We start from the raw sequence: 72,089 nt of genomic DNA, 5'->3' as shown, positions 1-72,089 counted from the left end.
CTTCTCTCTACTTCCACCTTCACAGTTTTTCATTATTTTTAAGTCCTTTTGTCCACACTTACAGTTTGTCCTGTCTGAGACGTAATCTCACAAACCCCACCTAGATATATTGCTTCCAGCAATCATTTTATTTCTAAATAATATGGAAACGGTCATTCTTCCTGGACCATAGAAGGGGATTATAACCAAGAGAAACTTGCTGTTCTTGGCTTTTTTCCCACTTCTGAATACATCATATATGACTGTGTTCTTCAAGCTTCTACCACACTCAATCATCCATAGCCTTGAACTGATGCAAACACATCTCTGTCAGAGTCAGCCCAGTGGTCTTGGAGTCGATGTTACCACAGAACTAATCCCTGTGGGTACTGTCTTTTGACGTCCCTTTTGGGTTGTACAAGTAATGAATCATCTTTGAAACTTCTGGGATCTGCTTTCTTCTCCTTCAAGGCTGCTTGCAGACTTATTTTTTCTTCCATTTGCCAAGAACTCCGATACATTAGGACAATTCAGCAATGTGCCCATTCACTCCAAGGAAAAGGTTTTCGCTATCTATTTCCCTATGAAGTAGTGGTTTCCTTCCTTCTCCCTTCTCTTGGCATGTATTTCTGCAATCCAGAAAACACCTATACAGAGGGATTATGTTGGACAGCCATGAAGTGCCTCGGGTGAGTTACAACACATGTTCAGTCCTCCATTTGTTCTGCAAAGTTACACAGAGTTGGACTAGATAAGTGGTATAGCACAATAGTTAAAAGCCCAACCAGAGTTAGCCTTGATTTAAATCCCTGTCTGATATCTGATCTTGACATAAAGATCCTGACCTTTCTAAATTTACTTCTCTTGACTTGTAAAATGGAAAAAATAACAGTTGCAAGGATTAAATAAGAAACTGCATGTCAAATGTTCAGCACAGTGCCTTGCCCATTGAACATCCTCTCTAAGTGTTAACTATTCTTATTCTGATTCATGGGTTCATCAAGTATTTATTAAGGACTCTCCCCTTGCCTCTATGCCAGCCACTAAATATAAAGGGGTGAGTAAGACTATCATCGTCCCTACTTGCTGGATAATTACAGTTCCTTTAGTTGGTTAATGACACGGACAAGACAAAATGCTCCTCTACGTCTGATCAGTTCTACCTCCCTCACATCTCTCGTGTCCCTCTCTCCCTCTCCGTGTCCCACTGTTGCTGTCCATTTGGGGAAGGCAAGAGGAAGGGGAGGTCATTGGTATATTTATTAGGCACTTATTATGGCCCAGGGCTCCTGGGAAATCTTTTCAGAAAAATAAATGCAGCGTGCTGTGACTGAGGGTAAGAATGCAACCAGAGGCATGCTTGCCCACTCGTGTCGGTGTATGAATGAACCTCTCCAGAGGGTGAGCAGCAGGCCAGTGTTTCCACAGTAAACTTATCCTGTGGCAGTGCTGCATTGCTCAACTGCATAAACTATGACATGTGTGACAGCAGCGTTCTAGTTCCCTGAGAACAGGAAAATAAGAAGGGAATATTTTTACAGTACTACAGAACTCCAGTCTTGATTCAGCAGGAGATCTATAGACATAGGAATACCAAGAGTAATACTACTTATATTTCTAAAATAATAGTGAAGTAGTCTTACCTTTATGAAACATAGTTGATGTTACCAACAATCCCATGTGATGGACAGATCATGTATTATTATCTCCATCTTACAGATGAAAGACTAGCCCTGAGAAGCAAAAGAAGTTTTGCAGAGACACACTTGTAGAATGTAAGAGTGAGAAACTTTCTCCACCAGATTATACCCTCACTGACAGCAGGGTCTATGATCTTTCAGAGCAATACTTTGAAGAGTTTAGCATTAAAATCTGGGGTTTAGCACATCCCAGTTGAAAGTTTCAAATCCTGACCCTGCCGCTCACTTGCTGGGTGACTGGAGAAATTGCATGAACTCCCAGAGACAGATTCCTCATCTACTGAATAGGGATTAAAATTACTACCTGGCAGCACTCTTGTGAGGATTAAATGGGATCATATACATAAAGAGCTTAGTCCAGCGTGTGTAGAAAGTGCTCATTAAACAGTTGTCATAATTGGTTTCTTTTCCTCATCTCCCTCCTCCTTTTCTTTCTTGTTCTCCTTCCCTCTTCTCTTCCTTCTCACTATTGTTACTGTTGTTTTGGTCATTATATTACTACTGTTCATGCCATATAGCAGCAGTTGAATAGGTACAGGGTTTGAAATTCTAGTTCCAGCTCTACCACTTCTTAGCCTTCTTGATTTTGCTGAACGAGGAGTCAGAGGATATATATTTCTGGGCTGAGTCTATTCACAATATCATCTTGCAATGGCAGGGATGTTATACTAGACTGAGACAAATAGCCCATTTTTTCTCATTCATTAATTACTTTTGAATGCAACCAGCCAGCCTCTAATTCATATATCTCTAAATCTGTATTAGATGAATAGGACTCCCTTTTAGTCATGATTAACGTGAGGAGCTTGCTGTCCGGTTGGTTGATTTAGTTGGGAATCTTGCCTGTAAGTCACATCCTCCCTCCTATTCAAACAAGAAATCACGGTCATTTGTTTATCCAAACCACTGTTTCATTTCCAGTATTATAGGCCAAAGCAAACAGACTCTCCAACATCAAATAGTCTCATGAACTCAAATGGTATTCCTCCCTTGGAGGCATATAGCAGCAACACCTCAGGACCATGTAATTGGATCATGGGGTAACTATGGCATCCAGGAAATGTCTGTGATGCCTGGGTGTTTTCCCAAGCAGCCCATTATCATTTTCTGCCAGCTGCCATATTATAGCAGAAAGGATGAGAACTTGGGATGTGGGTGGATCTGTATTAGAATCTTATCTGTTTGATGGACAGAGAGTTTTCCTTACGTTTTGGTTTCTTCACCTTTAAAATGGGTTGGCAATACCTGAGTTGTTAGTTCTGAGAGTTAGAAATGCTTTATACAGAGTGTCTGGCGTGATATTTGCCACATGGCACTTGCTCAAAGAAAATCATACTTTCTATTATCGTTAGCTAAATAATTTGTTTTTCACAGTGGTACAAAGGTGGCACTTTTCTTCCAACCAGGTGTGGATAGTTCCAGAATGTGAGTTGTGGACTACCACTCTCTGCCAGACTCTAAGGCTCAGCATCAACTTTACTTCTCAGATCCTTGATGCAGCATCTCTGCTTTCTCCTGCCCTGGAGAGCCCACTCTGTTGTTGATAGTATCAGAGGATCTGCAGGGGTTCCCATCCAAGCAGATTGTCTGGCTTTGGCCTCTTTACCTCTCATTACCCAATTAACCATCTTGCAAAGTGTGAAGGGACACATTGCCACTCTCTGTTCATAGTATATGTGTTACCCAAGTATTATTGCATTTAGCAGCATACCTTGTGTATTGGGGTTCTCCAGAGAAACAGAACCAAGAGATTAAATAAATACATAAATAAATTTATTTATTTGTTCATTTACTTATTTATGATGAAAAATTGGCTCACAAGATTATGGAGACTGAGAATTTCAAAAATGTGTCATCTGCAAGTGGGAGGCCCAGAAACACCAGTGGTGTAATTCAGCCCAGGTTCAAAGGGGTGAGAACAAAGGAAGCCAATGATGTAAATCCCAGTCTGAGGGCAGGAGAAAATGAGATGAGATGTTTCAGCTCAAGTGTGTTACAGAAAAGGTGGCAAATTTCTCCTTCTTCAGTCTTCTGTTTTATTCAGGCCTTCAATAGATTGGATGATGCCTGCTCTCAGCAGGGAGGGTCATTTACTGAGTCCACTGATTCCAGTGCTGATCTCACCTGGAAACACCCCCAGAAATAATATTTAATCCGGGTACATGACCCAGTCATATCGACACATAAAATGAACTATCACACCCTGCTATTTAACCAGTATTTACAAACACCACTAGAGTAGCTGAGGCAATCCATATTCAAGCACAAGCTCTTACACTCTTCCCTATATCACACCTCCCCTTTGCTCCTCCACAATCCTCAGGCCTTGTTGACTTATCAGTAAAGATCTATCAGTCTCCTTTTCTTTTCTGACCTGCCTTCCTCGCCCTTTTAGTCATGATGTTGAGGTAGGCAGACACACTGGTAATGGTTGGAACCCCCAAAGATGAAAGTAGGTCAAATCATTATTCCTCATTCCCTATCTCTCAAGTAGGTCAAATCATTATTCCTCATTCCCTATCTCTCAAGGCTCTTCAGATCACATGCAAATCAGTGGATGCTGGTGGACACATCAAAGGAGCAGAATGTGTCACCCAGACTCATTGGTCAGCTCAGAATTTGGGTTCTGACCCAGACAGGACCACTGCTATATGAACTTTTAAGGTCACAGAGTTTCTGAGTGCAGAAGAGGACTTCCAGGACTCCTGTCTTCTGACCTCTTGACCAATGACACGTCACAGTCTTAATTAGAGGCTGAATTGCAGCAGCAATAAGGACTGAGTTATAAAGCTTTTACTAGACGCTACATGCTGTGGCCAGTAATTCAGAAGCTTTAGCTCATGAAGTAAGCTCTATGAAGTATGTGTAATTAAAATCCCCTCTTAGATGATAAAATGTATAAGGAGGTTAAGAAACATGCCTCAAATCACCCACCTAAGATGATGAAAAATTATGGGTTGGTCTCTTGCCAAACTCAAAGAAATCTCTATACTGACTCTGAATATAAAGAAGTTAGTATAGTTTTTGACACACAATAAACTTTTGATAAATGATTACTAGCTCATGTAAGGCTAGTTATACCTAAGAACCCCTTGAGGAAAAGTGGCCTGTCTTTCTGCTTTTTCCCCTCATCATTGTCTCATATATGTCACAGGGTCCACTACAAATACCTGCCCAGCTGATTTGATTTTGATGCTCTCCAGCTCTGAGATGGACACAAAGTACAAATTTAGTGTTACCTTTGGGTATTAAGCAGTCAATTCTGGAGTGGAGAGCAGCCATGATGTATTTTTAATATGTTAATGAATAAAAAAGAAGAGAAAAGCTTTGCTCAGGTTTGCTAGATCCAACCCCATTAGGCTTCATGGCTTTCAGAGTTCAGGAGCAATAAATGAGGAAATAAAATTAAAAATTAAAATAAATAAAACAAGAATTAATGATTGAATATTTCCATAGCCTGAGACAGTTAATTTAGTGAACTTCACCAGCCATGACGTAAGCCTTGCTCATGAAGATTGAATAAATATGTTAGTACATTGTATTCCACATCGTTTTGCTGAGTTTGCACACAAGGTCATAAATGAAAATAAGATCAACAGTGACAACTAGGCAATCTAAGTAAAGTTCAATGGGTTTGTTTGCCCTGTCAGCAAACCTTCTTTCATAGGAGATATCGAGTCTTTCCCTAGCTCTGAATGCTACAAGCCTTATTCTTGGCTTTTGCTATATATGCCAAATTTAATTAACATGAGTAAGTGAATCAGCTTAGAGAGGGGGTCAACTTGGCAGATATTAGATTAGCTGGACCCTACATCTTCCATCTTCCATGAATTATTTATACTGTTTGATCCCAGTTTTGAAAGAGAAAAATCTGAACATCTTTTTTCTAAAAACTTTTATTAGGATAATCCAATAACTTAATTCTCAACAAAGCAACTATTTCTGGGTGTTTTCAAATGGCACTTCTCTTTTGTGTTGGAAAGAAACTTCTGTGTAGGATGATCAAATGAAGCAAATATGTACTCAGATTTATACCAGAGTAATCAGAACCATCCCTAGTGTAACACTGAGTCATCACCATTGGGGAACAGCAAAATGAGCATAAGCTTTGGAATCATCAGAGACCTAGGATTTAATCCTGGCCTGGCCCCTAACTCACTGTGTGATCTTGAGACTCTTGCATCAGAGTCTTAGTTTCTGTTTTGGTCAAATAGGATAAATGGTAATCACCTTGCAACTGCTGTGAGAATTAGATGAGATAATGCCCACATTGTAGGTGCTCAATAAATTGTTACTAGTCATTATGACTAGTTTTGCTATGACTGTTCACTGCCCTGCAGACCCTCATGTCTACATAGGGTGATGTTGTGTTCTGTACTGCATGTTGAGAAAAATTAATGGAGCCGCATCAGAGCCAGATCCACAAGAACATATGCATTAAATATAGTCATCTTGGCATACAGATCCCTGTCTGATCTGCTTCTCTTTCCACTCTCTTTTCTCTCCACATCACATACTTCCTTAGAAGTAGTCCATTCCAACAAACTTAGAGATCTCAGAATTCCCCAAGTTTTCTCTGCCTGTCATACACTTCACCGTGCCTAGAATGCACTCCACTCCTCAATTTCCTGAATAACTTTCCTTTGCCTTTCAAGACTCCTTTTAAGAATCATCTGTTCCCGAAAATTTCTGACATTTCATTTCTTTTTCTGGAATGAATTGGGAGCCACTCCTCCACATTTTTCCTCTGCCCTCCCATCCTGCAGCATATACCGCTACAGTATCTTCATCAATGGCTGCCATCATTATTGACTTACTTATCTACGGCAAGAGCAAACTGTCAGCTCCCAAGGACAGAAAGCATGTCTTTTATTTTGGTGTTCTTAGCATCCAATATCAGGCCTGACACCATTAGCAACAAAATAAATGTTGAACGACTGAAAGAATAGATGAATCTTCCTGAAATAACACTTTTTATTAGCCCTCATATACAAATGTGACCTCTAAGGATAGATACATAGAATAAAAATTATTTTAAAATGTACAGCTCTCTAAAAATTTCATGACTGGGTCTATTTATTTATCTACAATGATTTTACTCACCTCTTCATGGTATAAACAAAATGAATTAATTTCTTTTTAAAATTAAAACAAATGAAAGCAATGAATTTTCTGTGAGACAATTTTCTATTGCTTAAAAGAAAAAGTGTCTAAGCATACATATTAATTTATTCAATTTTTCATTCACTCAGTCCACAGAATTATGGGTAACTAGTACAGTACCTGGAATTGGGCTAGGTGATGAAGCATAGTACTATCCAAGAGAAGGAAATACAATCCATTTGTTCCCCAGTCCTATAATCTCAGGGGGTCAGAGAAGAAAAATTAATTACCAAATATAGCTATACCTAAATTGGTGCAGCCACTGTGGAAAACAGTATGGAGGTTCCTTAAAAAACTAAAAATAAATTTAACATATGGTCCAGCAATCCCACTCCTAGGCATATATCCACAAAAGATGAAAACTCTAATTTGAAAAGATACATGCACCCTGAAATTCATAGCAGCACTAATTACAATAGTCAAGACATGGAAGCAATCTAAGTGTCCATCAACAGATTATTGGTTTAGAAAGTTGTGAGATATATATATATACATATATATACATATGTATATGCATATATATACACATATATATGCATATATATATATATATATACGCATGCACACACAGTGGAATATTACTCAGCCATAAAAAAGAATGGAGTATTGCCATTTACAGCAACATGGATGAATCTAGGGGTTATCATACTAAGTGAAGTAAGTCAGACAAAGACAAATATTATATATCACTTATACAATGAATCTAAAATATAATACAAATGTACTATTTACAAAACAGAAACAGACTCACAGACATAGAAAATAAACTTACTGTTACTAAAGGGGAAATAGGGGGAAAGGATAAATTAAGAGTTTGCTATTAACAGAGACATACTACTATATATAAAATAGATAAACAGCAAGGACCTACTGTATAGCACAAGAAATTATATTTGGTATCTTGTAACAACCTATAATGGAAAAGAATCTGAAAAATGATATATATATATATGTGTGTGTATAACTGAATCACCTTGTACACCTGAAACTAACACAACATTGTAAAGTAACTGTACTTCAATTAGAAAAAAAACAAATACAACTATCGTGTAAAAATCAAACTGAGGTAAATACATTGAGGAAAAATAGGAGATTCTGAATTGAAGTTCTGTGCTGCTCAAAGAGGGTCATGAGACTTCCCTGGAGTCTTAACAGTTCATAGAAGTGTTGAATATTGAGAGAGATCCAGGCAGGTGAATGAGGGAGGGGTGGCAATGAGAGCTGGCAACAGTTACTGCTGTACAGTGGGAAACAGCCTTAGAGAGATCAAGGTGGCTTTCCAAACACTACCTCTACTGAAATCCAAATCCAAAGGAAACAAAACCAATTCATTTCTTTCAAAATAGCTTCCTGATTTCCATTAGTTTCCTTGCCTGCTTTTCATTAGATGAATTACCTATATTCTATCAGGTGTAATCAAATTTATTTGGAGACCTGGGCACCTATAGAAAACTCTGCATTTAGTAGGGTCTGATCAAATAGAGAAAGTGCCTTTCTGCTACACTCTACTATACTTTGTCCTGTTTATGCTAAACAGGACAAGAGGAATTCCTATAATGTAACCAAGAAATCTGGTGTGTTGTCTTTTCTTTGGTTAATCTGTGAAGCCAGTCACATGTGTATGTTGGGCAGTATTCAGAGAAAGCAGTAACCAGGGAGCTGGCTGTACATTCAGCAGAGAGGAGGTTGCTGAAAGAGCCAAGTAATGAAAAGAGCACTGGATTTCTAGTTACACCAAAATTCTAGTCTCTGTTTCAACAGTGGTCAGGAAACAACTTCTCCTCCTTGATCCTCTATGCCCTCCAAAAAGATGGAGTTTGATGACATATTTTCTCTGATTCCCTTCTCATTCTAAATAACTCAGGCTATCCCTCAACTCTGGTAGGAAGTAGGGCTAGCTCTATCACAGGGAGAACTGCATTCAGTCATCTTAGGCCCTTATACACCAACTGCAGCCTCTGAAAAAATACAGCAAATTAGAATTCCTCAGCATTGAATTCACAGTAGGTTCTTTGGGGCTGCTCTTCCTCATGGGGAACAAATCACATTCCAGGTACTTGTTTGGAAATTATGCTTTAAAGAGATGAATTGCTGTGACATTTGATAGGGTGGTATTGTTTAAAACATTCTAGGGCTAATCTGTAGCTAATGAACAGGACTCCTGCAAGTGTAATATGAACAGTCCGGAATAACTCAGTGTTCTCTCTGTGTTAATTGAGTGTCAAGTTTGCATTAGTTTTATGGTAGCAACACTACTCTATTGGGGCGTATGGAACTTGGACTCCTCCAAAACCCTCAATGGGGAGATCTCACTGTAGGACTTGACAGATGACCCTACTCCATGCTTCCTTGTTATATCTGGCCCATGTGTTTGAGGGTGTTGAAATCTTAGCGTTTCTAATTATTTCATCCAATGTCTAATGACTTCTTCTAGCATTCTGCCATATACACATAAAGCACGTCCAGTTTTTTTTTTTTTTTTTTTTTTTTTTTGCGGTATGCGGGCCTCTCACTGTTGTGGCGTCTCCTGTTGTAGAGCACAGGCTCTGGACGCGCAGGCTCAGCGGCCATGGCTCACGGGCCCAGCCGCTCTGTGGTATGTGGGATCTTCTCAGACCAGGGCATGAACCTGTGTTCCCTGCATTGGCAGGCGGACTCTCAACCACTGAGCCACCAGGGAAGCCCAGCATGTCCAGTTTTGTTCATGTTTCCAAACCAGCAGTGCATATCCTTAACCTATGGCATGCATATGAGTTAACCTCTGATAGGCAGCCCTCTGTAAATTTACCTAAGTTAGCTAAGGCCAGTTTCAGCTGGCTGCCACCCAAAGAAACCAGTCTTATAGTTCTACTGCATTGATTCTCCCTAGCTCTCCCCAGTTTGACATCTTAATTCCCTACCTCTGGAATTCACCATCATAGTGCTTGTCCCTTAATACAGAATTGAATTGAGTTGGGTTTTGACCAGGGTGGGCTGGCTTCCAGCTAATACACAGTAGCTGTGAAACGTTGCTAACTCAGATCATCAAAACATTTGGGGGCCTGGAGAAGATCTCTATTAGGATTTGTGAACAAAAGGATGATTGCAAGAGGAAAATTCTGCAATAGAAAAACTGTTGTTTTCAAATATCTTCTGTGTGCCCACTAGCAAGTTACTCATGCTCAATAAGCCTCAGTTTCTTCAGTTAAAAAGAAATTCATAATATTGATGCTAAGCATTGATGAAGGTTTAGAGTAAACGATTCTTTTTTCAACCATTTCTCCTTTCTTCTATTCTCTTCTCCCATCTCATTTCCATATTCCTTTTTGCTTACTCAGGCTTCTCTTTTTATGCTTGTCTTGTCCTTTTTTTGTGTGTGTTATTGTTTTCATTCTCTTTCTTCATTATTTTTACTAAGAACAATATATTCCACCCCTTTAATGGTTATGATGGGTTGTCTCTTCCTGCCCAGGATGATTCCCCCCAACCATTTTTTTTCTTGTTAAAAACTCTATGTATAGATTGGAGGATTACATTATGCCATATTATTATGGAGAGACTTTCAATTCAATTGCCCTGACTTCTTCCAGAAAAATGGTGAGGTAGGGGCCCAAGTAGGCCGGTTAAATACTTTCTTCTTTTTTTAATTTTTATTTTTAACATCTTTATTGGAGTATAATTGCTTTACAATGGCGTGTTAGTTTCTGCTGTATAACAAAGTGAATCAGCTATACATATACATATATCCCCATATCTCCTCCCTCTTGCCTCTCCCTCCCACCCTCCCTATCCCACTCCTCTAGGTGGTCACAAAGCACCCAGCTGATCTCCCTGTGTGATGCAGCTGCTTCTCACTAGCTTAAGTGGAATGGCATAAGCATGGATCACCCACTGTAGATTCATCTCATCAACGCATCCTGAAGAGACCATCCATTAGATCCTTCCCACTAGATTCCTAGACTGATCCTGGTGCTTTCCCCTTTTGATTCTGCAATTTGATTTTTTTTTTTTAATTTCAGCAAGCTACCCCATCTTCTTAACAAATCTCCCTTTTTGCTTAAGTTAACTAGAGTATGTTTATGTAGCTCACTTCTGAAAAGTCCTTAATGATTCACCCCTTTCTTTTTCCCTAGAAGAGTCTCTCCTACCTCAACTGCAGCTGCTCAACCCAAATGTGTAATAGAAAATACACATGCAGAGGCATGCTTCATGGAACAAAAGTGGATGTCAAACTGTGTTTGAAAACCCTCAGTTAGGGATCCAACATATCCTGCATGCTTCTCTTCCAGTCCACGAAAGTGGCCTCTAGTTGCTAGAGTAATAGAGACAGAATATTTCAGTATCATCCAAAGACCTAGGGAGAATCTGGCCAATGTTAAGTGCTCTTCTCAGATGTTAGACAACAGAGGTGGGGTGTGGAAGTCCCCTGGCTCACAAGATGTGGAAGTCTCTTCCTTGACTTTCTTATTATCCAAATTCATTTATCACAGAGGTACATTTGATCATGTTTAGGGTCCCTTGAGCTGCCTTCTCCCAGCGGTATTACTTACCACTTTCACCTTCTACTGAAGCTCGATTCTGTGAACACTGTTCTTTCACTTCGTATGTACACACACACACACACTCTCTCTCTCACACCCCTAAAATTAATTTTTCTTCTAACCCAAGAAAAATCCCAAGGATTCTGGGGTAATGGAAATCCTCACTGAAATTTGAACCCATGTAGATCCACCCACATCTCCCTTTGGGCATAAGCATGGACTCCATTGAACTTTGGCTTCTGCTTACAAGCATGGCTATCTCAGCACAAGGCAGTACATATTTCAGTTACCCTTATTTTTAATTTCATTGAGTTATATTATATACCTATATACTTGTAGTGATCTGTAAGGAGAATTTAAAAGGATTGTAAACCTAAAGAACAGTTTGGGTTGGGAAACATTCCTCTACAAAATCAAGAGCTCTTTTAGTCTCTGTTGGCTTCCCCCCCCCCCAATTTAAGAGGAATAACATTTTCCAGTGCAAAAGACTGAAACAGTGCATTTTTTTTGGTGACAAGCACGTAAAGAACTTATGCTAGCCTATTACACATAAGCAATAATATAACTGCTCTCTAGCCTCATTTCCCAAAATGGTCTAGAAAAATTGAAAGATACATATATTGTGGTGATGGCATTATCATCACATCAGGATCTTATTTATCTGAGTGGACTGTTAATTGCATCATGCTTAGGACTCAAGTCAAGGGAATTTGCCTAGAAAAGACCCAGGGCTTTAAATATTCCCTCTGAAATGTGGGCTGCTGAAGCAGATTGCAATAGTCATTTGTCTGCTTATTAGTTTAGAGCATTTTTTGCACTGTAATTGCAGAGAGAAAAAGCTTGCAATCCACGTGGCTCATTCCACCAGTCATTGGAGGGTATATTTCTCTCCAGGGAACAAATCACTGTTTTTTTTTCCTCCTGGAGGAGCTTACAGTGCAATGGGCTATAACCCCTAATAGATACAATACATCTTATCTGAAGAACTTACAAAAGAAATCAATGTTTTGTTTTATACCCATTGTCTCCCCAAATTCCCTCATACATTTGCTTCCCCTGGCTTGGGTAACTTAAGAGCAATCACACTTCATAATAAAATGTTGGCTCATAAACATGGACTTGGGCTAGAAACTTTGGTGGGGCTCATTTATTTATAGCATTAATTGTGATCCTAGCACAAAATAGGCTGAAAGAACATCCCAAAAAAAAGAAGTAAAAAGACACAATAAAATTGATAAAGCACACATCCACACAGCATTGCTCTGTAAAGGGTATAATGGAATCATTGAATCTGATCCCAAGGAGTGTAGTGTAGACAAATGAGATTTAGTCTCGGTATAATGAACTTTGTAACAATCAAAAGTACCTAGTGATGGAAAGGGATGCTTTACAGTATTCTGAGTAAGTTCTTCCTCAAAAGAAAAAGCATAGCAGAAGACAAATACTCCTGAACTTGAAGTCAGAAGGAACCAATCTATTACATTTAGTAGCCAGGTGGATTTGAACAAATTTCTTAGCCTCTTTGTCCCTGTTTTCTGTTCTACAAAATGAAGATAATACCTAACAACAGGATTTTAAAGATTGAATAAACTTGTGTGTGTTAAATGGCTAATATAATGCCTCAAACATGTTTGATATTCAGTAAAGGTTAATTTCATGTTTTTCATCAAGACCAAATGCTTAAGTATTGCTCAGGATGTGGCCAACTGATGCTTCATATCCATTTCCACCATCTTCTGGTGTATCACCTGTATTGCTGAGCACAGAAGGCTAGAAACCACCTTTTCCAGAAGCCCTTGGAGCTCAAGATCAGGATATAAGATACGTCCCACTTATTCAGTGTACGCATGCAACTTTTGGAAGGCAAAATCACAGCCAAGGGTATCTTCCTGCAGCTTTGGAAAATTTCCCTCTGACAAGCAAAGTTGTGAAGGAATCAGTGTCCATTTTCTAGCTTCACAGTGTTGGGAAGCATCTGTGGTGGGGAAGAATTCTGAGCTCCAGTGTCCACATGCTGGTAGCTGCTTCCTGGTCATTGAATGAGAGCGTGGCAATTTGTTCTTGAACTCAGTTGCAGTGGGCTCCTGTTGCCCCTTCTTCCTCACTTTAGAGGAATATCTATCCTAGCAGGCTGGTGCTTCACTGTTCAGCATGTTCCTCAGATCTCTCCAAAAAATTTACAAGCAATTATATTTTTTCAAATCTCTTTCTTCTTTCATTTTTTATTTTTCACACACACACACTGTATTTTATTTTTACAAGAGATAAATAAACTGACATCAAGCATTGTAAATGGATGACCACAACAAAAGCAACAATGATTGCAATTACCAAACACAAAACACACTCATACTATGTCATAATATTGACATTCAGTCCAGGAATCCTCCACTGTAACAGCTCCTTTACTCTGCAGTGAAAATTACAAATCTCTTTCTTCTTGAAAATACTTATGGTGGTTTATATTCGTTGCCCCAAACTCTGATAAAGGTATATAACAGGTGCCCTGATAGTGCACAGTTCCAAGAAGAATAACATCATCTACAATTAAAAATTAAGGAGAATTTTCCAATAAAATTAACAAAAATTTAAAACTAAAATTTGGATTAGAAGTTCAAAAAAAAGGAGAGTTTAAGAATAGGACATAGCCTTGTAAAGACTTGCAAATTTCATATCTTATCGTGAAGAGAATATTTTGAATTAATTGCAAGCTTGTAATTATTTGGCTTTATAGAGAAGCTTAGTCTTACCAAAGTAAACTTACAAAGTATGTTTTAAGATGGTTATTTACTTTACAAAAATAATTTCTTTTAAAAAATATTCACATGATAAATAAGATTTGAGGAGTAGTCAAAGAAAATAGAGAAGTTTATCTTGGAGCAAAGAATTAAAGACAGACATAATAGTGTCCATTGTATGGAGAAAAAAGTTGTGTAACTTCTGAATAGAGAACCACAACTACTGGGTGGGGATTACAAAGAGATTGATTTGTTTCAACGTGAGAAATTTTTTTCTAATATTCTACAATGAAAAGGCTGCCTTCAAAGAGGATAAATATATTTAGATAAGGATAAGGAACAAAGAGCTGTTTCCCAAGGATAAATTACAAAAGTTCCTTAAGAAAGGAGCTAACAGTGCTTTGTGACCACCTAGAGGGGTGAGATAGTGAGGGTGGAAGGGAGAGGCAAGAGGGAGGAGATATGGGGATATATGTATATGTATAGCTGATTCACTTTGTTATAAAGCAGAAACTAACACACCATTGTAAAGCAATTATGCTCCAATAAAGATGTTAAAAAATAAATTAAAAATTAAAAAAATTAAAAAGAAAGGAGCTAAATTAGGGGAAACTTGTGGTCTCTTCTAAATTTTGATATCCTGTGATTCTATGATCATTTATATGTGACTTCACAGTTTTACATTTAAAACTGATGTGTGAAAATGATTTAAGCTCAACTTTTCAGAAATATAACAATTACATAAATTGAGGCATAGATTAGATTGACATTAGTGCAATTAACACACATTGTTTTTGTAATATACCTTTAAGTGTATGTATATGTGTGTGTGTGTTTGTGTGTGTATATATATATATATATATATACACACACAAACACACACATACATATACATACATATAGATATAGACAGGTATACACCCACAATGAACACAAATGTGATAGGCCAGTTTATTAGTCATTTATCTCATCAGTAAGTTATCTATTTATTTCTCTTTTCATCATTTAAGATGAGTGTCTGGAAGACCTGATATACATATAATTTCTCTTGTTCATTATCTACTGAAATAAAGGAAAAGAGCAAATTGGGCAAATGGGTCACACCAGGGATATATTCCACCTATATGTAAGTTAGAAGGCCTATCAAAAGGTGATTCTAGAGCTTCCCTGGTGGTGCAGTGGTTGAGAGTTCGCCTGCCAATACAGGGGACACGGGTTCGTGCACCCGTCTGGGAAGATCCCACTTGCCGTGGAGCGGCTGGGCCTGTGAGCCATGGCCGCTGAGCCTGTGCGTCTGGAACCTGTGCTCCACAATGGGAGACGCCACAACAGTGAGAGGCCCGCATACCGCAAAAAGGAAAAAAAAAGCAAAAAACAGGTGATTCTAAATCAGTTTCTTCTTCTGAACTCCAAAGTTCTTTCTAAATCCTATTACCCTCTAACTTAATGCTTATATATTTCACTGGTGTGTTAGAAACAAAACAAGAAAATCACAATGTATTTTGACCATAGGAAGAAAGTGTATGGCCCCCAGCTTTTTTCAATTACTCTTTTTCTTAGCGAGGTAACCCTGGACTTAATACTATCTTAGCAGTTCACTTTATATATAAAGAAAGTATTTAAAAATATAATTTTCAATTGGATAAATTCTAACTTTCTGACTTGCAAGTGGATCATTCAGGAAACAGTTATTTTGTCTGGATGTGCTATCTCTATCCGGTACAGGGAGTGGTAAGTAGCAATCACTTTTTGGTGGCATAAATCATGTTTAGAAACTTCCTTGAGTTCTGAGAGTCTCTGAGAAACTTTGGATCTTTTATTCCCTGTAACTACATTTCATCCTATTTGCTTTGGGGTTTATCTGTTAATAGAGTCTCTTGATCTGCTTAACTGCCTCTTCAAGGAAAGCATATCGATAATACTGTGTAATGATATAGTTTTAAAATTTAGAATGATGTAGAAGGAAATTTTAATCTTCTACTAAGTTTGGCCTCAAAATGTTCTGGTCATAATAGTAATGTTTTCAAATTTATCATTTCGATGAAGGCTTCACATTTCACAATGCTTAACTTTGCAGCCAAGGAGTATTAATCAACCTTGTTAATAACTAGAAGATACATCCCAATCTTTACATTTTGTTCATAACTCTTGCCCATGACTGGATAGGTTAACATTTCCAAACTGAGAGTGCCAAATGATTATGTGACTCCTAAAATCATAAACCAAGCCTTTGTTTAAAACTATCTTATGTTTCACATGCATAATATAGTTTGAAGATCTCTTGGTCTATGAGAAGTTGATTGTATAAGTCAGTTTTGCTGCTTAACAACAAATCTCAGCTTAAAACAAAAGCAGTTTGTTTGTTTTTAAAATCAGATTACTTGTCAGTAACTGTTCCAACTCTGCTTGCCTATGCTGCATGTGTCTTCTCCCTTTGGGGCTGTGATTGAGGGAACAGCCCACATCTGGTACATGCCATGCTAGCAGCAGAAGGTATAAAGTTAAACAAAACTACACAGTCATATTTAAAACTTGAATGTGGCATATACAGAATCCACTAATATTCTAACTGCCAAAGCAAATCAGATAAGCTCAATATCAGTGGGGCAAGAAGTGCCTTCCTTCCACAAGGAAAGGGGAGCAAATATTTTATAAATGTTAATCCAGCATGTAGGCCAAATGATAATTCTGGTTACCTGCATGTGTAAGTGCCCCATAAATCTTATAAATCTTCTGAGATCTATTATCTAGCTCCACTAATTGTATCTGATCAAAAATCTCCTTTCTGGGCTTCCCTGGTGGCACAGTGGTTGAGAGTCCACCTGCCAATGCAGGGGACGCAGGTTCGTGCCCTGGTCCGGGAAGATCCCACATGCCACAGAGCAGCTGGGCCTGTGAGCCATGGCCTCTGATCCTGAGCGTCCGGAGCCTGTGCTCCGCAACAGGAGAGGCCACAACAGTGAGAGGGCCACATACTGCAAAAAAAAAAAAAAAAAAATCTCCTTTCTGCCAGGCATGTATCTTATCAGGTAGTTCTGGTCATGCTCACATGGCAGTATAGAATATGGAAAGAAGATAAGTTTTCAAAAGTCTGACCAGAGACATGAGTTGAAGCCCCAGCTTGACACGAATCTAACTGTGTTTAAGTTAATTCACTTCCTTAGACTTTGGCTTCCTAGTGTGTAAAATTGTGCTGATACTAATAAATGCCTATCACAAAAGTTGCAGTGCAGTTTCCTGAGGTGCAGCATAGGAGAATAAGCACGTGTGTAACCTGCAAAGCACTCTACAGGTGCAGCTACTGATAAGAGAGTTTTGATAAGGGGTAAGAATAAGGAAATAAGAGAGTCATGACTAGACCTCGGTTGTATGAATGGAGTTCGGAAAAGGATGTGGACGAGGAAGGAAAACACAATGCAGGATAGGAGAATGGAAGTTACAAATACATGCTGATATGAATCACATCCACTTCTTTGACTCTATGCACGGTAGAAATAGAAAATGAATGCTATCACACTTCAGTTATTAAAAGCTCACAAGAGATTCCTTGGCTTCCTCTTCCTTTTTACCTGGAAAATACAAATGACATGGAAGACAGGAGATAATCATGTGTATATTGTTGGTCCATCATATAATAGCTGCAAGCTTCACTTTTCTTATCTGCTAAATGGGGATAATCAAATGTGTCTAATGGATTTTTCTGAGATAATTTTCATGAAAGTGCTTTAAAGACCATGAATATTACGTACAGGAAATGATTCAGTCATCTGTAAAGCAAGAGACTTGGGGGGTCATTAGGAGCCTTTCCACTCAGAAGTTTTATGATTCTGGTATTATTATTGGCTTAGACCTGGAAAAGATGTTAGAGACCAAATAGTTCACATCCTTTATTTCACAGGAGAGCAAAACATTCTTAGTTCCATGATCTCAGTCCTTTTCTTTTATTGAGGTATAATTGACATAATATTATATTAGTGTTATATATATAACATAATGATTTGATATTTGTATATGTTGTGAAATGATTGCCACAATAAATCTAGTTTACCTCCTCCAACACCATACATAGTTACAAAAACAAGTGGGGTTTTTTGGTGGTTGCGAGAGATAAGGGTTAAGGGGTAGGCAAAATGGATGAAGGAGGTCAAAATGTACAATCTTCTGGTTATAAAATAAGTGAGTCGGGCTTCCCTGGTGGTGCAGTGGTTGAGAGTCCACCTGCCGATGCAGGGCACACGGGTTCATGTCCCGGTCAGGGAAGATCCCACATGCCGCGGAGCGGCTGGGCCCGTGAGCCATGGCCGCTGAGCCTGCGCGTCCGGAGCCTGTGCTCCGCAACGGGAGAGGCCACAACAGTGAAAGGCCCACGTACCACAAAAAAAACAAACAAAAACCAAACAAAGAAAAACAAACAAAATAAGTGAGTCATAGGAATTTAGTGTACAGCATGATGACTGTAGTTAATAATTCTGTACTGTGTACTTGGAAAGTGTTGCAAGAATGGATGATCTCCGTTCTTAAAATGTAGAGCAAGTATATTTATACTTCTTGCACCAAGTTTTTTAATTTTAGTTTTAGTTTTTGTGTCAGTATATATGAAAAATATTTTTGTTGTAATGTTGAGATTGCTTGCTTTATTCTGAGTTACTACTGTAACTTACTAGAGTGCCCTTTAATCTTCAATTCAAATCAGTGAATGTACATGAACTCCTGCTATGTACTGTGCTACAGACCAATACTTCTCAAGCCAACTGCATATTGGAATCGCCTAAGGAACTCCAAAATACTGATTCCTGGGCTTTTCCCTAGATATTCTGATTTATTGGGTCTCAGGCATAGTTTCTGTTTATCTGTATGTTGTTTTATGCTCTTCTGGTGATTCTATTGTAAAGCCAGGCATGTAAACAATTTCTCTAGAGCCATCCAATTGAATAAGGCAAGATTCCTATGTTTAAGAAACTCAAAAAAAAAAAAGTTTTGTCAGACAGATGTGGAAAAATGACTTGCTGATGCTCTATAATAGAATTATGTTCAAGACGGATCTGATCTGGGAGCTCAGAGAACCTCATAAAGAAAGTAGAGCTTGAACTCATCTCAAACAAGAGTAAGGATTTCCTACCTGCTCAATCAAAAGAAGAGCCTTTAGGAAAGGGAAAAAATGGTCAAAGACACAACAGTTGAAGTCATCAAATGTATTTGAAGAATATCAGTAATAAGATGTTCACATGTAGAGTCTGAGGTGGGGAGTATGGTGGAGAGGAAGTTGAAGGAAGAGTCAAGAATCAAATCAGGAAGGGGTTAACTCCAGTTTGGATTTTATCCACTGAAAATAAACTGAAAGACTTTCTAGGCAACTGAATCATTTCTTCTTAGATGCCTCCCCGAACAAAGCCCAGCCATCTCTCCTTGAAACTTCATTTTACTTGCTCTTGATCTGCTTTGGATTTCACTAATCTGTTTTTTTATATTCATGCTCATCATACAAAAATCCTGGAGGAACTCTGAAAGAATACCTCATTTGAAAAATGCACTACCCCCCAAATATTCTGTTTATGCAAATGTACTGGTCTTGAATCTCATGGACCTTACCCTATTTCCATGATTCTAAGATGTAGCTAATTATAAGAAACAACTTTGATTTAATAAAAACTATTTGTTGATTAAAAAAAAGAAGGAAATGACCACTGTTGCCACATTAAATATATTCCTCATTTGTAAGAGGCAGCCTAACTGTCAGATACATAAAAATTGGGGAAAATTGTGCATGTTTGAATCAGATAAAGAGAACAGATGTTGTTTCTTAAAGGCTCATAATGTGCTCTAATAATAAAAGCAAAGAAAATTCTGATCATTTACTGTAGCAACTCATGGGTTTTTTTCTTTTTCTTTTTTTTCTGAGTTTGTGTTTATGTTCCCTCCAAAAAAGACCTGAAAGTCACAAATGGTGTCCAGAGGAAAGAGATAAAAGTGACACATTCTTTTGGATAAAATGTTCTTATTTAAATGATCAGTGAGTCAACTAAAAAACCTAATGTTTATTGACTGCTTCTAACATGTAAGGCAATGTGCAAATTATTAAAAGATGAGGAAAAGTCATTCTTACATTGACTCATTCATTCATACCACTTACTTTGAGTACTTACTATGCACCTGGCACCATGCTAGCGTCTGGGAGTACAAAGATAAACAGAACATCATCCTTATCTTGAAGTGCCGATAGCAACATGGTTAAATAGAAATACACTGCAAGTCATATATGTTATTCTAAATTTTCTAAATCTTTTTAGAAAGTAAAAGAAATAGGCAGAATTAATTTTTATAATGTATTATATTTAACTTAATGTCCAAAAATATGATCATTTCCACGTGCCATCAATATAAAAATATTAATGAGGTAGTTTGCATTTTTTTCCTTACTCAGTCTGTGAAATCCAGTTATATTTTATATTTAGAGTAGAAATTCAGAAGTTAAATTATTGATAAAGCGAATGTTTTCTTACCAAAATAGTAAAGTTGTCTTTAATGGAAAAATTTTTATAGTGCTTTAATTTTTAAATGTAAGTCAATCAAGAAATTCTAATAAAATTGAAATTCAGTTCTTCAGACATATAAGCCATATTGCAACTAGTGGCTACTCTTGTTTAGAACCTGCTAGAGGCTAACTAAAAGAGGAAGAGTGATTGCAGTAATGTGATAAGACAGAAGGCATGTAAGGAACACAGATGAAGGTGAACTTACTGTTCTTTGGTGAGCTTGAAGAAGCTCTTCAAGCTGTAGGAAAAGCAAGCATACAAGAATGGAGAAAGGGATTCATGGAGAAGACACAAAAGTAAGAAAGAAAAATGGTAGATGGAGAGGTTCCACTCTCTAGATTTACCATCAAAGTGGCAAGACTAAGAGACAATGAGTTAAATGATGAACAGTTAAATGTTGAACCTTGTATACTTACATATACAGAGCAAGTATGAGCTTGAGACAGCATCTAAGGTATTGCAGAATACCTACATGCATACCGCAGTTCTGCAACTTACTCTCTGCCTAAAGCTGACAGCATCTAGGCATTTTCTCATCCATAAAAATGGGAATCATAGTATCTACCATAAAGGACTATTGTGAGCAAAAAATAACATGCATTAAAATGCCCAAGGCATGTTTGTGAAATCAGAACACAAATGGGAAAGACCATGAATGACTAAGTACCATATTCAATGTACAGGCTATCTTTTCCCTTGAGACTTAGAGGTGCGGTAAGACTTCAGGCTGCAGTGGTAAAGGGAACTCCTGGGCAGAGTCAGGGGCATCGGAGCATCGTATTACAGATGGGATCCACAAACTGGGGGAAGAGACTGCATTCCAGGTGTTGCTCTCATAGTAACTGAGTAGTAACCGTGGGGAGAACATAGAGAGCAAACGAGATTAGTACAAATCCCTGCCAAAGAAGGAGACATGGGGGAGAAAGGGAAAGAAAGTAAAGGATAAGTAAGAGCCAAGTACAGAAGTTTAACTTTGAGAAAGACCAAAAAATATGAGGAAAGAGAAAGAAAAAAAAATGAGATGGGGGCTTCCCTGGTGGCGCAGTGGTTGAGAGTCCACCTGCCGATGCAGGGGATGTGGGTTCGTGCCCCGGTCCAGGAAGATCCCACATGCCGCAGAGCGGCTGGGCCTGTGAGCCATGGCTGCTGAGCCTGCGTGTCCAGAGCTTGTGCTCTGCAACGGGAGAGGCCACAACACTGAGAGGCCCGCGTACCGCAAAAAAAAAAAAAAAAAAAAAATCAGAGGGAATGCCCTGCCCTAGTACAATTTTTACTGTGGCCTCTAGACCCCAAGTAAATTGCCCTGTTCTGCCTTTCTGGCTTCTATTGATGCCAAGCCCTCCTCACTCACATGCTGCTGGTTATCCTTGGATGATGCGTGTATTCACTTCTGCCTCAGAGACACACACTTGCCCTCCCCTTTGACTGCAGTGCTTTTACCCTTGCTTTTCCTGCCTGCAGTTCCTTCTCATCTTGGAGGTCTCAACTCAAATGTTTCCACGTCTGATCTGCCCATCTAGACCACTCGCAACCACACACCGAATTACTCCTACCACCTTAACTTCTGCTGCCTGCAGAGACCTGATCCCCACATGGATACATTCTCTTATAGTCGCTCACCTGTCACTGTACCCCTTCTAGAATGTAAGCTCCATGAAGGCAGTGATTTCATGTCTTTGCTTATGACCATATCCCTAGGACCTAGCAGGTGCTCAAGGAATATTTGCTGAATGAATGACTAAATAAATAATACACTATCCATAACATATAACTTTTCACCAACACTGACACATTCATAACTCAAGCAGCTAGAGGCCACTAAAATGAATGTCAAAAATGCTATGCCTGTTATAGTGATGACTGGGACCCTCTATTTACTCCTTTCGAAATTCCTTCTCTCCTCTCATGATCAGCTTTTTACTCCCCTCCTTTCCTTTGGGATTAAAGCCTAATGTTATGTTTTGGTGTCATACTCACCCTGTGGCTCCAGGCTATTTTGGATACAGAGCCCCAAATATTCTAGTTCTGGAATCTGGAGAACTAACTTGTGACTCATAGAGAGAGAGAGAGAGAGAGAGAGAGAGAGAGAGAGAGAGAGAGAGAGGCAAAATGAAAATGGGAGGGAGAAAATAGCAACCTAGAATATACAAGAAAATGTAATGAATAACTGTAACATCTGCAAGGAAATAAAGCTTTATGAAAACATAGGTTCAGGTGTTTAAGGGAATAAATCCTAAATAAAGCAAAGAATGCAGATGTTGCTTGAAAATCTTGGAAGAGGGGCTATGTAGGTCAGGGACAAAACTTGCAAGAAATTTGTAAACACTTCTTAAAAGTGAAGTAGATGTTTCAAGAGGACATGGAACTTCTTTAGCTCTGCTCTCATTCTGACAAAGTTTCTCCTTTTTGATCAATCATGGTTTTTCTTGGGTTTTCATTTCAATACACATAAACAGGCCATGTATTTGGGTCAGCAAAATGGGTAACCATCCCCGATGATTTCCTCAGTCCTCACACTTGGCAAAATCTCTGTAATGGTATCAGCTACATCAAGAATAGGGCTACTTCTCAACTTAAGGAGAGAGGGAAGAAATGATTGGATCCAGAGGATTCATTTTATGGATAAGATGTCTGAGGTTCAGAGAAATAGACACATAATCAGTCTTATAATTCCTAATTGCTTTAACCTCTGAGATGATGGTCTTTTCAAATTAATTCCAAGATGATTCCTTGCTCCCCAAAAAGTGCTTTTCATAATCAACTGCCACGTACCTGAAATTATATCAGTCGTTCAGTGTAATTGAATTTGATGTTACATGCCCACCTGTTAGTATGAGGAAATGTTTCTAGGCAGAGGAATACATCCATGTTCACTCTTCTGGTGCAGAGATTGGGGGATTCTGAGAGAACAGGGCAATGGACTAATAAATGCTGATAGGTCAAGGAAACATCTAGGTTAATCAGCACTCACCAGTGTTAATCATAGCTCACATTTACCGAGCACTTTGAATGTGTCAGGAACAGTCCTAAATGCTCATTTAACCCTTCCAAAAACCCGGTCTGGTAGGTATTGTTATTACAATGATTATTATTGTCTTCAATTACAGTTGAGAATATCGAGGTGCAGAAAGGTTAAATAACTGGCTTAAGGGACACATTTAGAAAGAAACAACAAGGATTCAAACTAAAGCAGTCCTCAAATGGAGAGAATCCATCCACTATACTCACCTTCTTCTCCAGAAGGACACACATATTGAACCATTATACCAGGAGGAAACATGGAGTTTTGGGAAAATGGAATCCTAGAATCTGATTCAAAGCCTCCCATAATCAAATGCTCCTAGGATCAGGGTCTCCTGATTAGAGGATACACTAACCTGAAAGTTGCCATTCGTTGCCAGCATTTGCAACAATGTTTGTACTAAATGGCTGTCCAATCTCACTACCTCTTAAAGATATCCAGTGTTAAGGAACTCACTATTTAATTTTTCATCTTTCTGCACTTTGACCAAATATAACAGATTTTTGTGTAATGAACTAAAATGTCCCTAAATCTTCTATCCATTGGTCCCAATTTTGTTTCTTAGGGACACAGAGACTAAGGTTAATGCAACTTGTGGTTGGACCCTTCATCTGAAAATAGCGACCTTCCTATCCAAGATTAACATTCTTATATCCTTAAGTATTTCTTTTATAAAATGAATCTCTCTCCAGTGCCAAGAGGTTTGGTAGGTGAAAACATTCTGAGAAAAAAATGTTGGGACTCAAAAATATACAAAAAAAAAAAAAGAAAAGAATATGCTCTCTAAGTCTGATTGCCCAGTTTGACTCAAAGATAGAAACTATGTCTTATTTGTATTTGCATTAGGCAGTGTACTAATTAGGGTAAAATTTTTCTTGTACACATAACAGTCCAAGTAGACTGTTCCTGGTTGGCATGAATTTTTCCTCCATGCAGTGATTTGGGGACCCAGGCTTCTTCTGTCTTATGATCTACTATCCCATAGCACCGATTTTGATTGGCATTCAGACTATGAAAAAAAGTCTTGGAGGAAGCATACCTCTTCTTTAAAGCCTGATGCTAGGTACACGACATTTCCATTTACAATCTACCAGAGAGAAGATACATATGGCTAGACTCAGTTGAAAGAAATGCTTACAAGTGTGTGGGAAAGGATTTTGGTGAACAGTTAGCAATCTGCCACAGCAGTGCATGCAACGTTAAGAAATCAGACCTAGATTCGCGTCTTAGTCTCCCACTTTTTTAGGCATATGCAAATGGGCCAGCGCTTAACAGGTCTAATCCTTTGTCTCCTTTGTTACTGATAGTATGTATCTTCAGGGCTGTTGTAAGGATTAAATGTGACAGCACTTTTAATGTTCTTAGCCTTGTCTAGCAAGTAGAAAGTGCTAAGTAAATATCGATCATTATTATCATCTATTCTCATACTACTACTGCCAGATCCCAGCTTGAGTCCCAACAGATAATGGATCTTAATAAATGTGTATGAGCTGAACTGAGCTGAGCTTCACAGTCATTCCCAAGGTCAGCCATACCCTTATGAGGAAGTACAAGGGGAGCAAGTCTGGTCTTTTTTCGCTCTGATGCTAACATGCTTACAGTCTGCTCTCTTTGTGTTCCCACGCCTCTATGCTGCATTCATCTGTGAGGCTGATTTTTACCTTCTCCAGGGACACACTTTCACTAATTGAAGACTGGAAACAAAAATCAGAAGTTGAATTGAAGAAGTCAGCCAGTTTAATAGGTACCACTGGTCTCATTTCTCCAGCTCCCAGTAACTGGTGGTAGCTGCAACCCTGACACAAGCATAAGTCTGGCTGTTCTCCTTCTGAGCAGGGTGGCTCACAGGGAAACCTATAGCGTTTTCAGTGGCACTTCTGTTTTATCCACAGAAGTCTTATGAGAATCCACCAGTCATCTGACCCAGAGGTCCCATAAGCTACCCTGCTTCAAAAGGCAGTGCTGAGTCCAATCATCCCAATTCAAAATGCTATGTGGACTATTTGCTTTCTCAAACAGGACCATCAAATAATCATTATTTCCAGCATAAGCAAGAGGTCAGCGTGCACGGTGCTCCCTGGGGTAGTGATGACAAAGGCTGGATTATTCATTACAATCTTCCTCCAACTAATACCTTCTCTATGGGCTCCATCTCAATCGCTATTCTTGCTAATTGTTCAAACAGTGAATTGGTGGTCACGTTTTCAGGTGAAATGTGGATGGGTTAGATAAAGTATGTGTTTCTTGATATTCAGAGACTCCGGGGCATTTGGACATGCTAGAGCCGGGTGGCAGAGTGGTCATATCATGTCTCTGAATGCCAGAATGGATAATGCCATTGAGGCTTCTCTAGTTTCAGTTCTTTAGATAACCCTCTTTTCAATGTCTGCTCAGGTTTTTCTCTGTGGCTCCATCCCTTCTTTCCTTTAGTGCCGAAAAATTAATCTCCCTTGGAAAACTCATTAGAACTAATTATTTAGTGCTGGAAGACACCGCTAAGTTATCTCACAGCTGAACTGTCTTTCTCCCCAAAGGTTACCAGGGCAAGGGCATCTGAATTGCCCTTGGTATTCTTCTAGCACATAACAGCCCTTTAAGCTGAGCACTTCCTCTTCCATATGGTTTCTTTTCCACCTCTACTTTCCTTTCCTTTTATCCTCCTCTTAGTGAGAATGGGAAAGATATGGATAGCAGCAGCCTGTTATTATCTTCCTTGTGTTACTTCCCGTCAGTCTGTTTATATGAGTTTTCTCATTTTTCCACTTGTAAGAAAGGAAGAGATAAGAGCTGAATGAAACCCAGGACAAACAATTTGGAGCAACTCTCAAAACCAAGAGACCAGCTGGAGATGTAACGGCTGCAACTGTCCATTAAAACATCTATCTTAGCTTCAGCTTTTCTGTGCCTTGAGACCTGTATTCCTATCAGAGAGAGATGGATGAAGGGCTCAGTGCTGGAAACTCACCTGGGGCCAGATCTTCCATTTAAATGAGTCTGTGATGTATGTTGTAGGTCACTTGCAAGGGAGCTATGTTCAGAGGGCCATTGTGTGTTCAAAAGAGCAATCCTCTCAAGTTCAAGTCCTGAATGTCCATTTGTGAGCTGTTGCTCTTGGGACAAATCATCACCCTCCTAAGGTTCCATGTTTAGCTATAAACTGTGGCTCATAATAATTACTTCACAGGCTGCTTGTGCAGTGGAATGTGTTAGTATGTGGAAAGGGCCTTGTATACTGTAATAGAGGGCTATAAGTAGCACATGTACGCTCAAGGAACACAGTAGGAAAAGCAGCCTCAGATCAGAAACACCAAGTATGAAGGAAGGACAGAGAAGGGCCGAGGGAGTGGACAACTTTGGTCCAAAGAAGCCACCCTCCCCTTCTCAAGCTACAGGCTCCAGGTCTTTGACTTTGGGTCCCCAGACCAAACCATCTCTCTGGCTGTTACAGAGGTGAGTCACTGGGTGGAGTGAGCTCACTAACAAGACTAAAGAGTAATGAGAGAATAAAGGAGGGGGTCAATATTTCACCATTTTAAAAAATATTTATTTTATACATAGTGCCTGGAGTCGAAAGCTGCCTTGATCAGAGCTCTGCTGCAGTGCATCAAAGGGAGGGAGCCATTACCACATTTGTAAGAAGCATAGTACTCCCCTAAAAACACATACAGTAGGATGGTCATAAAAGTTTCAATGAATAAAGACGACACATCAGTATATGCAAAAGTGAGATGCCAGGGGCAAGAAACACGTTTCCCGTCCATTGATGTGAGGAATACAGGCTGTGATTGATAACTGATTTTGTCTATTTGGGCCCTTCCATTTTGTTTGCCTATATTTTTATCTTTTAATTACTAATTTATTGGTTTTATCTTTCAGTCTTATGTGTTGCTCTTAGAACACAACCTCCTTGACATTCAGTTTCCTGAATTTCATAAAATGGGCATCACTCCTACTTCACAGTAGGAGAAAAAGAACAAATGTGAATCACCTGGCTCAGTCCAAAGGACAGTCCTGATAAATGGCCTATCTCCCAATTCTCCTGCAAATAGTCTTGGATGTAAAGGATTTTGTAAGCCAGAACCTGCACAGTCATACAGCTATGACATCTAAGGATGATCTAGACATTTCAACCTGTGGGACGGGGAAGCTAAGATAAATCTAATATCATGAGAACTTTACCTAACGCCGAGAAATCACAATTTAAAAAGTAACTTGGCAGACTCTAACTCAGGGATCAAACTGGAAAAAAAATATGAACAGCATACTGGCTGCGGGATCTAATGTGATCCCTTTGAAATAACTAGAAATATCTTGATGCTTGGGGGAGAAAGAAGAATCAGCACAGATTGAACGTTTGCTGGGTACCAAGGACTCTGCTACATGCTTTCTACATATATGTCATTTAACCCTCATGATAACCTCATGATATGAGGTTATCATGGACATGCCCATTTTGGATGTAAAGGATTTTGTAAGCCAGAACCTGCACAGTCATAGAGCTATGACATCTAAGGATGATCTAGACATTTCAACCTGTGGGATGGGGAAGCTAAGATAAATCTAATATCATGAGAACTTTACCTAAAGCCAAGAAATCGCAATTTTAAAAGTAACTTGGCAGACTCTAACTTCACAGGATATGCCCATTTTGTTGATGATAAATTCAAGACTCAGAAAGGTAATCAATTTTTGCAAAACCACACAGCTAGCAAATTATAGGACTAAGATATAAGCCCATACATATTGCCATTTTTTTAAATGAATGTATATTACGGGCTTTATGTGACAAAGATTGGGTGGTAACTACTTAGCAGTTAATAAAATAAACATAAGCCTGTCATCTGGAACCTCAGATACAGCAAAAAATGATATGAAAATATACAATATATGCACCTACTAAAGGCCGTGGAATTGTGCACTTCAAAATATACCAAATTGATAACAGTATTTCTCTCAGTGGTGTTCCAAAGCAGGATATTTGGAAGAGGAGAGCGTTAATAATTTTATTTATATATTTGTCTTACTTTATTTTTAAATTTCCAACTTTTAATTTTAAAATAATTTCAGATTTACAGAAACGTTGCAAAGTTCCCATATACTTTTCACTCAGGTTCCCTAAATGTAAATTTCCTATATAACCATGGTAAAATTATCAAAACTAGGAAGTTAATGCTGATACAATGGCATTGTCTCATCTACAGACCTTATGCAGATTTTATCGATTGTCTCATTAAAGTCCTTTTCCTTGTCTAGGAGCTGGTCCAGATTCCATATGGCATTTAGATGTCGTTTTCTCATCATCCTTCACTGTGGCATGTCTCTCCATCATTCTCATGACTTGACACTTTTGAAGAGTCTTGGCTAGTTATTTTGTAGACTATCCCTCAATTTAAATTTGTATTTTTTTCTCCCTATGATGAAACTCAGGTATGCATTTTTGGTAAAAAATATACCACTACCAAACAATATCATGCTCTTCTCAGAGCATCTTATCAGGAGGTACACAATGTTGATGTCTGACTACTACAGGTGATTTAATAATCCTTGCATAAAGTTATATCTGCCAGATTTCTCTCCTATAAAGTTACAATTTCCCCCTTTGTATTCAGTGATGACATTGTTGGGAGATATTATGAGATGATGTAAATAAGCTGTTTCTCCTAATACTTTCACCCATTAATTTTATTATTTATCCACAGTTCTTCCCTGCAACAGTTATTACTATGTTCCCCAAAGGGTGATTTTCTATTTCTATTTTTTCTTCTACATTTATTAATTAAAGCTCTACTGTAAGGTAGAGTTTTTCCTTCTCTCCCATTTATTTCTTCATTCTTTTAAAATTTTATATCAGTCTAACTTATGGATATTTATTTTAGCTTTTGAGAATTATAATCCATTACTATCATTATTTATTTTCTTTCATCTATTGAACCAGATTGAGCTATTAGGAACTCCTTCAAATTGGCTCCTAGATTCTTTAGGAATAACACCATGATTTTTTAGGCATGTTCTTATGCTGGTACCATAAGACAATGATATGCTGGTAAGCTGGTTCTCAAAAAAAAAAAAAAAAAAAAAAAGGAAAAACTAGAAAAACAAAAAAGAAAAATGAAAGCCATGTTTATTTTTGTTGTCGTTGTTGTTTGTTTCCTGATTTCCATGATGTGAAAATTCTCACCATGTCCAATTTTAAGCTACCCATAATTTGTTTAGAAACCAATACCTGGGTGCTAGGTGTGCTAATTGTTGTTGAGGTGTCATTTACATCTAGGCTTATTCAGAGATGAGAATTAGAAAGAGTTTATTTTATCCCCATCTGTATACACATTTATATCTATCTATCTATCCATCTACATTAAAAATTATGAGATCATACCGATACTTTTGAATCCAGTTCATCAGCATTTGACATATTCTTGCCGTCTCCATGTGTGTAAATCCTTTCTCTGATGGTGAGGAACCTGAATCTTATTATCCACAATATATCTGCTTATTTGCTTAATCTTAGTATACAATAGCGTTTCAGTATTATGAATCTATAGCTCTGTGAAAATAAATTTACTGCTATTAATATATATGCTAACATCCTAATAAACCCTATTATATAATACAATAATAGTAATAGTACTATTATAATACAAGTTAGCAATAGTTTGTGGGGTTCTTTTTGCCTTTAGCCTTACAGTGTACAGACAAAATACTATTTCTTAAGATTACTTAGGCTAGTTTTTCTCTTTCCCACCTTCATCAGTGTGGTTATGCTGTTCCTTTATAATACAGTTAGGTTTATTGGTTACTATTTACATTCCACAGGATTTTCCTCACATCTTGATTTTAATTATTTACACATATTTTTGAGTATGTGAAACATTATTATTGTTCTAAGAGTTAAAACTATACAAAAAGTATTTTCAGGGAATATACCTCTCATCCTTTCTCCCTTGTTTCTGTCCATCCTCTCTTTCTACCCTATTTCCACTGACCCATGTGGGTAACCAATCTTATTGGTTTCTGGCTTATCCTTCCTGTACTTCTTTTGCACAAATGAACAGATACATGTTTATTTTCTTATATCACCTTCTTTCTTACAAAAAAAGGTAGCATAGTATAGATAATCTTTTGCACTTTGCTTTTTTCACTTAACAATGTATCTTAGAAATCACTCCATATGTGTATGTAGAGATCTTCCTCATTCTTTTTACAACTGTATAGAACTCCATTGTGTGGATGTACCAAAGTTTATTCAATCACTCTCCTAGATATTGGGCATTTATATTGTTCCTAATATTTTGCAGTTATAACAATGCTCCAATGAAAGCTCTTTGCATATGCATTTTTCTCCAGAAAGTTCATTTTTATGGTAAGTTCCTAATTGCAGGTTTGATGGGTCAAAAGGTAAGTATATACATAATTTTGTTAGTGTTTGCCAAATTCCTTTCCAAAATATTTGAATCAGTTTGCATTTGCACCTGCAATGTATGAGAGTACCTATTTCTCAGAAGCCTTGAAAATGAAATATGGTGTTATGATTTTTAACTTTTGCCAATCTGATAGGTGAAAATTGTATCTTAGTATTTGCTTTGAGTCAAATTGAGCATTTTTTTCATGTACTGAAGGAATATTTTTATATATTGTCTATGATTTGTCTATTCATGCTTCTTCCCTCATTTTTCTATCAAGTTTTTGGTTCTTTGCCCCTCAATGTTTTAGTCTTCTATAAACTAAGCATATCAGCTTCCTGTTTGTGGTATATAAACAGAAAGGTTTTCCATGCTCCAAAGTTAAGGAGGAATTTATGAATGACTTACACTTTATCTCTTAGTGTTTTTAAAATCCCATGTGTTTTACAATAAGCCATGATCAAATCTCTGGAGAAGTACAGCAGGTGATTGTGTCATACCCAAGGATAAATTCTGCAGACTCACCTTGGATGGTGAGCACCCAGGCACACCATCTATGAGGTAGTCACCTCCACAATGCAGTGTTTTATAGAAGGACTGCTAACCCCACGACCTTGCATTTACCCTGGCCTCATTTCAAGCTCTTTTCAATGGAACAGTGAGAGGAGCAACTAAGTCAGGTCATGCCACCTCTTCCTCAAATTGCTGCAGCCACAGTGGTCTTGCTTTCCTTGACTTCACCAAGTTGCTTCTGCCTCAGGATCCTCGCATTGCATTCCCTCTGCTTGGCAAGCTCTTTCCCCCAGATGTCATTTTAGCTTACTCTCTCCCTTGCCTCTACTGTCTCTTATATAATGCCTGGTCTTCAGTGACCACTCTGTTAAATCAACCCCTTCTTACCTCCTGTTAAAAAAAAATAATAATAATAATATAAGAGGAAACCTCCACTACATACAATCAGAGACCAGAAGGGGGAGCTCTCATACCCAGCGACGATAGCAGAGCCAGACAGGAAGAAGAAAGGCTCCTCTTCTTTCCTGGCAAGGCCTCAGCCAATCAACAGCCACGGAGTCTGTGCTTATGATAGCCCTCCCAACTTCCTTTTACTATCTATAAGAGAGGTCTCCTTCCCTTGCCATCAGGGGACTTGCATGTTGTTCACCATAGTTGCAGATCCTGAATTGCAATTCTCTGTTGATCCTGAATAAACCTGACAGTCTATTTGTTTCAGGTCAACATTCCATGCTGTCCACTCTGTTTCCCTGTTTTATTTCACTTTTCATTACCTGACACGGTTTTTATTTTACTTGTTTCCTTGCCTATTGTCCATCTTCTTCTAGCACAGCTGAGGCTTCATGAGGACAGGATTTGTTTAATTTTTTTCACTGTGTCAGCCCCTGAGCCTACCTATGTCAACACATTGAGCATAGCAGTCATTCAAGAAGCACTTGCTGAAAAAAATGAATGAATGAATGAGTATATTGGTTTTGTCTGGCTGCACTCTCAATACTGTAAGAATTTTCTAGAGCAAAAAAATGTATTTTTGAAGACTTGGTGATAACGTCTATTGTGATTCAGAATCAAAGAATGTGTGGCTGAAAGAAGCCTTGGGGATCAGGTTGGTTGTTGTTGCCTGATTCAAAAGGAGGAACTGGAGCCCACAGAGGGGAAAAGACTTGTCCACCAGGCCACAGCCAACCCAGATTCCGGGCATTGGGTCCAGTGCTTCTCATTCACAAAGCTGGGAATCCCCATTTATGTCTCTGTCTGCATAGGGACTTAGGAGGCAGAGGGTGCGGATGGTGTGTAGAAGAATTTTCAATTAATTTCATTGAAGTAGAAAACTGGTTTGGTCAGAAGATGTACCTAAAGCATATTTTTAAACTCATTTTCACAATGCTGGTTTTGATCAAACCAGGATGAAGAATTATCCCTTTTTACTTCACTTAGGAGGCTTATTCATTATTTCCTGTCTGACAGGGATGTTCAGACACTATTGTTTTTCAAATACCCCCCAAAAAACCATAGAGATTACTTTACTGTAATGCAGCGAAAGAGGAAATTCCACACATTTTTTTGCCACCATTGATGGCAGGAGAGGGACTGTATCTTAGATTTTCTGATTTTTTTACCAATTTTCAACATTATCTGTCTAAAAAAAAAAAACCAGATCATTGCTTTAATTTCCAAAATTCTATTCCAAATCAAGCATTTACCTGAATTAATTAATTTTAGTTAATTAATTCAGATAAATCAAGTCTTTATCTGAAGAATTGGCTCTACAACAGGTTGAACTATCAGGGTTATGGAATTTATACATCAATTCAACAAATGTTTTGTTTTCACTTCTTAGCTTTGGACAAGTAATTTAATTAGTCGAAGCCTGAGTTGTCACATTTGTAAAATACATAATTTGTAAAATAATAATACATCACAGGAGTTGTCAGGAGAATTAAGTGTTGTCAAATGCTTAGCTAGTGCTTCGCATGTAATAGGGACCCCCTACATGGAAGCTATTATTATAATCCTTATGTTTCTTCTTGTTATTATTTTGCTATTATTCTTAGTAGAAGCCATGTTAAAGAACAGGTACTGGCCTTCCAGACTTATTTAAAGTTGGATCAGGCCTTTATACTCCCAATGATCAGTCACTGAATCTGGGTTGTCCTGAGAAGGGGCATGACTTTGGGTGAGGTAGCTTTCTAGAACTCAGACAATCCCTGGAAGGACTTACAGCTGGGGTTGCAAGTTCTCATTAAAGGGAGATGTGCGTGATCCACCACAATGTGTCCTGCAGGAGGCATCTATCACATTATTCCCCACCCTATGCTTATGCATATGCATAATACCTCCTTAGAAAACTCACGACAGTATTGCACATCTCTTTCTATATATGCATTCTTCATCAGATTGAGTCCATAGCTTTCTCCTTATAATTCCCCAGCATTCATCGTCACACATGCTTAATTCCTTATTCACATTTCATCTCATCAGTGATTTGAAGGCAGTTGCTATGCTGCCTTCAAATATCCAAACCTTTTCTTTTCCTGTTGCACTATCCTTGGCTCCATTAAAGTTTCTTGAGATGACAGCAATTTCTAAGTCATCCTTTATCTTACTCACTCCCCTATAGTTATATTCTGATTTACAGAAGTCCTTCATAAAAATAATACCTAGAACTACACTACCTGTGAAAATATAGTCACAAGGTGACTTGGAACACATTTTAGGAGCTAAACAAATATCTTGGCATTCATTTGAACTATGTATTTGGAGAAGAGTAACAAAGGACATGAAAGAAGGAGGATACATATGAATATATCAAATGAAAATATTCAAAATGCATAATTTTAAGATTAAAGGATATCTGGTTTGGCAGAATAAAAGACAAAGCAAGAAGGAGGTCTTTACTGACTGTCTAGTCTCCTATCCAAAAGAGTTCTTTAAAGCTAAACAATCTGACTTTTATGACTCAGTTTGCTCCACAAGAAGTGGGCCTCCATTCTTCTCACCTTCTTCCATATCCTGCTTCTGAGCAGCTTGTTCTGCCTATATTGCTTTCCACCTCACATCAACCCACTCACTTTGAACCTTTGAACTCTTTGTCCCCTTATGATCTTACCTCACCCTTTGGACAAGCGAATTGACACCAATTTATTTTCTTCATTGGTAATTTAAATCTTTCCTCTGGCTACACTTAAAAGACAATAAGTTCCAGGAAGGCAGGGACTACACTGTTTGGCTCACCACTTTATTCCTGGTACCTAGAATGGTTCTTGGCATCGAGGAGATGCTCAATGAGTTTTGGCCAATCGGGTTGTGCCTCACGTAGCTGCTGACAAACACCTGCATCTTCTGGCCTGTACTTGGGACACCGTCTCAGATAATCCTATGAACATGTCACTTACCAAACCCATATCATATGAGATTCAGGCCAAAACAGTGAGACGCTTACTGTCTCTTCAGAAGAATCCCCATCTTCCAGAATTCTCAGTCCTGGAGAACAAGCGGTTAACCCTGGGGAAGGCAGAAAGGAGAAGACAATAGAGGAATGGTCTACATCCAGTGGCATCTGCTTCTCAAAATGAAACATTTGGAAGCTTTTTGAGTGCTTGTGAGGGGGCTTTAAAATGCAACATGTGAAGTGAGGTTATTTAAATTCGGATCTAACTGTGTGGCCTATCTTCATGCCTGCATTAAAATTATTCAGACTTTGACCATCCACCCCCGTCAGTCTGTTTGGATTAGCCGAGGGCTCCACTTGTGTGGTACGTTTTAATTTTGTCTGACACAGTGTTCCCATCCCATCCTCCCTCAAGTAGGTCTGGGGGAAAAATGTACTTAACTGAGAAGTCACAATCTCTGCTTTTTTGTGCTTCCAAGGAAACTTAACAGGAAATAGATTTGCTTTGCCATATTTAGGATAGCTTGGAGTACAGATTCACACAGAATTTTCCTCAAGTTGCATTTTACACAGAAAACTCAATGACAGATGCAAAGAAAGAAGTGATCTCACAATCCAATCCCAGGATGCTTAGAGAGTATGATTAAAGCTTTCTATTTGATAGCTGAAGGAACTGATTACTGGTGAGGGAAGAGTTTATTCAAAACCACACAATGATGGTTTAAGAACCAGGACTGGAATCCAGGTCTCTTGCCACTATTAAGCATGAGATAGAAGTTAAGCTAAAACATACCTGATGGAGCCCTATAGTTGTATGTTTTCATTTTTTAATTCTACTGTCCCAATTCCCAATGCAGTGGCCAAAAACAGTATTTCTCAGGTTTTGTCACCTGGATCCTAGGGTGTATTGGGGGTGGGTTCAGATAACAATGTCAAGAATGTGGGCTAGAAGAGTCATCACTGAGGAAGTTCTAGAGGTTCTATAAAACTAAGACTAGTAAAGGTAAGATCAATCAGTCTAGATTTGTAAGACGCTCATAGGATGCTATTCTCTATAGCCTAGAGATTTTCTTCTTTTATCCCTCTTTAACAGAAGAGTGAGGATACCTGGCACAACAGAGAAATAGTGAACACCAACTTGTGCCTTACATTGTTTCCACTCTAGAGAAACAATCTCTGCAGCCAAGTGCTGAGTGACAGAAGCTTCTACATGGACAGAGCTTTATCCAGCACCTTTGTCCAAGATAAGACATGTGCCTCAGTCATGCTGTGGGGAAACAGCTTTAAAGTAGATCAGAAGACAGGCAGGGACGTACATTAGCTTCCTACAACTTTGTGAGGCAGTAGGATGAAAGGAAGAAAGACAAAGAAAAAGGACAGGTGAGAATATTAGTTTGAAAGAGTGTTCTGGAATATTTCAGGGTCTGCCTTGACTTTCTACCAATAGACCATTGACAGACCACACATGAAGGCTTTGGTCCATCTCAGTCCCAGAGGCAATTCTACGATGAAGGGAACATCAATCCCACTGCAATGGGAGGAGTGGAAATGTTGAAAATTAAATGGGACTTCTAAGCAGAAGGAAAATCCAAATACCAAGGATGACTCAGCACAGGTCAGTATAGCCTCTGTGCTATACAATGGGACCTTGGTAGTCCCCCCTTATCCTCCAAATTATGCTGAATTATTCTGATTAAATAACAATATCTGTATTAACCACCACTTCAGTTTGAGTACCCTTTGACCCACTAGGAAATGTGAATGCATTAGGCTTTTTATGTGCATTATATTTGATCCCAACAACAATCTTGAAATGCAAATATTATGAATGGATATTCTATAGAAAAGGACAATGGAGATTCGAAAAGGTAAAGTAATTAGCTCTGGGTCACATGGCTGAGTAGCTGTAAGAGAATGGTGGTTAAGAGCATGGACTGCTTTGTTTAAAATAAAATACCTTTCCATGAAAAAAAAAATTTTTTTTAATTTTTAAAACTTTAAAAATAAGGGCTTCCCTGGTGGCGCAGTGGTTGAGAATCCGCCTGCCGATGCAGGGGACACGGGTTCGTGCCCCGGTCTGGGAGGATCCCACATGCTGTGGAGCGGCTTGGCCCGTGAGCCATGGCCGTTGAGCCTGCGTGTCCGGAGCCTGTGCTCCACAACGGGAGAGGCCACAACAGTGAGAAGCCCACATACCGCAAAAACAAAAAAAACAAAAAAAACAAAAAAAAACTTTAAAAATAAATAAAAGTAAAAAAAAAAAGATCATGGACTGTAGAGAAAGAACACCTGAGTTCAAGTTTTACCTCTGCTCGTTGTTAGCTGGCAAGGTGGGGCAGGCATCCTCTAAGATGTTCCCAGTTGATCCCACTTCCTGGTAGTCATAGATTTGTGTAATCCCCTTCCCTTAACTTGCTTCTAAGCAGTAGAATATGGCAACACTGTACAGTTATCATTTTGGTTATTAGGTTACAAAATATTGTGATATCCATCTTCTTAGCAAACTTTCTCTGTTGCTGGCTTTGATGAAGCAAGTTGCCATGTAGGAGAAATAAGGCTGACCTCTAGACAACAGCTTGTGTTCTACAGTGGGGAACTGAATTCTGCCAATAGTTATGTGAATTAGCCTGGAAATAGATCCGTTCCCAGTCAAGTCTTCAGATGAGATCCCATTCATAGAGGACACCTTGATTGCTGCCTTATGGGAAACTGTGAAGCAGAAAACCCAGATATGCCATATCCTGATTCCTGACCCAAGAAAATGTGAGATAATAAATATGTATCATTTTCAGTCTCTAAATCTGGAGATAATTCGTTATACAACGATAGATACAGGGAGCATGGGCAAGTTATGTAACCTCCCTTTGCCTCAGTTTCTTATCTTTAAATAGAGATAAATAATCATGACTATTTCAGTGGGTTCCTGGGAGGATTCTGTGAGGTTATATACATAAAGCCTGACAGTTGGGAAATGCCTAAGTGTTAAAATCATAAAGCTGAAAGCCAACCCTGAGTCTGGCTGCTACTCCAGATCTTCTTCTACAGCAACTCTCTTGCACCCTGCCAATCCATTTTGAGAATCTTATCTTTAATATCTACTTCACAACTCATTTATGGTTTTATGTATTGTCTCTTACCACATCTCTATATTTGCCTTTTTCCTGACTCAGTGTTATCTAATTTCCTAAATCCACTCTTAACTTTGAACAATATAAGGTACAGGCTTATTTACTTTACGGCTCAGCATCCTTTCTTGGGACCCTGTTTTCCTAGGCTTCTGGCTTCCTGTGCCCAGGTTAATTCATGTTCGGTTTCACTGGGCCGCATTCCTGACTTGGAACTATATGAGATGTATATGTGGATCCTGGAAAGCCAGAAAGAACAATGACTAAAGAAGGTAAGATGTGTCCTCTTGGTCCATTTCTTCTTTAAGTAAGTTAACTCACTATTTTCTGCATCTTAGTTTATCATATATGACATGGAAATTATAATATCTATTTTACAGAGAGCATAGCATTAAATGAAAAAAGGAAAATAGAGTGACTGGTGTGATGAATACTAATCTTTTCCTTCCTTTCCTCGATTCTGACATTCCATGGTTCTGGCTGTAAATGCTTCAAGCAGAGGCCATGAAAGCACCAGAATATCACTCTCTTTTGGTCATGAACTCTTTCTCAATTCTGCTCTGATTCTTTCCCCCTGGAAGTGCTATTTCTATTTGTGGAAAAAAATGAGCCAGTTTCAGAGAGATCAGACCTGCCAGTTTCCTGGATGGAGATGGTGCTTCTGGGGTAACAAGACAACCTGTCTTAGATTTTGCTCTGCCCTTCTTCATGTCCCACCTCCATCCCTCAATCACAGGAACCCTGCCTTTCCCTCCTAGCTTTACTCCTGATACCTGTTTGTTAAGACTTCAAGGCTACAGACATATATACCCACCAAGTGTCCCAGATTTTCCAGTTTGATCAACCCTGTTATCATATAATTTTTTTTCACTTGCTCCCCCTAGGCAATTCAAGCCTTTGTTGCTTCATTCATAAAATGAGGTTAGAATCCCTATGTTGGAGCATAATGATAATGTACATAAAATGCCTAGTACATGGGCCTTAATGTAGGGATTATTATTACCTTAAATAAAGGCCATGGAAAGCCAAATTGTTTATCTTTGTAAAGCTTTTACTATGCACATATTGATGAATTAAAAGAAATCTTTTATCATATTATTTATTCCTATGAAACCAGATATTCTTTGGGCTATCAATAATACTGTGAGAATAATTGTGGTTAATGTAGTGTGGACTGAAAGAAAGGATATGCGCTTGGGACCGATCTGGGCTTTAATCTCAGCTCATCCATAGAATAGTACCTTGCTACAAGGTCAGCTGTGTGACGTTGGCAAGCTTCTTGCACACTTAGTTTCCTCATCTGTACAGTTGTGATAACAGAACCTATCTTGCAGGCATTTTGTACACATAAGCCATCTGTCATTTACTAGACACTCAATGTGTTAGCTCCCTTTCTTTCACAACTGGTCTTTCCGAGGTAATCCATTTTTCCTAATTGAAGACAGTCCTTGCCTGATTTCACCTGATGAGGGATTTTGTAATGTTAAATGTCCCTCCCTGAAAGCTGCTTCAGATTAGGCATGGCTTGAAATATGGATGACCCATCCTCCTCACCACCCCACTTCCTCCATAACTCCGCACTCCTTTCTCATCTAGAAAAATCTTTCTTCAAAATTCAAAAGGCCAAGGAGTCTTCCGAAGGAAGTTAAATCCCTTTATACTTTGTCAGAGAACTTTCCCACAAAGAGGAAATTCTACAAATACTCAGATGACATCACCAAGAAAAGGCCCTTGTTTCCCCAGGGCCCAGCCTCCCTGGAAGATGACGAGGGTTAGGGACAGAGAAAACCCGGGCCACTTGTCGGATTTGGCAAGCGGCAGCCAACAGCTGGTCAGGCCAGTTAATTAGCCCTGCACTCTGCTCCTGTCCAGCCTTTATTGGCAAAGGCAGAGGCAAGTGGCTCTGGCCTGCTTTTCTCTTTCTATTAACAAAGCCCGGTGCCATAGGGTTACCTTGGCCCGGGGCCAGACCTGCTCGCCTTTTGCTGCCTCTGTGTTACCATGGCGATGGCGATGCGCCTTTTGCCAAGGCAGCAGCTGGTGGATGGGTAGCGATTACCTGCCAAGCAGATTTACTAGCTCCAAAGTACAGACCTTTCTCTGATAAGTAAAAAAAGAGGAAAGTTCGAGACTCAGACAAGGAGGGAGGGGTCTCTGCATCTTTTGACCTGTTCCCCCTATTTTAATTGTCCAACAAAAGATGATTATTCTCCTTCATTTGTCCAGATGCCCATACGCTAAGCACATAGGCCCATCTTGTCTCATCTTTTTCTTGCATCATCTTATTCTGAGGAGAGGCAATAAACAATTTAGTCTTTGTCTTTGCTGCAAGAAACATGCTACCCACCCCCACCATTCTGCAGCAGGAGCAGCGCTTTCCACACCACAGTGCAGGGCTTTGGGGAGGGAAGGAGTTCCGGCAGTGGGAAGAATTTCCGGAAAGGAAAAAAGGCAGTGTGCCCACTTTGAGACAATCATGAAAACTTAGTGGAAAAACCTACGATGATTATGGTTTTCACCTAGGAGGAGATTCCTGAGGAATTCTGGATCCCTGAATTTTAGGATAATTTTTTTATTTTCTTAAATTTTATTTAGAAAGCATTTATTATAAACCACTGTATGTAAACTTTTTTAAAAATTTCAATTGTCCTATTTTATTTATTTATTTATTTATTTATTTTATTTTTAACATCTTTATTGGAGTATAATTGCTTTACAATGGTGTGTTAGTTTCTGCTGTATAACAAAGTGAATCAGTTATACATATACATATATCCCTATATCTCCTCCCTCTTGTGTCTCCCTCCTTCCCACCGTCCCTATCCTACCCCTCTAGGTTGTCACAAAGCACCGAGCTGATCTCCCTGTGCTATGCAGCTGCTTCCCACTAGCTATTGGTTTTACATTTGGTGGTGTATATATGTCCATGCCACTCTCTCACTTTGTCCCAGCTTACCCTTCCCCTCCCCATGTCCTCAAGTCCATTCTCTAGTAGTTCTGGGTCTTTATTCCTGTCCTGCCCCTAGGTTCTTCATAACCACTTTTTTTTTTTAGATTCCATATGTAAGTGTTAGCATATGGTATTTGTTTTTCTCTTTCTGACTTACTTCACTTTGTATGACAGGCTCTAGGTCCATCCACCTCACTACAAACAACTCAATTTCATTTCTTTTTATGACTGAGTAATATTCCATTGTATATATGTGCCACATTTTCTTTATCCATTCATCTGTTGATGGACACTTTGGTTGCTTCCATGTCCTGGCTATTGTAAATAGAGCTGCAATGAACATTGTGGTACATGACTCTTTTTGAATTATTAGTTTTTAGTTTTTTTAGGTAGGGAGTTTGGTATTGACATGTACACGCTGCTATACTTAAAATGGATAACCAACAAGGACCTACTGTATAGCACCTGGAACTCTGCTCAATATTCTGTAACAGACTAAATGGGAAAAGAACTTGAAAAAGAATAGATACATGTATATGCATAACTGAATCACTTTGCTGTACGCCCAAAACTATCACAACATTGTTAATCGACCATACTCCAATATAAAATAAAAAGTTTTTAAAAAACTTAAAGTTTTTACTGAATTTCAAGCATTGATCTCCTACTACTTCCATATATAGCCAATACTGGGACCATTCAGAATGGGTAAGATTTCAAAAAGCAGACAAAGGGAGGTGAGCAGGGCACTCCAGGTGGAGAAGGAGGGTTTACTCAAGGACAGTGTCAGGATTGAGGTGGGGAATACTTTGTATAGCTTGAGTGGGAGCTGTACATGGGAGAAAGGAGAGCAGGAGCAAAACGTCAGGAGAAGCAAGCTGGGGTTTTCTATGTATTAGAGAAATAGGCACCGAGGAATTTTCAAGCTGTTGTAAGCAGTAGAGAGCTATTAAATGTTCTTAAGCCAAAGTAAAAGAGCTAGTTATGCTTTAGGAATGAAACTCATTGCCCTGCGGAATGGATTGGCGTGGAGCAAGAGACCGATGGGGTAAATGGTGAAAAGTGTCTGAAAAAGGGCACTGGTGGTGACAGGGAAGAGGAAGTGGATTCAAGACCTGTATCAGCAATGATTCGATATTACCATCATAACAGCTAATAAAGAGGGAAGGCCTTTCAGGGGCCAGCTTCTGCCGTAACTGCTCCATGCATATCCTTGTGTAGTGCACGCATCTGCCTCAGCCACCATCACAGCATCTCCACCGTCAAGTCCCACTTTACAGACCAAAAAGACTCAACTCTGGGATGTTTCTGTGTTTGCACAGCTGGTGGAATTGGCAAATCATTGTTTTGTAGTTTTAATTCAAAGCAGTCTGATTCCAGTCTTTGGGTCCTAACCATTTTACCACACTGCCTCCCAAATTCCATTCAAAGGGAGACGAGATACATTTCTGGGCCACCGAATGCTTATAATCTTAGACAGGGGGTTGGTGAGCAAACTCTTTCTGTAAAGGTCCAGATGGTAAATATTTTAAGCCCTGTGGGCCATGCAGTCTGTGTCACAGAGACTCAGCCATAGCAATGCATCAACCAATGAGGGTAGCTGTGTTCCAATAAAACTTTATTTACAAAAAAATAGAAGGCCAGATTTGGCCTATGGGCTATAGTCTGCCAACCCCTGATCGAAGGTAAAAAAGTATAAGAATGTCTTCTCTGGGTATAAAAATGGAAGAGCTAAGGTGATAAATTACTGAATTTGATTTGGAGGGAACCTCTAGCTTGCGAGACAGAAATTTAGACCAGGAAGAACCTTAGAATTCCCTGAGTTCAAGGACTCAGATCTTGGAGAGATGACCTGAGGACCAGCAATATTCAGGAAGGACTGAGGGTGATGGGACTGCAAGGCTAATGTCAACATCTCTTAGAGAAAACGTGTGAACTTCGAAAACGTCTGCTTTCCCAGCAAAGTCAAGAGAGTTAAAGCTTCATAAGTGTTCTTGGTCAGAGTTATGTAAAAAGAATGAAAACACTTCGTGACAAACTTCCACAGATATATGAATGACCTTCAGAAAAACTGTAAATCTCCTGGGATTATTTGCAGAATCATTTGTAAATGCGTGTGTATGTGATTGTGCCCTCACCTCACCCCCACCTGGAGAGAAATAGCATAACAAACTCAGTAGGGAAAGACACCAGTGTTGGACTCAGATAGAGCTGGGACCAAAGAGGGTTCCTGGAGTTATCAGCTCTGTTACACACAGCATGCTGCTTTACCCTCTCTTAGTTTGCATATCTATAAAATGGGACAAAAATAATACCACCATATGGGGGGCTGTTATTCTGAGAACTGAATGAGCTGGTAAATATAAATCATTGTGCTCAGAGCTCCCTATGTGTGGTAAGACTGAAGGCCAAGTCTAGCCCTCTCCTGGAGGTATTGAGCTCATGGTTATATATAGTTGAGGTATTGAGCTCATGGCCTCTGGAGACAGGCACTTATATCTCATTTTCTTCATTTGCAAATATAAATGACAGAGTGCACCTCACTGAGCTATTGTGAGGATAAAATGAGATGATGTGTATGAAGAGTTTAAAGGCTGCTGGACACAGAGTAGGTATTCTTTAAGTTTTAAATGTATATAGATGGGTAAACTGAGGCCCAAAAGATTAAGTGACTTGTCCGAAGTCACAGTGCTTCTGGGAGATCTTCCAGTCTTGGAAGTGAGTAGATGGTAGAAAGTTTCATTCTAAAACATTGCCCTTGTCTCCACATCAAATTAAAAAAGGAAATGTCTTATTAAGGATACACATTTCTGTAATGCTGACCAGACACCAACAATATTCTACATGTTTTCCGTTGACATTCCATTCATCCTCTCAACAACCCTGTAAGGTAAGTATGCTTATGATCCCCATTTTCATCTGAGGAAATAAGGCACACAGGGGTTAAATGACTCTCTTAGGGTGACATGGTAGTCAATGGCAGAGCTGGGATTTGAACGTAGGTATTTTGCAGCACTGCCTTTCAAATAACCTTATTAAGTTCAGACAGAGGAACAGCAGAGGATAATGAGGAACAGGTAATGTGAATGAGGACAGCACCCCAAATTCCTAATCAAAAGGCCTTGGAGGATGAGATGTGTTTGATTCAGTAAGGTTGTCAAATCATTCAGCATTTGTTATATATATGCATAACTGAGTCACTTTGCTGTACACCTGAAAGTAACACAGCTTTGTAAATCAACTATACTTCAATTTAAAACAAAAAACTAAAAAAGAAGTAAAAACAAAAATAAGCAATAAAACATCATTCAGTGATTGTTTAATATCTATCTCCTCTGCGAAGACTTCACTACACCCGTCTTCATGCCCAGTGAATTGCTCTCTCCTGTTTTGGGTCCCATCGCTCCCTTGTCCAGACATCTGTTGCAGCATCCACAGCACACTGTTAAGTGTGTTGCATTCCCTTCTCTCTATCTTATTTCTAAGTCCTTAATAGTGGGGTCTCTGTCTTATCTGTCTTTGTATTTTCTGGACCCAGCACAGTCCCTGGCACAGTATAAGCACCATTTTTACTGATTGGATAAAGAAATCCACTAAGAAATGAACGAGAGCCCTTTAGGGAGAGGAAGGAGATGGGTTCACGGGCCATGATAAGACTGCAGGAAAATCTGAGATTGTGCTGTAATGAACTCCTCAGCAGCCTAATGAAGCTACTGCGTGACTCTCGCCTCAGCTGGATGTCGAAATGAAAGCCAACATGAGCCCGTGTTCTGCTAAGAATAACACCTACGAGATAACAGTGTTTGAAATAAGCCTGTCTCTGGAAAGGTTCCTGAGCCTTGTAATTTTACTTTTATAGTCATGGCCCCAGCATGTTTGACTTTTCAAATCCCCTCACTAAGATCCAAGGGTCTGTTTATAAAAGCTGTATCTGAAGCTCTTTCCTCTGTGAGGTACAAGTGGGATTTGTACTCCTCTGTACAAATTGGTCCCCTGGAGTGACATTACATTCTGCTCCTCATAGGGCTTCTCTGTTTGGGGAACTGAGAAGAGAAGGCGAACAGCTTAATACAAAGTTGGTCATAAATGTCTCCTGGGGGGCTTCCCTGGTGGCGCAGTGGTTGAGAGTCTGCCTGCCGATGCAGGGGGCACGGGTTCGTGTCCTGGTCCGGGAGGATCCCACAGGCTGCGGGGTGGCTGGGCCCGTGAGCCATGGCCGCTGAGCCTGCGTGTCCGGAGCCTGTGCTCCGCAACGGGAGAGGCCACAACAGTGAGAGGTCCGCGTAGCGCAAAAAAAAAAAAAAATGTCTCCTGGGAACTAAAGCCCTCTAACAATAAAAATAACAATAACAACAGTAATAATAACAGCCTAAAGCAGCTGTGATCCAAGAGGGGAGAGCAAATAGAGACTTAGGAGAAGAAACCAGGTTAGTACCAGAGGAGCAATTGGACCTTTTAAATGCCACATTCTAGGCAGTAGACAGGAGCCAGGGACATTGGAAACAGGATTGGAAAGCAAAGCGATAGGTTGTAACACAAAGTAAAAGGACTCAGGACCTATTTTAGGATCCAAGAAAGGCTACCAGGAGGTCAAGTTTATTGGATTCCAATGTGGCCTGGTTAAGATATTTAGGACCACACCAGAGCCCTGTCACTACAAAAAAACATTATGGTGGCTTTATAATGCGTTAACTTGGGGAGGCTAAACTAAGTTTCTCAGAATTTTTTCCAGAATGTTTCGAGTTAGTGTGGACCCAACAGAGATTCTTATGCAAGATTTGAAGGGTGACAGCACCATATGGTAGGTTTCACAGGATAGCCCTTATCTGCTGGCTCACTCTGTCATCATGAGGCAATAGTTGGGCTAACAACTGCTCCAGCCTCCCCCAATTCCTTACTGAACTTATCCATCTTCTGGGCCAGGTGTGTGTATTTTGCTCTGTGATGCAAGGTGCGAGCCACTTTCTGCGAGACACCCACACCATCAAGGTCAGAGACAGTGAGAATTGACATGGATTTCAGCACCTCTTCCTTGGGTCCCAACTTGTGTTTGGGGTTCTGGCTTGCCCTTGCCCTTAATTTTTCCTCACCAATGCCTGCCTTGTGGCCTTCAAGGTCTGGCATTAAATGCAAAGACAATAAATAGCCTTACAGAAGTTATTTCACCAGCTGCATGATTGGGCAAGGTCAAATCCCTGTAACAAATTCCTTATTATATACATATTTACAATACATAGTGGTTCTGCTTCTCTGTTTGAACACTGACTAGTACACACATTGCCAGCAGAATGGAAAAAGCATGAGCCTTGAACCAGAGAGATAAACCTGAGTTCAAATCCCACTCTTGCTACTTGTTTTTAACCTTCCATGTAGATTCTTATTTTGATGAGCCTCAGGTTTCTTATCTGTTACTTGAGTATAATGCTTACCTCATAGGGTTCTTGCGAGAATTAAGAGAAATAAATATGGATAGCACTAGCTCATAGTAGGTGGTCAATTATGATGAGGAAGAAATGCTTTGTTCTTTCTTGACTTCAGGTAACTTTACTTCTCTCATGTCCATCCACAGCAGCTTCATTAGGGCAATGGTACTTGATATGTGCTCCATGGTTAATTGGTCATATGTGGTCACAGCTACCCACTTCCAGAAAGTGGTGGAGTTGGGGTCGGTTTGACTCAGGCCCTGCTTGCTTCCTCCCAAGTGAGTCACTGCAGGCGATTTCCTCCTCACTGCAGGGGGATAAAAGCCCCACCCAGAATGAGCTGAGCACATGTGGCACTGTTCTTAATCCTCAAACATTTCCATATGGCCCACTGGCTGCCGATTCCCCAGCTCTGACTGTTCCGCCTCTTCTGGCCTCTCTTGGTTATGGCAGTGATGATGGCCAGAGTTACTGAAAAAGAGAATGAAGTCTTTGCCAGCCAGAGTTATGAGTCTCTGATGAACCCCTGGCTGAGCTCATCAATGAGCTCTCAGCATTCAGACAGCCATGGGGATCAGCCCCCTGACACCAGGATGTATTTGGGGACAGAGTCAACTTCCTTTAGCTTCATGATGGGTGTTGTCAGAGCTAGATTCCTGATGACAAGTCCATTGGTCAAAAATCTCCTGTGTATTTATTTATTAAGACAGAGGGTATAGAGAATGAATTTGGAGAATTTCAAGTATCCCGCAAGTTTAGTGGGTTATTTCATAGCTGGCACAATTGAAAATAATAGAAAGAGCATTGGGTTGAATATGAGATGGTAGAGATTTCAGTTCTCCTCTGATACCCATTGGGGAGGGAGTGTGGAAAGCCATTCACTTCCTCTAGGTCTCAGTTTTCTTCTCTGTGACTCCATCTCTAAGGTCTATTCTGAATTCTGAGTGTGAACATTTCAGCATGAATTAGTAGAAAAAGAAGTAGACTGTTCAACAATAAATACTTTTGAATATTTATTGTGTGCCAGGCAACTTGCAAGAGCCTGTAGAATAAATGAAAAGAATGTAATTTCTATCTTCACAGGGTAGATAAAAATTAAACACTGAAAGAATTACTATGCAACATCAAGGCAATAGAAAAGGTATCAAAAGCAGAACATGATTAGTTGCCATGCGATTTGTACAGAAAATATGGGCTGAAGAAGATCAAAGAAATTGAAAGAAAAAGAAGGGAAGTGAATCAGGTTTATGGGTTTTAAAAGTTTGTTTGTCCTGATGAATGTAAGATTTAGACAGGTAAAGAAAAACAAAGCACCAGGAAGCTTCCTCAAACTAGACAATTGGTCATGGGCAAGGCTCTAGACATCCCAGAGCCTCAGTTTTCCTATCTGCCATATGGGGATGGGAATTTGAGTTGAAATGACCTGATTCTTTATTAGTTTAGTAAGTCAAGCCAGATTACCTATCTTCATTTGGTTTTAGTTTACGATATGCTCAATGTATCTATACAACACTGTTTCGGGTACTATGGCGGAAATAGTTCCTTGACTACAAATCACACCTTCCCAACATAACTGTTAACCTTTTTTAGGGAAGATCCCATGGCTGATGCTTATCTTGGTTCTTCTTATTCTGTTTGCAAAGTGTCTGTGTATACACGGCCAGTGTTTAACAAAGTCAGTTGGCTGATAGGTTTGTACAATATTTTTCAAAACAATAGGGTGCATCACCCAATTAGACACTTGGACTAATTCCCACACCCCCTGAAAGAGTGCGACACTGAAAATTTACGCAAGGAGAGAAAAACATGTGAAAAGTTTCAGCAAACTCTCTTTTCACACAAAGCCAAGCACTTGGTGTCTTTTTTTTTTTTTGCAAGTTTGCAAAATGACAAAAAGATTTCTCAGGCTGTTGGGAACAGATTGTCCCTTTGGCCCAAGTAGAAGCGGGGGTGAGACGCTGACTGCTGGGTAAGAAACATGTCTGAAGTACACAGACATGATATTTTCATTTCAACATCAGTGGTTTGACTAGGATGACTGAGGCTTTTTATAGAATTATTGTTTTGGCCTTGTAAATTGGCAAATCTGTTTTCAATTAAGTGGGATCATTGTCTCTGGCAGTGCAATATTTCAAAAGGAAAAATTGGTACAGTCAACCTAGATGTGGGCATCTTAGCATCTTTCTCTCAGTGGAGACTTATAGTAAGTTGCTTTCTTGGGCAAGGGGTGTGATTCATCCAAAGGTAACAGACATATATCTTGTAATCTGTCAAGGAAACTGACTTTTGATATTTTAGAATACAGAAAAGAGAAGCAGATTTTATTCACGTCCTGGCTACTTGACATAAACAACATTATGTAATATAAAATAAGTAGCATAATCTAACATTAGTAACATTACCATGATTACCAAAGCTGTCCTTTACTTTGGAAAACAGTTGTGGACTAAAAAGAACTTCCAGATTTGTTATCCTAATGACTCTGTGTTTTGTTTGTTTATTTGTTTGTTTCTGTTTCTTACTTCACCTAATGCTGCCTGGTAGCATTTTTCAGGTCTGGCTTCCCAACTGCATGCCCACTGAGGGTCGGGGTAGGTCTTGTACATCTTGATTTCTCACCCTGTGCCTGCTGCTTATTTTGCAAACAATAACTATGTTTTAAGAAGATTTTTCCAGTGATGTTGACTCTCCCCAAAACCTTGTGTGTTAGGTAAGGCAAGAAATATTGTCACTTAATTAGCTGAGGCCAAAAGGGGTAACAGGCTTTGTCTGAGGGCCAGCCCCACCCCACCACTGTCTCCTCCATTCCAGGTTGACAAGTCTTGAATGCATTTATTCCACCTAAAGTCCTCCTCTTCACCTGGGCATTCCCAGATCATCCTGACATTCTATTCAAGGAACTTCTGCTCTAAAATAACATATGAGGTCTTGACATATTTTCCTCTGTCTTCTCCTGAAATCATTCTGATACATAATGAGACAAAAACTCAAAACTCCCAACACTGAAAACCATGACTCTCAAACTCTTGCAAGAATTTGAAAATAAATTTCACTTGCTATAGTACTTCAGCAGCTAAGAATCCCAACTTGTGGCTGTCACAGTAATTGCTACAAGAAGTGGAATAGATCCACTAGTTAAAAGAAGATAGGAAAATCTTAGCTGACACCCTCTTATACATAGAGCTATTTCTTTGGCAAGGAACCTGGGTTCTGGTTGACCAGAAAATAGTGTCATTATTTCTCTGATGAACAGGATCATCTTATCAAAAAAGCAAGATATTGTGTCTTATTTAAGAATTATTTCCCAATAATAAGATACACACACACACACAAAAACACACGTTTTATATACATATTTTTTTCAAATTGCTTTGAAGTTTTTTCTCTATCATTTGGGTCTTCAATGTCCAAATCACCTGGAATATATTGTTAATATGGCATGAGTTTGGGATTTATTTTTTCAGATAGGGAATGCTCACTGTCCACACTCTATTTTTGAAAAGCCCATTTTCCCCATTAGTTTGTATATCAGTTCAACAATTTCCTTATATGCCAGGGTCTGTCTCTGCATGCTTAGTTCTGTTGATCAATCCTACACTATGTTAATTAGTGTGGCTTAAAAATAAGTCCTTATGTCTGCTAGGGCAACATCTTTGCTCTTCAGCAGAATTTTCTTAGCTCTACTCGAACAACTATCCTTCCGTGTGAATTTTAAGTAACATTTTGTCAAGATCTGTGAAAAAAAAAAACTCTACTGAAAAATTGATTGGAACATCATTGAATATGTAGACTTATTTAAGACAAACCCACACATCGTTACCTGGTCCTCAACCCAATAAAAGTGTACTTTCCCTAATCTGACCCATCTCACACTGTCCCTGATTCCCCAAACCTTTCCATAATGTACTCAAGAACCCAGTCTATCATTAGCACTTCCTCTATAACCTAAACCTGAGCATATTGCTTCCCATGAAGCTTTGTCAATCAGAGTCAGTCTTGCCTCCCACGTAATTTGTGGGTCTGTAGGGGGGGGGTGGATGTCCTCCTTGCTCTTTATTGGCACTTCCCAACTATTTATCTTCTTTTCTGTCTAAAGCGTCTCATCCTTTGAAAAAGACACAATTGGGCTACATCATCTGTTACTTTATACCTTGAATACAGAACTCCTGGGTACTTCCCTTTTACTTATGAAATATTTTAGCAAATGCCTCATGAATTTTCTTTCCATGACTACTGTTGTCATCCTTGTTTGGTGATTTTTGTATTCAGGTAAGTGGATCTATCCAATAGCCCATCTTCTTTTCAAGATTTCATTCTCCTCACACCTCAACTTATCCAACTACATGGTCATAGCTTAGACCTGACCATTACTAATAATTGCCTTCTCCCTCCACCCCAAAATATCAGCTTCAAACCTCTCCTTTTCTGACCAACACCTCCTATCTTTTCAGCTCTTCATCTCTTTCTGGTGTCCCCTTTCTCAAAATGCTTTCACCTCACTGAGAACTCTGATGCAGAATGATTCTATGTTAGGAAGGATCTACCTGCCCTTCTTTTCCTGTCATCAGTCCCCTCCTGGTCTCATGTCCCTCCATACACCATTTATATTTCATGCTCTATTATTATAATCACATGCTTGCCTCTCTCTCTTTCAAGGTACTTAGATTATTTTCCTATCACTACTGTAACAAATTACCACAAATTTAGTGCCTTAAAAGAATACAAATTCCTTATCTTCCAATTCTGTCCATTGGACATAAAACGAAAATGGGTCTCACAGGCTAAAACCAAGGTGTCATCAGGGCTGTGTTTCTTTTTGGAGGTTCTATGGGAGAATTGGTTTCTTACTTTTTCCAGCTTCTAGAGTCCACCTGCATTCCTGTATTTAGGGCACCTTTCCATCCTGAGTCAGCGATGGTTGAGCAAGTCTCATATGACATCACTCTTTATGTTTACACTCTCTGTATCTCCCATTATAAAGACCTTTGTGATGATATTTGTCCACTCCAATAATCCAGGGTTGTCTCCATCTCAAAGTCTGTTGACTGACAAAATTAATTCTATCTGCAGCCTTAGTTTCCCTTATCCATGTAACTTAACATAATCACAGTCCCCAGGACTGGGATGAGGACAACTTTGTGGGGACATTATTCTGCCTACCACAGTACTTAAATGGAAAAACTCTACCTTGGTGAAATTAGACTCTCCCCCCATACTCTGGACCATCCTCAGAGAATGGAACATGACCTCATGACAAGAAACCTTTGGTGTCTTTGTCTGCTAAGGCTGCTACAACAAAATAACAGATAGGGTTACTTAAAAAACAAGCATTTTATTCTCACAGTACTGGGGGCTGGGAGGTCCAAGGTCAAGGTGGTCGCAGATTTGATTCCTAACGACTGCCCTCCTTCAGGCTTACAGACAGCTGCCCTCTTGCTGTGTCCTCACATGGTGGAGAGAGAGAGAACACTCTGATCTCTTCCTCTTCTTATAAGGACACTAATCCCATCATGGGAACTCTAATCGCTTGGCCTCATCTTAACTAATCACCTCCCTAAAGGCCTCACCTTCAAATAACATCACGTTGTGGGTTAGGATTTTAATCTCTGAGTGCTGAAGGACCCAAGGGCTCAGTTTTCAGACTTCTTTCTGATTGAGACTCATGATTTTTAAACGTTATCTGCAAATTGATAATTCTCAAATTTATTTTTCCAGGCCTGATCTCTCCCTGAATTCACACTCAAATATCCAACTGCCAACTTGGCATATTCACTTAGATGCCTATCAAGGATTAAATACTAATTTTTCCAAAACCAAGCTCTTCATTCGCATCCCCACACTGAAAAGTGCCCCCTCCTACATTATTTTCAAACTCACCATGAAATAGCTAAACCTGGTAGTTCCACATTTTCACTATACTGACCTTTACAAGACTGACCTTTTCTCATCATCTCCTGTGCTACCTCCCAGTCTACTCCACAACAAATTATCCTTTGTCTGGTCCAAACCAATAGTTTTTTTTCTTTTTAACTGGCCTCTTTTTTTCCACTCTCACCTGATAAAGTCTACTCTGTTCCTACAAAACAAACCAAGTAGCCCAATTAAAAATTTAATCTGTTTATGTCATTTCCCTACTCAAAATCTTCTATCATCTTCCCATTATGCTTCAAACAAAATCCACATCTTACCATGATCTATGAGGTCCTTCACAATATGGTCAACCTCATCTCCTACTTGTAACTGCTTAGTCCATACAGTCACACTGGTCTCCTTGCTCTTCCTTGAATGTGCTAACCTAAGGTACTTTGCCCTTAGATTTCCTATTCCACATGGTCTCAGAAACCTCTCCTTCACCACACTTAAGTCTTCACCAAAATATCATCTCCGTGGAGGCCATTTCTAATATTCCTGTCTGAAATACATCCCTAGTCACTATCTTTTCCCTTACCCCTGCTTTATTTTCCTTCAAGATCCTTTTCATTATTTAACATATTACAATCTGCCAATTTGTTTATTTTCTGAATCTCTCTCTAAAGTGTAAGATATCTGAAAGGAAGGAAGTTGGCTTTTTTGTTTACTGCTATATCTTCAGATATAGAACCACAGAGGTTCTCTTTAGCTATTTGCTGACTGAATTAACTAAACAAATGAATGTCATTGAATGTTTTCATCTATATGTGGTATAACTCCATTTCTTTCATTTTACAAATTCAATAATGTTTCTTAATTTTAATATTTATTTTTGTTTATTTATATATTTTTATTGAAGTCTAGTTGATTTGCAATGCTGTGCCCATCTCTGCTGAACAGCAAAGTGACTCAGTTATACACATGTAGACATTCTTTTTTTTATATTCTTTTCCATTATGGTTTATCACAGGATATTGAATATAGCTCCCTGTTCTATACATTAGGAACTTGTTGTTTATCCCTTCTAAATGTAATAGTTTGCATCTACAAACCCCAAACTATGTTCATAGCAGCACTATTCACAATAGCCAAAAGATGAAAGCAACATAAATGTCCATTGAGAGAGGAATGGATAAAGAAGATGTAGTACATATATACAATGGAATACTACTCAGCCACAAAAAGAATGAAATAATGCCATTTGCAGCAACATGGATGGACCTAGAGATTATCATACTAAGGGAAGTAAGTCAGAAAGAGGAAGACAAATATCATATGATATCACTTATATGTGGAACCTAAAAAATGACACAAATGAACTTATCTACAAAACAGAAACAGACTCATAGACATAGAGAACAGTCTTGTGATTGTCAAGGGGGAGGGGAGGAAGGAGGGGGATGGACTGGGACTTTGGGGTTCAACAATGTTTTGAGCTCTAGAGTTCCTAGACCCAAAATGCCTTGTGACAGAAAGAGAGAGAGATTCTTCTTCTCACAGGTCAGGTACCTAGTACTCTCACATTTTGGAAAATATGAATTTATTTTCTGGGATAGCCATGCTTCACTCCAGGCCAATTAAATAAAAAATCTTGGGGATGAGTAAGGACATAAGTTATATTTTAAAGGTCCTCAGGTGTTTCCAATATTCAGCCAAGGTTAGAAACTACTCTTCCAAATGCTGAGAACCAAGGGTGAGGTTATAAAAAGCACATTCATGACTGGTTTCCTCTCAGGCAGTCACCTCCCCTACGACCACCATCCTTTATTTATTTATTGTTTTTGGCCATGCTGCAAGGCATGCAGGATCTTAGTTCCCTGAGCAGGGATTGAACCTGTGCCCCCTGAGTAGAAGCACGGATTCTTAACCACTGGACCGCCAGGGAGGTCCCTGACCACCATTCTTTTATCCAGTGCTGCTTGTGGTTCTCTCACTACACCATGTTCTCATTATACTTTGAACCTTTACTTGTCACTTCCTTTGGGATCATCTGTCTTCCTTTCGTTAGCCGACTCCCATTCATCCTTTGACTCTGCTCAGACTCCTCCAAACTTCCCAGTGTTCTGCTCACAGCTTTTAAAAGACCTTCTCCTCTGGGCCCCTCAGAGTTCCACCCTTACTTCCACCATCACATTGGTCAATAATAATATCAACAATGATGGTAAGAGCAGTAGTCTACGGAGTAGCTTCCTTTTTGAACTCATTTTCCTATGCTATGGAGAGCTTTCTGCTTTCTTGAAGAATGAATGGAAAGAATCGTAGAACCAGGGCAGGCTTTTTCTATTACTGAAAGAAATGTTTAGGCAGAAGGATAAGAGAATTCTACATGAAGAACATGGGATTTGCAGGGTGCAAAGAGCAGAGGTGACAGGCAGCATTGGACTCAGGCAGGATAGTAAGGTAGTGGTTCTCAACTGGGGGCAAGTTTGCTGCCAAGGGACATTTGACAGACTCGAGAGCATTTTTGATGCCACAATTTAGGGAAGGAGGTACTACTGGCAGCCAGTGGATAGAAGTCAGGGATGCTGTTAGATATCCTGCGGGCAGCCCTAATGGCAAAGAATATTTCGAATCAAAATGTCAGTATGCTGAGGCTGAGACACTCCTCTGATAAAGCAAACTCAGGTGAAAGTCTGGCTCCAACATGTAAGAGTCATGTGACAATTTGGACTTTTTCCCCTGCCTTCCTGTGCTTCAGTTTCCTCAAGTGCAAAATAAAGATAATAATTATATTTACCTCATGGAATTTTCAGCAGGATTAATAAAATAATTTGTGAAAAGCTTTTGCCATATTGTCTCACACATAGTAAATACATAAAGAAGTTGGGGTATGGCCACTAGAATTTTAAATCTGGATTTAGAGATAATCTAATCCCGTCCTCCACCCCATGAAGAAAGTTTCTTCACCTACAGCAATCCTGACATATAGTTATTCCCTTTGTTCTCTGATTCCCATGAAAGCCAAACACCATTGTTAGACAGTGTTAATTGTTAGATATTGCTCTTCTACATTGTGTCTAAGCAACCTACCCCAAATTTGAATTCACTTATTTTAGGAGTTTTGTCAGGAACAAAACACCACAAGCCTCATTCCTGTTTCATATGGCAGTACTTCAAATGCCAGCAAGCTATATGACCTGAACAAAGAGAGTAAAGTTACTGGACAGCATCTCGAATATAAGGATATAAATCACCTTATAGGTTTAGGATGGTAATATCATGAGATAATGGAGATTGCAGGATACAGTATAATTCTTTTTTTTTTTTAATTTATTTATTTTTTATTAGTTTCTGCTTTATAACAAAGTGAATCAGTCATACATATACATCTGTTCCCACATCCCTTCCCTCTGCATCTCCCTCCCTCCCACCCTCCCCATCCCACCCCTCCAGGCGGTCACAAAGCACCGAGCTGATCTCCCTGTGCTATGCGGCTGCTTCCCACTATCTATCTACCTTACGTTTGGTAGTGTATATATGTCCATGTCTCTCTTTCGCTTTGTCACAGCTTACCCTTCCCCCTCCCCATACCCTCAAGTCCATTCTCAAGTAGGTCTGTGTCTTTATTCCCGTTTTACCCCTAGGTTCTTCATGACATTTTTTTTTTAGATTCCATATATATGCGTTAGCATACGGTATTTGTCTTTCTCTTTCTGGCTTACTTCACTCTGTATGACAGACTCTAGGTCTGTCCACCTCACTACAGATAGCTCAGTTTCGTTTCTTTATATGGCTGAGTAATATTCCATTGTATATATGTGCCACATCTTCTTTATCCATTCATCCAATGATGGACACTTAGGTTGTTTCCAGCTCCGGGCTATTGTGAATAGAGCTGCAATGAACATTTTGGTAGATGTCTCTTTTTGAATTATGGTTTTCTCAGGGTATATGCCTAGTAGTGGGATTGCTGGATCATATGGTAGTTCTATTTTTAGTTTTTTAAGGAACCTCCATACTGTTCTCCATAGTGGCTGTACCAATTCACACTCCCACCAGCAGTGCAAGAGTGTTCCCTTTTTCCACACCCTCTCCAGCATTTATTGTTTCTAGATTTCTTGATGATGGCCATTCTGACTGGTGTGAGATGATATCTCATTGTAGTTTTGATTTGCATTTCTCTAATGATTAATGATGTTGAGCATTCTTTCATGTGTTTGTTGGCAGTCTGTATATCTTCTTTGGAGAAATGCCTATTTAAGTCTTCTGCCCATTTTTGGATTGGGTTGTTTGTTTTTTTGCTATTGAGTTGCATGAGCTGTTTATACATTTTGGAGATTAATCCTTTGTCAGTTGCTTCATTTGCAAATATTTTCTCCCATTCTGAGGGTTGTCTTTTGGTCTTGTTTATGGTTTCCTTTGCTGTGCAAAAGCTTTGAAGTTTCATTAGGTCCCATTTGTTTATCTTTGTTTTTATTTCCATTTCTCTAGGAGGTGGGTCCAAAAGGATCTTGCTGTGATTTATGTCATAGAGTGTTCTGCCTATGTTTTCCTCTAAGAGTTTGATAGTTTCTGGCCTTACATTTAGGTCTTTAATCCATTTTGAGCTTATTTTTGTGTATGGTGTTAGGGAATGATCTAATCTCATACTTTTACATGTCCCTGTCCAGTTTTCCCAGCACCACTTATTGAAGAGGCTGTCCTTTCTCCACTGTACATTCCTGCCTCCTTTATCAAAGATAAGTTGACCATATGTGCGTGGGTTTATCTCTGGGCTTTCTATCCTGTTCCATTGATCTATCTTTCTGTTTTTATGCCAGTACCACACTGTCTTGATTACTGTTGCTTTGTAGTATAGTCTGAAGTCAGGGAGCCTGATTCCTCCAGCTCCGTTTTTCGTTCTCAAGATTGCTTTGGCTATTCGGGGTCTTTTGTGTTTCCATGCAAATTGTGAAATTTTTTGTTCTAGTTCTGTGAAAAATGCCAGTGGTAGTTTGATAGGGATTGCATTGAATCTGTAGATTGCTTTGGGTAGTAGAGTCATTTTCACAATGTTGATTCTTCCAATCCAGGAGCATGGTATATCTCTCCATCTATTTGTATCATCTTTAATTTCTTTCATCAGTGTCTTATAATTTTCTGCATACAGGTCTTTTGTCTCCTTAGGTAAGTTTATTCCTAGATATTTTATTCTTTTTGTTGCAATGGTAAATGGGAGTGTTTTCTTGATTTCATTTTCAGATTTTTCATCATTAGTGTACAGGAATGTCAGAGATTTCTGTACATTAATTTTGTATCCTGCTACTTTACCAAATTCATTGATTAGCTCTAGTAGTTTTCTGGTAGCATCTTTAGGATTCCCTATGTATAGTAACATGTCATCTGCAAACAGTGACAGCTTTACTTCTTCTTTTCCAATTTGGATTCCTTTTATTTCCTTTTCTTCTCTGATTGCTGTGGCTAAAACTTCCAAAACTATGTTGAATAAGAGTGGTGAGAGTGGGCAGCCTTGTCTTGTTCCTGATCTTAGTGGAAATGGTTTCAGTTTTTCACCATTGAGGACAAAATTGGCTGTGGGTTTGTCATATATGGCCTTTATTATGTTGAGGAAAGTTCCCTCTATGCCTACTTTCTGCAGGGTTTTTTATCATAAATGGGTGTTGAATTTTGTCGAAAGCTTTCTCTGCACCTATTGAGATGATCATATGGTTTTTCTCCTTCAACTTGTTAATATGGTGTATCACATTGATTGATTTGCGTATATTGAAGAATCCTTGCATTCCTGGAATAATCCCCACTTGATCATGGTGTATGATCGTTTTAATGTGCTGTTGGATTCTGTTTGCTAGTGTTTTGTTGAGGATTTTTGCATCTATGTTCATCAGTGATATTGGCCTGTAGTTTTCTTTCTTTGTGACATCCTTGCCTGGTTTTGGTATCAAGGTGATGGTGGCCTCATAGAATGAGTTTGGGAGTGTTCCTTCCTCTGAAATTGTTTGGAAGAGTTTGAGAAGGATGGGTGTTAGCTCTTCTCTAAATGTTTGATAGAATTCGCCTGTGAAGCCATCTGGTCCTGGGCTTTTGTTTGTTGGAAGATTTTTAATCACAGTTTCAATTTCAGTGCTTGTGATTGGTCTATTCATGTTTTCTATTTCTTCCTGATTCAGTCTTGGCAGGTTGTGCATTTCTAAGAATTTGTCCATTTCTTCCAAGTTGTCCATTTTATTGGCATAGAGTTGCTTGTAGTAATCTCTCATGATCTTTTGTATTTCTGCAGTGTCAGTTGTTACTTCTCCTTTTTCATTTCTAATTCTATTGATTTGAGTCTTCTCCCTTTTTTTCTTGATGAGTCTGGCTAATGGTTTGTCGATTTTGTTTATCTTCTCAAAGAACCAGCTTTTAGTTTTATTGATCTTTGCTATCGTTTCCTTCATTTCTTTTTCATTTATTTCTGATCTGATCTTTATGATTTCTTTCCTTCTGCTAACTTTGGGGTTTTTTTGTTCTTCTTTCTCTAATTGCTTTCGGTGCAGGGTCAGGTTGTTTGCTCGAGATGTTTCCTGTTTCTTAAGGTGGGACTGTATTGCCATAAACTTCCCCCTTAGAACTGCTTTTGCTGCATCCCATAAGTTTTGGGTCGTCGTGTCTCCATTGTCATTTGTTTCTAGGTATTTTTTAATTTCCTCTTTGATTTATTCAGTGATCACTTCGTTATTGAGTAGTGTATTGTTTAACCTCCATGTGTTTGTATTTTTTATAGATCTTTTCCTGTAATTGATGTCTAGTCTCATAGCATTGTGGTCAGAGAAGATACTTGATACAATTTCAATTTTCTTAAATTTACCAAGGCTTGATTTGTGACCCAAGATATGATCTATCCTGGAGAATGTTCCATGAGCACTTGAGAAAAATGTGTATTCTGTTGTTTTTGGATGGAATGTCCTATAAATATCAACTAAGTCCATCTTTTTTAATGTATCATTTAAAGCTTGTGTTTCCTTATTTATTTTCATTTTGGATGATCTGTCCATTGGTGAAAGTGGGGTGTTAAAGTCCCCTACTATTATTGTGTTACTGTTGATTTCCCCTTTTATGGCTGTTAGTATTTGCCTTATGTATTGAGGTGCTCCTATGTTGGGTGCATAAATATTTACAACTGTTATATCTTCTTCTTGGATCAATCCCTTTATCATTATGTAGTGTCCTTCTTTGTCTCTTCTAATAGTCTTTATTTTAAAGTCTATTTTGTCTGATATAAGAATTGCTACTCCAGCTTTCTTTTGATTTCCATTTGCATGGAATATCTTTTTCCATCCCCTTACTTTCAATCTGTATGTGTCTCTAGGTCTGAAGTGGGTCTCTTGTAGACAGCACATATATGGGCCTTGTTTTTGTATCCATTCAGCCACTCTGTGTCTTTTGGTGGGAGCATTTAGTCCATTTACATTTAAGGTAATTATTGATATGTATGTTCCTATTCCCATTTCCTTAATTGCTTTGGGTTCATTATTGTAGGTATATTCCTTCTGTTGTGTTTCTTGCCTAGAGAAGTTCCTTTAGCATTTGTTGTAAAGCTGGCTTGGTGGTGCTGAACTCTCTCAGCTTTTGCTTGTCTGTAAAGGTTTTCATTTCTCCATCAAATCTGAATGAGATCCTTGCTGTGTAGAGTAATCTTGGTTGCAGGTTTCTCTCCTTCATCACTTTAATTATGTCCTGCCACTCCCTTCTGGCTTGTTGAGTTTCTGCTGAGAGATCAGCTGTTAACCTGATGGGGATTCCCTTGTGTGTTATTTGTTGTTTTTGCCTTGCTGCTTTTAATATGATTTCTTTGTGTTTAATTTTTGACAGTTTGATTAATATGTGTCTTGGCGTATTTCTCCTTGGATTTATTCTGTATGGGACTCTCTGTGCCTCCTGGACTTGATTAACTATTTCCTTTCCCATATTAGGGAAGTTTTCAACTATAATCTCTTCAAATATTTTCTCAGTCCCTTTCTTTTTCTCTTCTTCTTCTGGAACCCCTATAATTCGAATGTTGGTGCATTTAATGTTTTCCCAGATGTCTCTGAGACTGTCCTCTGTTCTTTTCATTCTTTTTTCTTTATTTTGCTCTGCATCAGTTATTTCCACTATTTTATCTTCCATGTCCCTTATCCGTTCTTCTGCCTCAGTTATTCTGCTATTGATCCCATCCAGAGTATTTTTCATTTCATTTATTGTGTTTTTAATCGATGCTTGATTCATCTTTAGTTCTTCTAGGTCCTTGTTAACTGTTTCTTGCATTTTGTCTATTCTATTTCCAAGATTTTGGATCTGGGAAATAGAATCTTGGATCATCTTTACTATCATTATTCTGAATTCTTTTTCAGGTAGACTGCCTATTACCTCTTCATTTGTTAGGTCTGGTAGGTTTTTATCTTGCTCCTTCTCCTGCTGTGTGTTTTTCTGCTTTCTCATTTTGCTTATGTTAATGTGTTTGGGGTCTCCTTTTTGCAGGCTGCAGATTCGTAGTTCCTGTTGTTTTTGGTGTCTGTCCCCAGTGGCTAAGGTTGTTTCAGTAGGTTGTGTAGGCTTCCTGGTGGGGGGGACTAGAGCCTGTGTTCTGGTGGTTGAGGCTCAATCTTGTCTTTCTGGTGGACAGGTCCACGTCTGGTGGTGTGTTTTGGGGTGTCTGTGGCCTTATTATATTTCTAGGCAGCCTCTCTGTTAATGGGTGGGGTTGTGTTTCTGCCTTGCTAGTTGCTTGGCATAGGGTGACCAGCTCTGTAGTTTGCTGGTCGTTGAGTGAAGCTGGGTGCTGGTGTTGAGATGGAGATCTCTGGGAGATTTTCGCTGCTTGATATTATGTGGAGCTGGGAGGTCTCTTGTGGACCCGTGTCCTGAAGTTGGCTCTCCCTCTTCAGAGGCACAGCACTGACTCCTGGCTGCAGCACCAAGAGCCTTTCATCTACCCGGCTCAGAATAAAAGGGAGAAAAAGTAGAAAGAAAGAATTAGTAGAAGAAAGAAAGAGAGAGAGAAAGAAAGGAAGAAGGAAAGAAAGGAAGGAAGGAAGAAAGAAAGCAGGGAGGGAGGGAGGAAGGATGGTAAGAAAGAAAGAAAGGAGGGAGGGAGGGACGAAGGAAAGAAAAAGAAAGTGAAAGGAAGAGGGGTGGGAGGGAGGGCGGAAGGAAAGAAAGACAGTAGGGAGGGAGGGAGGAAGGAAAGAAAAAGAAAGTGAAAGGAAGAAGGGAGGGAGGAAGGGAGGAAGGAAAGAAAGCGAGAAAGAAGGAAAGGAGGGGCAGAGGGAGGGAGGGAGGAAGGGAAGGTAGGAAAAAAAGAAAGAGCAAGTTAAGTAAAATAGAATAAAGTATGAAATATAGTAGCATTATTAAAATTAAAAAGTAATTATTGAAAAAAAAAACGGACAGATAGAGCCCTGGGAAATATGGTGGAAGCAAAGCTATACAGAGAGAATCTTACACAGAAGATTACACATACACATTCACAAAAAGAGAGCAGGGGGAAAAATCAAAAATCTTGCTCTCCAAGTCCACCTCCTCAATTTGGGATACTTCGTTGTAAAAAGAGGAAAATGGCGAGAAGTCTGAAATCTTGCTAAGTCCACCTCCTTAATTTGGGATAATTCGTTGTAAAAAGAAGAAAAGGGGGGAAAGTCTTAAATCTTGTCCTCAAAGTCCACTTCCTCAATTTGGGATGATTCGCTGTCCATTCATGCACTCCACAGACGCAGGGCACATCAAATGGACCGTGGAGCTTTAATCCGCTGCCTCGGAGGCTGCACAGAGAGATTTCCCTGTCTCTGCTCTCACAGCTCCCGGGTCTCAGCCTTGGACCTGGCCCCGCCTCTGCGCGTAGGTCGCCGGAGGGCGTCCGTTCTTCGCTCAGACAGGACGGGGTTAAAGGAGCCGCTGATGCGGGGGCTCTGGCTCACTCAGGCAGAGGGGAGGGAGGGGCGCGCAGTGTGGGGCGGGCCTGCGGCGGCAGAGGCCGGCTTGACGTTGCATCAGACCGAGGCGCTCCGTGCGCTTTCCCGGGAAAGCCGTCCCCGGGTTCTGGGACCCCGGCAGTGGCGGGGTGCACAGGCCCCCTGAAAGGCGGGGCGGACAGTGACCCGCGCTCGCACACAGGCCCCGTGGCGGCGGCAGCAGCAGCAGCCCCAGCGTCCCACGCCCGTCTCCGGGGTCCGCGCCTTTAGCCGCGGCTCGCGCCCGTCTCCGGCGCTTCCCAAAGCAGCCCTCGAAGAAAAAGCCTCTTGCCTCTTCGGCAGCTTCAGACCCTTTCCCCGGACTCCCTCCGGGCTAGCCGTGGTGCACTAACCCCTTCAGGCTCTCTTCCTGCCGCCAGCCCCAGTCCTCTCCCTGCGCTCCCACTGAAAGCCGATACCCGAGCCTCAGCTCCCAGCCCCGCCCGCCCCGGCGGCCGAGCAGACAAGCCTCTCGGGCTGGTGTGTGCCTGAGGGCACCGATCCTCTGTGCCGGAATCTCTCCGCTTTGCCCTCCACACGCCTGTTGCTGTGCTCTCCTCCGCTACTCCGAAGCTTTCCCCCTCCGCCACCTGCAGTCTCCGCCCGCGAAGGGGCTTGTAGTGTGTGGAAACCTTTCCTCCTTCACGGCTCCCTCTCACTGGTGCAGGTCCCGTCCCTATCCTTTTGTCTCTGTTTATTCTTTTTTCTTTTGCCCTACCCAGGTATGTGGGGAGTTTCTTGCCTTTTGGGGGGTCTGAGGTCTTCTGTCAGCGTTCAGTAGGTGTTCTGTACGAGTTGTTCCACGTGTAGATGAATTTCTGATGTATCTGTGGGGAGGAAGGTGATCTCCGCGTCTTACTCTTCTGCCATCTTCCCAGGGTCCTCCTAATTCTTTATAATTTGAAGGCTTAAAAGTGTTTCTTACATTCCCCCGTTTTCAAATCCAAATTTCATGTTCACTATTAGATAGGGAAAGGTAGGTTTTTAAGAATGATTGAAGGATACATCCCACGCAGGCTATTTCTCTATTTTTAAAAGAGGTGTCACTAAATAAAAACATGTTCATAAAATCTGGTTAATTCAACTCTCCACCATTTGCAATTCCAAAACAACCTCCCCCTATTCCTTTTCTTTCCTGTCTCAGAGAATGGCTTTCCATTCATCTCATCTATCCCATCCATCTTGTGCCCAAACCAAATGTCCCATTTCCAGTCTTGCCTCCTCTCTTTTCTTCATCCTCCACAGATGGGTCCCCTTCATTCCAGCTCCTCACTGTATCTTGAATCCAGCTATTCATTTTCATCCAGAATGCCACTTCCTCCATGCAGGCTGCCATCATCACCTCCTGGTTTATCACAGAAGTAACCAATCAGTCTCCTAACTTGTGTCCTTTTCAATCCTTCTTTAATAAGGACTTGTGATCATTTATTAGTTATGTCTATACGTAATGCAAAGGCTTTACATCACTTCTTTATTATTAAGAAAAAGTTTGCCTTGCAGCCCTGGCAGTGAATTCTAACCAGTCAAGGACCCTCTGCTACTTGGATTCATAGAAAAGTAGCTAAACATCGGCATCCACAAAGATGAATTTTAAGTGTCCGGGCCCTTGGAATAATTTCTTTCACTGTTCGTGACCAAATTTCTTCCTGATCCAATATCGTTTTGGGGGACCCATCTTGTCAGGGATATTGTCTGTGTGTGTGAATGTGTTCCTATAATGTGTTTTTATCTCCCATGTAGTGAGGGATATTCATCTTTTTCAATTTTACTTCCTTAAGTACAAATATTCAGACCCAATACGTCCTGCCCACACCATCCATGATGAAATAAGGCCTTGATGATCTTGGCTAGCACAGAGAAAAGGAGAATGGAAGTGTCATTAGTCATGTTGTTGCATTTTGTTTTAACCCATCCACCAGATTTGATTTCCTTTTTTAACTCCGTGAATGCTTTTCCACCAACTACAAGAACCCAAATCACAAGATCAAAGAATTTTAGACCCCAAAGACCATAAGATTTAAATGTGTTTCAGGAGAATGTCTAAATGGTGACATAATCACGTTCTAGCCAGAGATACCATTTCTTAATAATTTTGAACAACTATGCCAACCTATTTTCTAAGAGTAAATAAAAACAAAATGTGCCATCTGCATCTTGGCTTTAAATTATACAGTTACAAGATAGACAGAGTTGGTCTGCTCTTTTCAGAAAAATTCCTCTTTTGCATCATCATATTACTTGGTTCATATACAGTCTGCTTTCAATTTGTTGAAGTTTTAGGTTCTTAATAGGCATGGACCTAATTTCTATAGTATGGTTTGTTCATATTCAGTAACTTTCTTTATATATTGGCTTGCTTTCCCTCATGTAAGAACTGAGGCACCAAAAAGTGTGTCTCTAAAATCACAAAGTAAATAGTATATATTCCAGAGTGCACATTTGAGAAAGTTTTCAGTTTAGACTTCTACTGATCATGGCATATCTATGCCAAGAGTCTTGACAAAACTGAATGGATGACATGTCTCCTGGTTTTGTTTTTCTGAGAGACCTCCATTAGAAATACATTCTAATATTTAATATTCTTTTTAAAAATCATCCTTGTCTATAACTAAAATGCTACAAAAATATATACCTAGTATCTCTTTTTAGAGACTTCTTTACAAGTCAACAAAAACTAGCTATAAATGTCAGGAAATCACATATCCTTCTGCTAGTTAGGTATCCATAGCCCTTTATAACACATATTCTCACTGTGTCCTCTTTTTTCTTTAAATATTTCTTGTGTTAATTTTTCATTTTTGAATATTCCACCATCTGCCTGTTGCCTGAGTTTCCTTTCCACTCTCTGAAGTCTTGCACCCTAAAAAAATAAGCATGCCTTAAAAAAAAAGTCTGTATGGCTAATCACTGTAGAAAAACAGCCAGAGGTATAGAAATTTTCAATCATTGAATATTCACCAAGTTTTGATAGTGACGGTGGTACAATATGATTAATCAGTTACATTGGCATAAAACACGGCAGGATTTAAAATCATATCTCAGTTTCTTTACTTTAGAAATGTCACTTTTCTGAAACCCAATTGTTCTAAAAAGAAAAGATAGTACTCTCCAACTTGCAAGATTGTTATAAAGACTGGAGGTAATTCATACACTCAACAAATATTTATTGAACACATTTTAAGTGTCTTGCTTGTGCTAGGCTCTGAGCACACAATAGAGGACAGGTCTATTGTATAGGTCAGATAGGGCTCTGGACTGAAGTTCACATTTGATTGGGGGATGGGCACAGGAATAAATAAGTATACAGCAAATACAATAATAGCAGATAATTATGAATGACCTAAATTAAAAATATCATGTTATATGAACTATGACACAGGGCCCTTTGAAAATTTTTTCTTATAACTTTTGAAATTATTTGTTGAAAAATATTTTAGAGGTATAAATGCCTTGACCTTATTTATATATCTAGTAAATTACCTTAATCCATTGGGGATTTCTTCTGAATGACGAATCAATCACACAGTGTATAAAATAAGGCGATCCCTGGATCTGGGAGAGAGAATGTCCTCTTCTGCTCTTGGGTTCTAAAAAAGAAGTCAAGAGAATGGCTAGATTTAATTACAGCTAGTGGTTGACTTGTCTAAGTGGCTAGCTTGAGGGCAGGGCTCCACAGAAATATGTTTGAAGAAACTAAACACAATGAGCATGTATTGTACATATACAATCCTTTGCTCTTATAGAAAAGGGACTGAAGCAAACATTGGTGGCAGGAAATGTCCATATAATTTATAAGTCACCAGTATGAGGACTCATTGCTGTTCATAGAAATAAAATTTCGTAGAATTATTATTTTTATTTTGTGTTGTAAATTTCTTGTTGGATATTTGGAAGATTAACCTTCTCAAGTACTCACTGGCTTCCTCAACCCACAATGGTTAATTCAGTATAATGTTCCAGAGGCTTTGAGAGGCTGGAGATATGGTTAAGAAAGGGTTTATTCCCGCCCTTAGGATCTCAGAATATAGGGAGAAGGAAGATGCTGAATGAAGCATTGCAATGTCATACAGTCAGTTCTCTAGTGGCAACCAAATACTAGAGTCCCGAAAATTCAGTACATCAAATCTCCAGGATATGGTGCATTGACATTTGTTTTCTTTTCCTGGATAAAAAAAAAAAAAAAAAAAAGAAAAGAAAAGTAAAGAAAGAAAGAAAAAAGTAAGTCATCATATCCAGACTGCACATAGCTGAACTTCTGATATCATTGTTATGTTTTGACTAACCCATAATCTCAATGTAATTTCTCTAATCCTTGCAGTGGTTGCATCTTCTCTCCGTCTGCCTATGTCTATCGCTAAGTCTACTCTTATTTTTCAAATCTGATATTGTGCCTGAAGGAATTCTCAGTAAAGACTGTTTTTACTTGCAACCTTTCTGCCAAAGCTGGGGAGAAATCATCAGACCGAGTCACTCTAAGGTATAATGAGTGTTCTTGGCAAGTATGGTGTGGTTGTCTAACTACCATGTACCATTTTTTTGAAGGGGCCTTTACAGTAAGGAGCCCAGGGTTTAAACAGCAGCTCTGGGTTCCTTACTATCAAAGTCTCCTAAATGTCCATTTCCTACCCTCACCTCTTTCCAGAATTCTAGCCTCATGTATCCAGCAGCCCATTCCACATCTCTACCTGTTTATTTAATACACATATCGATGATAACATGGTCAAAACAAAACTCTTGATTCTTTACCCTGCAGAACTAGTCTTCCCTCAGACTTTCACCACTCAGAGAATGATACCATCATCCATTCAGTATTTGAAACCAAGGTCTAAAATAATGCCCTGTTCTTCTCTTTCCTTCTTCTCTACATATTGTCCATCAGCAAATGCCCAGATGGCCTCTCTCCTTCCACATTTGCCCACTATAGTTCTCCACAAAGATGCTTCAACCATCTTTTTAAAACATAACTAAGATTAATGCTCCTCCTTACATTGCAATCCAATTCTTCCAAACTTCCCCTGAACTGGGACACATCTAAGTAATTATCTATTGGTTGACTAAAAACCCAAGGTATAGTGAAGAGGATATGCTTTGCAATCAGAGATCACTTCTAATTTGATCTTAGGCTTTTCTACACAACAGCTGTGTGAATTTGGACAAACTACCTAAATTTTAAAGCCTGATGTCTCAATCTGAAAAATAAAATTAAAAATAGTACCTTTCTTCATTCATTCATTCATTCTAAAAACATCTGTTGAATTGCTAAGAGTGTCAGGTACTGTAATGAGCATTGGTATAAAAACTAAATAAAATAGATATAAAGCTGTCCTTACATTGCTTAAAGTTTACAATTGAACATAGTAAGTCAAATGCGTAACAAGTACTTAACAAATAATGGGTGCTGCTATGGTCTGAATGTTTGTGTCCTCCCAGATTCATATGTTGAAACCCTAATGCTTGGTGTAATGGTATTAGGGGTGGGGCCTTTGAGAGGTACTTAGGTCATGAGAGTGGAGTCCCCATGATGGGACTGGTATTCTTATAAAAGAGACCAAAGAGAATTCCCTTAGCCCTCCTTCAATGTGAGGATACAACTTAGAAGTCTGCAACCCCAAAGAGGGCCCTCACTTGACCATACTGACATCCTGATCTCAGATTTTCAGCCTCCAGAATTGCAAGAAATACATTTCTGTTTATAATCCACCCAGTCTATGGTATTTTGTTATAGCAACAGGAACAGACTAAGACAGGTGCTTTGTTCTTTTGCCTTCTCATACTAGGGATCACCTATCTTCTACTTCAACTTCCCTCAGATTATCTCCTGATTCTTAATCCTGAGCTATTTTTACTTTACCATGGTGCCTTATACTGTCATCTACTGGAGCAATATCCAGTTTTAAAATTGAAAAAAAAAAGCTGAAGTGATTTGTCCTCAAAGGATCACTTGGGTAGTCCTCTTAGTGCAATTTAGAGAAAGGATGTAATTATAGCTCCCCATGTGAATAAGCCCTCAGCCTTGTACAGCACCAACTAGATATGGTAAGATGCATAAGGAGATGAACATGTTCCTTGAAGGTTATAAATAAGTGTGTGTGATGTTTGTAGTAAAATACAAGAATTGGGTTTTAATTACAGCAACATTCCATAAGCAGCCAGATGACACATATAACCACAAAAAAAAAAGAATGCAGTTCAATAACTGGAGTAGATTGAGACCCTAAAAACCACAGCTGCAACTAGTGCTGGCTGGAACCCAGCTCAGACTGATTCCATCTTTGCTCATGAGCACCCGGCGACACCACCCTTCGGTGAGCAAAGTGTCGCTGCCACAACTTGGGAGGCCAAAGGCTGGTTAAAATCCCTTGAGGCACAGAACAAATTTCTTCTCATTTTTATCCCCAGGAACTCATGCCCTTATTCCTCCAAAAGAGCCACAATTCAGTTCACAGCAGAGAAAAGTCAAAAGGACAGGTTTCCCATCATAAACTGAGCCAATCGGAAACTGCCTCTTCTTGGAGCCTATGAATCTTGTTCTGAAACGATTTGATTTTTACTTGCACTGAACAACAAGCACAACCATGATGAAAATGCAGATGATCTGGGAACAATTCTGACCCCATGCCTATGCACCAATGGGTAAGAGTCATTTCCTTTCTTCCGGCTTTCATTTCCTCACCCATTAAATAGAAGTTGAGCAGGAAGCTAAATAGAAGGCCTTTTCTGGTGTTCAAAAGAGGATGGAGCTCTGAAATGGCCCAAGCCCAAGCCTCTTTCCTATCTGTGATTCAGATCACTGACATCAGCCTTTTGGGTCATTTTATCATACTCTGAGCTTCCTTTCAGGAAGTTGCTTTGCATTAAGTAGGCTCTTGCTGTTCTTTTTTCCCACTCTACTAGTCAGATTTCACCTTATTAACTACCTGCATTTTCTCCTCTTTGAGCCTTGGGGCTCTTCTTTGTACAGTAGCTTAATTTGCTGCCTTAGCAACTGCATTTGTATTTCCAGTGGATCTCTCTACCCAGCCCCTACTTCAGAACAAGAGAAGTACCTTCTTGGGAGAAAGGCAGATTGTATCTTTATAAGAAGCTTTCTTTTTCTTAATTTAAGCATCTACAAACTCAAGATAAAGGGAAGTTAATGGATATTAAAGATTAATGGACCCATCCAGTCATTTGTTCCATACACAATTATTAAGTATATTCCATGTACCAAGCACTGTGCTAAGGGTATTACATATACCTTATATAATCAATCAATTTAAAAATATTAATTGAATACCAACTCAGAATCTGGAAACTTACATCCTGCATTTCTGTTAAATTTTCCTGAATTTTTTCTTTCATAATAACTTTCCTATTAAAAAAATAAAATAAATGTTATCAAGATATAATATACATTTGGGGCTACAATTCAGTGAGCTTTGACCAATATAATCACCCATATAATCACTCCAGTCAAAATATAGAACCTATACATCATCCGTAGACAGACCTTCATGCTCCTTTGCAATCAACTCCCTTCTATTCCTGGCCCTAGGCAAGTCCTGATCTGTCATCATAGATTAGTTTTGCCTGTTTTAGAATATCATACAAATGGAATCATGCAGCATGTTCTCTTGTGTGTCTGGTTTCATTCATTCAGCATAATGCTCTTGAGATTTATCCATGTCATTTGCATGTATTATTCATTGTCCCCTTTTATTATTAAACAGTATTCATTGTAAGGATATACCACAGTTAGTTTATTCATTCCTATGTTGATGAACACTTGAGTTGTTTCTAGTTTGGGCTATAATGGATAAAGCTGCCATAAACATTCATGGACAAGCCTTTGTAGGAATATGTTTGATACTTGAACAACACAGGTTTAAATTCCATGGGTCCACTTATACATCGATTTTTTTCAATTAATACTACAGTACTGCATGATCCACAGTTGGTTGAATCCATGGATGCAGAACCACAGACATGGAATGTCAGGGATAGGACTTGAGCATCAGTGGACTTTGGTTACTGTGGCAGGTCCTAGAACCAATACCCCGCAGATACCAAGGGACTATGGTACATGCTTTCATTTCTTTTGAATAAATACCTAGAAATGGAATATCTAGGTCATATTTAAGTGCATGTTTTACTTTATAAAAAGCTGTCAAACTGAAAGAGTGGTACCATTTTACACTTCTAGAGTTCTAGCTGCTTCACGTCTTCACCAATACTTAGTATTATCAGTCTTTTAATTCCAGCCTTTTTAAGTGAATGTTTAGTGGTATCTCATTGTGATTTTAACTAGCATTTCCCTGATGACTAGCAATGTGAGTATTCTTGGATATTTTTATTGATGTTTTCTATATATTCATATATTAATTGTTTGTTGAAATACCTTGGGTTGTTAGATTTTTATTATTGAGTTGTAAGAGTTATTAAATATTCCTGATACAAGTCTTTCATCAGATATAGGCACTGGGAAAATCTTCTCATAGGCAGTGATTTATTTTTTCAATTCCTTAATGGTTTCTTTCAAATAGTAGATTTTGTAATTTTAATTAAGTCTTATTTATTACTTATTTTTCTTTTTTGGTTAGTTAGTTTCAGGTCAGGCCTAAGAAACTTTTGCTTATTTCAAGCTTGTGAATATTTTCTCCTATCTTTTATTCTATACAGTTTTATAATTTTTGTTTTTACTTGTAAGCCTGCAACCCAATTTGAGTTAAATTTTATGTATAATATGAGGTACAAGTCAAATATTATTTTTTTCTCTATAGCTATCTAGTGTTTCTACTACAACTTGTTGAAAAGGTATGTATTTCCCATATTGAATTATCTGGGTGCAGTTTTGTAAAACGAATTCACCATATATACAAGGATCTATTTCTGTATTCTCTATTTTGTTCTATTGATTTATATATCTATCCTTATACTAATACCATACTGTTCTTGATTACTGTATCTTTAGAGTGAGTAAAACAGGTAAGTCTTCTGACATTGCTCCTTTACAAAATTGCTTGAGATATTTTAGGTCTTCAGATTTTCAGTATTAATTTTAAAATAAACTTGTCAAGTCTTATTTAAAAATACTCTGCTGGGATTTTGACTGGAGTTACGTTGACTTTCTATGTGAACCTGAAAAGAAATGCGATCTTGACAATATTAAGTATTCCAATTCATGAGCATGGTATAGCTCTCCATTTATTTATGTCTTCTTTTTTTGTTCTCCCAACACTGTTTTGTAGTTTTTAGTATATAGGTATTGCATATATTTTGTAAAACTTATCCCTAAATCTCTCATGTTTTTGGTGGTATTATAAATATATATATTTAAAAATTTCCCAATTATTTGTTACTAGTATATAAGTACACAACTGATTTTTTGTATATTGACCTTTTGTTCTTATAAACTTACTAAACTCAGTTATCAGTTCATAAAGCTTTTTGTAGAGTCCTTAGAAATTTTTATGTACATGTAATATTGCCTGTGAAGAAGAATAGTTTTTTTTTCTTTTCGATCTGTATACATTTTGTTTCTTTGACATGCATTACTACAGTAACTAGGATCTTCTGTTTGTTGCAGAATAGATGTGATGGAAGTGGACATCCTTCTTTTATTCCTATTCTTCCAAAGAATGCATTCAGTCATAAAACATAAGATATGATGTTAGACATAGCATTTTTTTGTAGATGTAGTTTGCTTAGAATTTGTTCATGAATGCTTGTTTTTTATTTCTTGAGATAATCATGTGGTTTTTCTCATTTATTCTGTTAATATGCTGAATTATATTGACTGATTTTTAAATGTCCTATTAACTTTGCATTTTTGTTTGTT

This window comes from Hyperoodon ampullatus, assembly GCF_949752795.1.
Source record: "Hyperoodon ampullatus genome assembly, chromosome: 17".
NCBI lineage: Eukaryota > Metazoa > Chordata > Mammalia > Artiodactyla > Ziphiidae > Hyperoodon > Hyperoodon ampullatus.
The sequence above is the reverse complement of the archived record's forward strand: the minus strand, read 5'-3'. Positions refer to the sequence as shown.